The 72,089-nt window shown below is 46.8% G+C and overlaps 1 protein-coding gene across 1 annotated transcript in view; it reads left to right on the forward strand.

Moving 5' to 3' along the window:
• Positions 1-418, forward strand: part of LOC142775291 (uncharacterized) — a 933-nt gene extending 515 nt beyond the window's left edge. The window contains exon 1 of the mRNA XM_075876633.1: positions 1-418. This exon is cut by the window's left edge and continues 515 nt beyond it. Coding sequence (XP_075732748.1) covers positions 1-418 — 418 coding nt within the window.
• Positions 419-72,089: the final 71,671 nt, after the last annotated feature.

Consider the following 72,089-nt stretch of genomic DNA (forward strand, 5'->3'; position numbering starts at 1 on the left):
CAGAGATGCCACCCAGAGACGAAGACAACAGAGAGACTACAATAACCGACACGCAGCGCATGACCTTCGTGCTCTCGACGATGAGGAGGAAGTCTGGGTGCGTGACACGCGGGCAAGGGCGATGGTCCTAAGCCCGGCTCAGAGACCCCGCTCGTACATCGTCCAGACACACAGTGGCATACTAGTGAGAAACCGCAGACACCTTGTCCCCTGCAGCAATCCTCAGTCGGCCCCCTCGGATGAGACGGGAATCCCCAACCCTGCGGCCCCGACATCGGCGCCGTCTCCCGGACCACAGCGGGCAGACACCGGTAACGCATCGGACACTCCAGCTCCTGCACCTGCTGCAGGATCGCCAGGTCACCGTTACACACGATACGGCTGGCGCGTGGTGCCACCTCGGAGACTGAATTTGTGAGACTGCTGCAAGGACTGTTTCTTGGTGGTGCTCTTTTGGAACACTTGTGTTTGAGAGCTCCGGAAGGAGGGATGTAGAGGACGCCACCTGTTGCTTCTAGTAACTGGGAGGTGGCGCCCCCACTCTGTATAAAAGGCATCGGTGGGCATTAAACGGGGCTTTTTGCTGTTTGTGAACTACGCGTTGTCGGGTCATTCTTCGCGGGCTTCACGCCCACTTTTGGCTCGGCTAGCGGCGTCAGCGCTACCCGGGCACGTCACTACAGCTTGTAAGCTCCAAACTGATGCTTCCATTCGCTTTATACTCAGGTCTTTTAGTTCGACAACACAGTACTCGAATTGATTTGATACCGTTTTTTTTAGAGCCGTACTAGCCCTTGGAAACTCTGCACTAGTTTCGGTTTCAAGGCACATGCACGCTCGTAGCGGTTGCCGGGCATCCTAATATCCGGTTGAACAGAGTGAGGTTGATGGGGATGTTCGTATTTAATGGCTTTCACAAGTTTTTACAAGTAAAAAAATGATACCCCTGTAAATAACTTCTCTTTTTGTTTATAAGTGTTTTATTATTGCTTATTTTGTGAATTTTAAATAAGGCGATTCGCGGGAAGTGATTGATTTGAGTTCGTAGCGCTTGCCTCCTCTCCTTCTCGCCCCTCGGTGAGCGATATTAGAAGTTAGATCACGCTCAGTTATCTCGCTCGGGTGGCGTGCATGCCAACTACGGGAAAGATGAAGACAGCAAGTGGTGGCAGGAAGAGAACAGAAGCCGCAGTGAGCGACGCCGTACAAGTGAACCACACATTTGTCGAAGATGGCTTAATCGGGCAACATATGTTTTCCACGGCTCTGAGGTGTTCTAACCCGGTGATTTCTAGTTCCGCGAAAGTTTCTCAGCGTTTCCTAAAGGCAATGGGTGACCCCAAGAACTCTGACCCATTATTTGAGCAGGCATTGATTTTACATGACTACATGTGTAAACGCAGTTCTGTGCAAATCTGACTGGACTGATAGAAGTGTGGTGTCACTTGTTTAATTGGGGAAGATGGCAGCCAAGCTCCTGTCGGGAAATTTTTTTATTGGAAGGCTTGAATTCTAGTCGGCTCAGCTACAGTTTTAGATTATATATATTTACTGTTGGCGTGTAGTTCAAATGGTGTCAAGTAATTATGGGCTGCTTCCTGCTCAGAAAATTTCTGTAGCCGATCTTTAAAAATTGGTGAGTCTACTTCTAATACTGTCACTCAAATATACGTGATGGACTAAATGCTTTTAAATATTATTACAGAGAATTTTGATGGAGCCAACGTCTTGACAAGTTAAGTTATCTACGTCACCGCAACGCCGCTGCCCTAACGACGACAAGTCGACTTGCCGCAGCACTGTTTCTAGCGACGTTCTTTCTCGAAAAACTGCTGATCACTTCAAGGCACCGAATTTCTGTAGGAAACCTATGTACGCCGTCATAACAAACGTGATTGAGTCAAATACGACGTGTCCTACTCACTATTGTTGATAATTTCGCATTGGTTATGATATTCTGAGTTCAACTTTTGTTCATTATGTCCGTATATCAGTTGCAAGTTAAAGCTCATTTTATAGATTGACCCTTTCACACTACGTGTATGTGTTTTTATATGAAACGTTTACTCAAAAAATTCGTTTTATTTATGCTGATTGAGTTTCGTCTTATAGTGAGCCATCAGCTCAATTTTAGTCTCTTGAACACACCTGACAAAATTTAGAAAAAAAAGATTAACAAAATTTTACGAATGGCCGCATCGCCCAAGCGGTCAGGGGACCTGAAAGACGGCACGAGCAACGTCAATCTTAATAGGTCGCGAAAGTCGGAACGAAAGGTGGTGGGAAACCTATTGCGACAGACGTTAACCACCACGAAGACGATTGAAGTGCGACTATAGGTGAGGAGAGGACAAACAGCGAAAACAAAAAATAAATTAATAAAGGTTTATTTAGAATAGATTTAAATGCATTTGTCACAAAAAATTAGGAGACTCCTCCAATAAGCTTTGGTGTGTGGTTGAACGCCATTTTTTTTAGTTTCAGAAACAATCAGCACATGCAGGCAGTCTGGTAACATGGGTTAACGGTTTTAGGGGCGTATCCAGGCGATATGATATCAAAGATTGTGTTTAGTTCGGCGTGTTTTTTGGTTCGACGCATTACCAGGCCAACGAGGCATCACTCAATTTTCGTGATCGTTTCGTGCATACCTTCAAAAGTTTACTTATTTTTTTCTGTGCATATCATAGCTCAATTAGCTCACAGAATGTGTAGACAGCCGCTCCTGTGACTGCGGACTGCTTTCGCTGGCACAAGGCCGGCGTTCCCTCGCCTTTGGTGACTGCAAACGCGACAGGCTAACCAACAAAACGCTACTCTGCGGCTGCTAAAACTTTATTTTCAAAACTGCAGTCTCGCTGCAGTGGTTTTCAACGATTGGTCAACGCGAGTTGTTGAACTATTTTGCCAGCGTGCTCGTGAACAGTTGTCTCACAATTGCGTCGGCGAAGTTTCTTGGGCATATTTCAAGTACGTAGTTTGGCTAATAAAACAACTTTGCTTCCCCAATCTTTGTTATTTTTGTTTCTTTTCTCTCTTGTATGCAATTAGTGAAACACAGTTAAGGCGCAATGAAATCACGTAATAATATAGCCACGTAGCAGGTCAGCAATAAGAATTTTTTTTAATTTCATGCCATGTAGGGCAACTGTGCGACTTCGCTACCGCTTTCGGTTGTGACGTCATATTTTATTTACTATTTTTTTGCTGTTAGTTGTCCCCTCCTCACGTAGACGTCAACAGTGGCAACGAGCCGCTGACTGCTGGATCCATGGGCTTCTATGAAAGTTACGCTACCAGTTTACATATACCTTGGCACGAGCGCATTCCGCTTGCATGTGAAGTGGGAAAGTAGGGATTCAGGGCAACTCTCCTCTCAACTTTTCATCCTTTCCTTTTACTTTGGGACGTCACCAGTGACGTCATGGAATAAATTTTCTGTTTTTGATTTATTTCCAGTAGGATTCCCGACAACCACCAGTGGTAAAAGTGACGCATTCACTGCGTATCAGCATGCGAAAGCATATACAAGTATAAAGAGCTTCCACCCCTGGCCATGCTAAAATATTCGATGTTGTAGGTTTAAGCAAGCCTACGTTAGCTCGTAACTGATGAAGTTCATTTATTTAATTCGTCTTGTTTCTCTGCGTACCTAATATTTTTGCACAGATTTTACGAATGCGCTCAGCTCTTCAAAATTTATGGGTAAGTTGTAAACGAGATAGGTGAGGACCCCATTTCTATCATCCAGTGGAGACAAATAGGCCCACACGTCACATTTTGAGACGAAAGCCTTAGATTCTGCATGAAACGCGCAAATTGATCGTCGGCGTCGGTGTCCCGCTTCGGCGGTGACAGAACGTACGAGCATTGGCGTGCACACACGGTTACACGGCTCCCCGTCAGGGGGGGGGGGGGGGAGGGGGGGACGTTTTATTGCAACGTGCCCCTATACCTATTATGTCAACGTTTAGGGTTGACTTTCAGCCCGCCACCCACGTGTCGCAGCACGCCCTCCGTATATTGTCAATATGCGGGTGATCACTTTGCGCCCCCCTTCTTGTAAAACGTAAAACTAAGGAGGTGCCACCCCCCTTCGTGACCACGCCTGTTGTACGAGTGACGCAAAAAATTATCACGTGATGACGTCACCATGACATAAACAATGACAAAGTTAGTGACGTCATCATGACACCTCATTAAGGCCTCATCGCTTCACGCTGTCTCCGTCATCGGCCAACCAATCACAGATGCAGTGCAAAACAAAGTGAGGTGCAGAAGCTTGAACTAAATTACTTAAGACGCTACAGGTAGTGCAAAACAACGTTCGATGCAGAAAACTTTCGAGGGGGGAAGTAAATTACAGTTATCGACTAAAGGAAACAAGGTGTCTTTCTTATCGAGCCGACTTAGGTGACAGCAAAATTAAGGACCTTGCGAGTTGTTATTGTAATTGTGGCGTAAAAATAAACATGTCCAGTTATTGATCTCGTCACACATTAGTCGTGTTAGTCATACAACGGGGCTGATCATAAACCAATTAAATGAGACGCTAGAGTTACGACAATTACCTCGTTTTTTTTTTTTTAGTAACACGCTCACATTGACGGGCACATACCACTTCGTATGCGCTATTTAAGGCTCTCAACTATCTGAGAAAGCAAGGTAGGGCCGGAAGAAGACTTAGAAAAGAAATCTCACGCATAAAATAAAAGAGTTCTCAAACGCTTTAGCATGAGCTAGCCACTTACTGCGCACACAGATGCTATGTTCTAGTGGTTATTTATACGATTTTTAGCTTATCATCTTCTGTAGCACGGATGCATTCGTCATTCCATACGTAATTAAATTAAGCCCTCTTCGCTCATGATAAAGTGCGCCCAGAAAGCGTTCCTCAGATGGCCGAGTATGTGTGTACCATTGCGGTGATATACCAGCTAGACGTTAACGAACTAGATCTCCCTTTCGCACCACGTAAACACCTTCTAAGCGCGGTCAGTCACTGCAATATTACGTTTCAGATACAAGGTATTCAATATCGCCTGAATTATCGCATTGTTGGCTAACAGCCGCGAAAATATCAGGCGCGTAGCAGACGCCCGCCACTATGCCGCGGCTTCCATCGCGGGCAAAGCCCACGGGTCTGGCAAGACAGCGCCACGGAGCGGAAAAACACCGAAAAAAGTCCTTACTCCTCCCATGTTTTGGCACGGCGCTTTAGAGACTCCCCCATATTCTAGGTCACTCTAACACAGCCACGTGTGGCGTGCGTACTTCGGCGGCTGCTGGCAGCGCGTTGAAGTGGGATTGAGAGCAACCACAGACCTCTTTTGTGTCATCTCGCGGCGAGAAAAACAACCATTCGTTGCTGATATAGGACGGCAAAATTGCAACGCCTCCCCCTTCAAAGCTGACTGATTACTGGCTCTCGAATGATAACTTTGATGGGGGAGGGAGTCGCAATCTTGCCGCTAGCCGCTAGTTCCATATCAGCAACGAATGGTTGTTTTTCTCACCGCGAGATGACGCGAAAAGTGACTGTGGTTGCTTTCGCTCCCACTTGAACGCGCTGCCAGCAGCCGCCGGAGCGCCCAGGCCACGCGTTTCCATGTTCCCTTTCAAAAAAATTGACACTGTAGAGGCTCAGCATGATAATTACCACGTGACCTTCGGTTTAGCTGCGGTCGCGATGTTGTAAGGCGCTCAGCCGGGGCTGATCTCTGAAGCCACCGTGCTGATTATTAAATGCGAAGCATTTCTTAGCGAACTGCGGTGACTGAGCGTATCTAGCTATCCATCTATCTATAGAGGACTTTTAGCTCTCCTGGCCGTCTCGATAATAGTATCGATACAAAAATTGGCATGGCATAGAATGACTGTATGACGAACCTAATTCTTTAGTCAGACCAATAAAATCATGTGTGTCATGAATGCCATGATTTACATTTCATGGTCTTGCTGCTCTTGCAGTGGTTTAGTTCACATGACAATCTGCAAAATTGGTATGACATGGCAGGACTGCATGACAAACATAAGTCCCAGACACTAACGTGGAAATCATGACATGGATGTCATAATTTTCATGTTATGACTAGTCATGACTACACTCCACGCTCATGGTGCGTTCGCGGTCGTTTCGCAAGCGTTGCATGTACCAAAATTTGTTATTACGGGACGTAGATTTATCACGAAGGTAAATGACACGTCCAAACTTGATAATTATGACATGTGTGTCATGTAAAACATGACTACATGCTACATTCACAGTGCTCTCGAAGCAGTTTCCCTAGCTCCACATACACCAAATTTTGTATCAGGTGACATGAATAGACGATGAAGGTAAAGGACACGTCTAAACACAATTATCATGATATGCGTGCCATGTAAAACATGACTACAGGCTGCGCTCATAGCGTGCTGAAGGACGTTTCACTAGCTCCACATATACGAAATTTGGTATTACGTATTGTGAACGGACGATGAAGGTAAATGACACGTCCAAACATAACATTCATAGCGTGTCATGTTAAACATGTCTTCATACCCTACGCTCACTGCGCGCTTGCGGCCGTTTCGCGGTTCCACATATGCCAAATTTGGTATAAGGTGACGTCAATAAACGAGGAAGGTAAATGACACGTCCAAACATGATAATCATGATGCGCGTGCCATGACTACATGCTACGCTTATAGCATGCTCACGGCTGTTTCGCTAGCTCCACATACACGAAATTTGGTATTACGTGACGTGAATGGGCAATGAAGGTAAATGACACGTCCAATTATGTTAATCTTGATATGCGTGTCATGTAAAACATGACTACATGCTACACTCCTGGCGCACTCGCGGCCGTTTCTCTAGCTACATATACCAAATTTGGTGTGAGGTGATGTCAATAGACCGCGAAGGTAAATGACACGTGCAAACAGGATCATCATGGCACGGAAGTCATGTGCGGCATAATTTACGTCCGCCTCGTAACGTTGTGACGTCTTTAAAGTGACATATCAACCTTCCTCATTCGTGCTTCGCATATCATCAATTCCCTCAGTGCGTGGGATCTGCCCATTTTCTTTAGACAGACTTAGTGCAGGCATTAAAAACCTCAAAATAAATTTAAACACCCCGTTTCTCTAAAAAGATGTCATCACGAGATCATCATGTACCTTGCTTCTGTGTGAAGAAAATATTGACAAGGGTCGGGCACGTAGCGCATAGGCAAGAGAGCTGCAGGGCTTTAAGGGTGACTGAAATCCAAGAGCAGGCAATCACGTGAGAGGGTGGCAGAAAATATTGGGCGGGCAGTTGAGATTAAGAATTTTGCAGGTATAACGTGGCACAAGAAAGCACAGGACCTGGTTGATTAGCCGAACATTGGGATAGGCCTTTGCGCTGCACTGGGCGTAGTCAGGCTGATGGTGTTTAAGATTGTTATTACAGTGATGATTAAGGCGATGAAGATTATGATTCCGTTTTGGACTGGAAATACGTCCAAGCGAAGCATTCGCATTTGACAAGCTTTCTTTCGGAACAATGAGCGACGCAACCAGTGAAAGCGCTTCGTCTGTCGATACTGCTAAGCTTCTACAAAATCCAGAATCTTGTTGCGCTCTGAATTGAGTACCGTAGTCGCCAGTGAATTCTTGCTTTGAAATTGGCAGTTTAAAAACATTATGAAATATTGACAGCTATCACGACAGGTAGCCGAGTGAGTTGGTCCTTGCCTTATTCTAAAATTGACGGCTAAACAAAAAGATCGGCTTTATAGTCAATACATTTCACCTACTCCAGCAAACATTCAAATTATGTGTGGAAATTTTCTCCATACCACGTATATATTCACGGCGGTGGCTTTAGTGGCGCCCTTTCACGACCGAAGGAAAACAAGAAAAACTTGTCGAAAGGAGAGAAGAAATTTTTTGCTCACTTTGTAGAGCTTTTTTAATAAAACGTTACCCTTATTTCAACAAAACCACGGTTATTGATTTTTTATTGCGTAATAATCACGTGGTATCAGGGGTGGAAGTGCCATGAAAGTCGAGAAGCAGGAGGAGGCAGAAGAATAAACTTGAAAAAACATGAACAAGCGGGATCTTCAAAGGAAAAACAAACAGCGCATATATATGGCTTTTCTGACGTCACTGACCGGCACCAGCCAACGTGGTGGGAGGCAAACTTTGTGATATCACGTTATCAGTATATCGTATGCTGGTTCTTTTGATTTATTTGTGGGATTTAACGTCCCAAAACCACCATATTATTATGAGAGACGCCGTAGTGGAGGGCTCCGCAAATTTTGACCACCTAGGGTTCTTTAACGTGCACCCAAATCTGAGCACACGGGCTTACGACATTTCCGCCTCCATCAGAAATGCAGCCGCCGCAGCCGGGATTTGAACCCGCCACCTGTGGGTCAGCAGCCGAGTACCTTATCCACTAGATGCTGCTTCTTTCGCTATTTATGCTAAGAGGTCCAACCACGTTGCAGCGACGTCGTCGTCGCCATGAAGTATACATTATTTGCCGCGTGATTACACTGCATCACGTCATCTAAGCCGTCATGCTGAAGTCATGTTGTCTGTCCATGACGTCACGTGAAATTTGTGAGTAGTCGTCTTGGGTTACACGTGCAACCATTTTTCGTTCATGACGAGCACAGTCATCATCGATCATTTTGTTAGAAAAGTTAATGACGTCTTCATTCGTCAATGGCCGCAAAAGGATCAAGCACGAGGGCACAGGTCCCAATCCCAGCCACGGTGTTAAGGAACTCCAAATGTTTAAACCAAATGCGGAGCCCTGCACTACGGCCTGCGGACATAATCGCATTTTTCCCCTTCGCAGAAACTAATTAACGTACAAAAAACGCTCGAAGTTGCAACAGTGATTGCGGCATCGATGTTCTTTAATAACAAATTGGAAGGGCATGTGTGGATGTAACCATGATGGCCATGTTCGAACGTCGCACGTGTCAACTATACTAACTGCTCTTGACCCAAACTATAGGGCGTGTTGAGCTGCTTTTTATCCTGCGAGAGCAGCGAAAGGCTTTGATCTGATCTGTGTGGTACGCGATCATTCAATCACGTACCACGTAGAACTTCAGCGTGCCCTGATAAAGTACTGAATCAACTAGAGGAGACGACACGCCGCTGGCGTACATCGTTCGCAGTTCTCAAACTGAGCGCACGTTTGCGATCTGTAAATGACGGTAGCCGATACCACATTTCGAGCTTAATATCATATCCACTTGTTCACGCAAAGTAAGGCGCGGTTCTGGTAGGGGTCACTAACAAGTCCATCTTATCCACATGTTGCATCGAAGCACCAAGGGTGTAGCCAGAAAGATTTTTTTAGAAGGGCGGGGGGAAAGAGGGGGGAAAGGTCAACCATACTTTATGAATGTTGGTGCGTGCGTTTGTATGTGTGCGTGCATATATACACCAGCAAAACTCAAAAGTTCGGAGAGGATTTTAACCCCCTTCCTTCCCACCTTACTACGCAACTGCAAATAACCTTCTCGTGGGGAATGATGAGGCCGCTGTTTGCCGATTGTCTCGAGACGCTATGTCTATCCTTCGAAAGTGGAACGGTGGAGTAAAAAAAAAGAAAAACAAACGGGCTAAGCACGTGAGCCCAGTGGTGTTGGTAGGGCCAACGTTGCATAAACAATAAATTAAGAACAATGTACGCGACATGGTAAATGCGTTTATAGTGGGCGTGGCAGAGGAGAGCACAGTGTCCTGTATGTGTCGCTGGGTGCACCTACTTTTCGCGCTCTCATTTGCCGCCAGGCGCACCGCACCGACAAAGTCAACTTTCTGCTTCCGCGCCGTTCCACGTCAACTTGTTCTATGTTCGAGAAATGAAGTTCTGCAAAGACCTACAAAAAAGTGTGTGTAGGGGGGGGGGGGTAGGGGTGGCTCTTTTTCACATGATGAAAAAAGGTAGCAATTCGAATGATTTCAGAGGCAAAAAACCTCACTTATACTTACTTTAGAGACACTTTTTTCGTTGGCTTTGGCTTAATATACTAATTTGGTGTGCAGAATTATTGCCGGTGGTTCGGAGTTCCTTTCTCGAAGTTCCTATAAAGCGTTATAATAAAGTCCGTTTTGCTGAAATTCTGGTGTCAGCGGTGGCGTCGTTGGTTGCGAGCGGAAAATGGGCCTTGTCTATGAGTGGAAATTCGAGATAAAATGCAAAAGAATAATAAAGTATTTGGTCGAGTGAGAATCGCACCCACCAGCCTTGTGCGTGGCAAGCGGGTGCTCTACCAGGGGCAACGTGGTACTTAAAGTGCTTCGTAAAAAAACACTAAGAATGTCGTAGTGGGGGAGTCTCAACGCATGTAACAGTGTGCGGCAGAATCGTAGAATTCCGCCAGGTGTCAACACATGTGATTTGCGCACCGAGTGAGTGGTTTAAAGCTGCCTTGCCATCATAAAGTGGGCAGCTGCGCAGGTGTGCGTGGCACCCTTGAGGAAGCGTATAGTGGTTACTTCGCATTTATTCAAAACGAAGTATAATGGAGTAGTGGGCACTTGGCAAGTGTTCTCGCACTATACGCTTTCTAGGATAGTTCAAGCAGCCAATGTCACTCGCACAGAGGTTTCTTTTCTTGCGGCACGGTAGACGATGCACACGGCTCCCATTTACCCTGTGTTGTTCTACTGCTAAAGGCGAACCTCGAGTGCCATCAAAGTCCTCTTTTTATATTTATACCATACATACATGCAAGAGAAGAGACACAATCATTCGGAAGACGGCTATCGTTTCGTTCACGTTCTTCGTCCGTGGTCACGTGTCATTCAACGAAGGAGGCGTGCATGCGGAACTCTGAACATGGTTGCCTGTACAGACGAAGTGATAATAAATTAACTCTCACTCTCAAACACACGTAAGGACCGACTTTGGCCATGATGTTGAGAGCACGCGAGAAAGATTCTCAATATTGCAAACCACGCCGCTGTTATAAGCCATATATCGCACTGTGTACGCGACGCTTATTAAAATGAACAGCCTTTACTATATACAACTTTCGTGACGATCAAGGAAGAATAAAGGGTACAGAAAGAGAGAAGGTGGGGAGATTAACAAGAAAGACATCCGGTTGGCAACCCTACAGGCTCCTTACTTCAGTATTGCAGCTCTATAAAATTCCTCTACATAACAGCCTTGAAAACAGATCAGAGTATTGACTATTCTGATAAGACGGTCAATCTGTATCCTTAAAATCGCTCCCTTCAGAATACCAGACCCTTTTTTAAAGTAGGTTTCAAAACAAGAATTATTTCATCAGCACCGGTCTTCTTCTTTACATTAGTCATCTAACCTCTCTGGCCTAATGTGATTATGTACGCGCGTGAATTGTGAAAAAAAAAAAGAAAGGCTGGAAGTCACTATAGTTTCGTAAGGAGTGCTATAAATTTCAAGTTCTGAAACTTACTTGTATAGTTTGACGAACTCGTTAAAGAGGTCCTGCACTACTTTTTCAGCATCACCAGAAAACACTACCGACCGGCAGTGGAGGCTTTTGAGAACAGGAACGCTGAACACTGTAGCGCAGTGCGCGACCAGGAATTCGAAACTGATTTGAACGTATATGCTATAGAAATCGTTCTCCCTTCTTTCTACAAGTGATGCCATTTACCCGAATGAACACGCCAAATGCCAATATTTCAGGCCATTGGCCGATTCGAGCATCAAGAGCTGCATCAAGAGCTGCATTCGAGCATCAAGAGCTGCAGACCACCGCGGGAGGCCGCCGCGTGACCGTGCACTCAAACTTATAGTACGTTGTAAACATTCTTCGGAAGTAACTGCACAATCAACCTGAAAATGGCGCTTTCCTCCCACAAGGTACTAACGGTGTCCAAAAGTTTGCACACGATATACAGCAACAAGAGCGCTTTCTTCCCTTGATGTGATGAAAGCGCCCTTTTTCGGAGTCACTGCAGAAATGTGCGTCACGTGCGCTAACGACCCGTCAGTGTCTACATGTCCTGCACTTTCTTTCGAGACGGTGCCGTAGCGTGGAGTGGTGTAGTGGTCATAGTACACACGCTGTTGCAATGGGTTTCAATCCCATGTGTTTGCTGTAAACTTGCTGAAATGTATTTTTGAATGTGATGCCTGTATATCATTTCTATACATCTAATCACATGCCTTTACAATCCTCAAAGTGCTGGTTAAGTCAACCAAGAACCGTTCCCTTTTTGTTGCGCAAAAAGTAACTGCTGCTGAGGAGTATGGAGAAGGAGCAACTGTTAAGTAACCGTTAGGAAGGGGGCTTCGCAGTCACCCTAAACAGGAGGAAGGGCTGTGACAAGTTAGTTACTCCCCTAAAGACCTAACCTCAATACCCCTCTTCCTCCTTTACTTATTAGGGCGTATAAGTCACGCGTTCGAAATAACTAAACAAGGAAAAGCGCTCAAGGTCATGACACACGTGACGTAACTTCTTTACCCCATGCCATCTCTGCCTGCGCAGCTTCCAGTACTCTCGCCGGGACGAGAGAGGAGAGAAGGCAATTACAGCGTGCGACAAATCTCTGACACCATTCATACTTGATGGATTCGAGAACATTTTTCGGAGGTCGATTTGGCAGGCAATGAACTCCTTTAATGAAGCCATTCAATGGTTATCTATACAAGTCTTACAGGGCCAAATTAAATCCCACAAGCTTATTTGCTACTTGCGGAGCCTTCAATGAACTTGATAAGTTGTATCCAGTACTGGAGCGCACATTTCGTAGTGATGAGGAAAAAAGAAAATGCGGCGGTTTTTTTTTGTTTTCTTTTTGCTGAGACAGTAGAGGGGCGTCAGAGTGCGAACTGTATCAAGATGTTTCAGCTTTACACAATGTTATGTGCGACAGAGCATGATCGCCCGTCGGCTCATATGCTTCATTTATGAACACGTTCAGAATGTTACGCACTGCCCAGTCGCAAAATGAGTTTAAATACTGAAGCACATTGATTTCCGCTTAACAACTACGCAATGCTTACGTCACGTGGATTTGACTCTGCTTCAATTACCACTACGCAAGCGCAAACGCTCCTATAGTTTTTGGGATACCACGTGACACAAGTCGACGTCGAAGTTCATAGACGAGCGGCACATGCAGTGGCACGCGCACACCGGCACGAATGGCCTACATTTCAGGTTGCCCAATCTTTGGTATAGGCCCACGCAAGCCGCCAGACTCCCAATTGAACTCGTCAAACACTCGTCAAGCCCGTAGGCTTCGCTTTGATTCATATATGTGCCCTTTGCGCTAAACAAGTACGTAGATGGTGTATAAAAAGCGAGCGCTTTAGGGCAGTACTGCTCGTCTTCGTAGAGATGTTAATAATACTATTATAATATGTGTGTTTTCACGTTCCAAATCCATGACATGACTATGGAAGACGTCATATGAAAGGGCTCCGAAAAATATGGACCATCTCCGTGGTGTTTGTTTAACGAGCACTGATATTGCACAGTATCTCTGCCATTTCGCCTTTATCTAAATACGACCACTGTGGGCGGAATCGAACCTGTGACCTTCAGATAAATAGCCGAGCACCCTATAGCCACTGACACACCGAGGTGTACTTCGTAGGGGTGTTAGTTGGCGTCAATAGGGAGTTTTAGAATAACGTCTGCAGGGGCTGCGGGCGTTGCAGGCATGGCGGGCGCCATACGACATTTAGAATAGCGCTTGCTCCCTCTAGGGAAAAGTCTAGGGACTTTCGCCTCGACCCCAAACCCAAATGCGCAGAAGCTACTCACAGCACTTTGCAAGCCTCGCGATCGCCGCACGCTATTTCGAATTTTCTGCGTGCGGGCTGCGAACGCGGACAGCGACTCGCGTTACGACGCGTGTGCCGTGGCAGCGACCACACCGCAAGGGCTCGCGGTGCGGTCACTGCTGCTGCGCATGAGTCGTAACGCGAGTCGGCGTTCGTGGTCCGCGTGCAGAAAATTCGAAATAGCGTGCGGCTATCGCGGTCCACCTGTGGCCCGCAAACGCTGGTTTCGAGGCTACGATGTCGCTGCGAACGTGCGTTGCGATTTGCAGTAGGCCAAACGCTATTCTAAAACTCATATGGCACCCGCTACGCCCGCAACGCCCACAGCTCTTGCAAACGGTATTCTGAAGGGAGCTTTAGAATAGCACACCGTGAGCCCTTGCGGTGCGGTCGCTGCCACTGCGCATGCGTCGTAACGCGAGTCGGCGTTTGCGTTCGCGTCCCGCCCGCAGAAAATCCGAGATAGCATGCGGTGATCGCGGCCCGCGAAGTGCTCTGTGTAGCTTCCGTGCATTTGGGTTGCCGGTCGGGGCGGAAGTCCCCAGACTAGAGGATGAGCAAACGCTGTTGCTCCGCCGTGGTGGTCTAGTGGCTAAGGTACTCGGCTGCTGACCCGCAGGTTGCGGGATCGAATCCCGGCTGCGGTGACTGCATTTCCGATGGAGACAGAAATGTTGTAGGCCCGTGCGCTCAGATTTGGGTGCACGTTAAAGAACCCCAGGTGGTCGAAATTTCTGTAGCCCTTCACTACGGCGTCTCTCATAATCATATCGTGGTTTTGGGACGTTAAACCCCACAAATGCAACGCTATTCTAAAGCTCATGAGGCGCGCACTATGTCCGCAGCGCCTGCAAACGTTATTCTGAAACTCCCTTAAAACTCCATAATGTCTGTTTCAGTCGAGTGAATATTTACGCAAATAACGTTCATATCACTCGCAGACGCTCAGTCCTCGGAGTGACCGATGAGAGGAATATTTCGATCTACCTGTGGGTGAGCGTACACGTTTCTGTTTTTTTAACCGCTATCTATGCCATGGGAATTAAGTTAAAAGCAACAGGTTACGTTGCGTACCTCAGCGTATCAGCCAAACTGTGCAGGATGTATGACCTCCTCTTCAATGTCGCATCGTACACAAAATTAGGCAGAATTGTGTGTACGATGCGATGTGTGTATGATCAAATAGAGCATTTTCGACTGCTCAAAAAACGACAACGCATGCTACACTGATTAAGGATTGCGCCAGGAATAATTCGCCGCGCTGTTTTCGAATTATATAGATGGCTTCGATGTCGTGATGGCCCGATTCAGCGCACTTCGATAACTGAGGTGCTCTGACCACCTCTCAGTGCCCCGCCGCATGTCTTCGCTTTTGGCTAAGTGGCAAAGTAAACGGAAGCAAGCCAAACATTTGGGCGGCACACCAAAGAGCGTTCTTCACCTCACCAGGCTCATTGCATCGGTGTGCAAGCTGCACGTCGTCGCTAGCTTTCAGGATTTTGTCCCGCACTGGCCCTTGTCCAAAAGAGCCGAAATTAAATACGAGATCTACGTACCATTTTTCTGGATTACGTTTCCTGGCTTAAATATAAAACGCTGTCCTCTAGCCATAGCGTGAGTATCAGATGCGCTTCGCATCGCATGCAACTTGTGCAGGTTAAGGGTGTCATTCGCCGTAAAAAAATAACAACTATACGTCTGGTTGTGCGCGCTAGGTAGTGACAGGTATTGGGCAATTTTGTAGTATCGTACTCAAACCTTTGCGTTGGCGTTTGTCACCACTGTGCATGCGTCGTGCACTAAGGTCTTGCAAGCCCCCGTTAAGTGACGGAACGGCGCGTGACCGCAACGAACACTATAGCTTCGCGTACGCTCCTCTAAAACTCTAAAGCTGCTCTAAATCTACACAGAGGGGGTATGAATGCACGCACGATGTGGACACATGTGCGGCCGCCGGCCACTGCGGCTGCAACGTGTATAGAGCAAAACGCTCACGTGCCGTAGTACAAATCTACATACCACGATACGACTGCTTCCGACAAAGATGAACTCCGGTAGGCTTCCTTCTAACGTGGGATGTCTGCAAACAGTCCTTGAATTGGAACAGTGAAAACACTGCCAATTTTGACGCCACAGGAAATTATAAATGACGAGCGTTGAACGTTTCTTCGCCTTCGATAACACACAGGATCTCTTCGTAGCTTTCCAGATGCCAAATAATAAGAAGGTGTAGCGTTATTCTGCAGCCGATCAGAAAACACTCCGACGAGCAAGGAAGTACGCGGCGTACTTCGATGAGGATGACAGAATATCTGACGTGATACGACACAGATGCGCAAGGGTAGGCAGTTTTATGCTCTTCCGGTCCGCCGTCATGGATCCCCTCGCACGCGAATTATTGACCGTGTACGGAGCGAACTAGCATTCGCGTAGCCGTAGACGCTTTTATTTTTATACCGGCTTTGAACAAAGTTGACGTAGTATTGTCCCGTGGTCGTCACGTGTGATACTTTTTGTAATTTTGTGTGACCGGATTGATAATCCCGTAACAACTCCTTGGCGCGAGCCGCGTCCTCATGTTTGGGAAATAAGACGATTGTTTTTCAGACTGTTCTCTTAAGATTACACGTTTGTCGCGAGTAACCGTGTCTATTCTGGACCTGACACGAGCAGATTATGCTGAAAGGTTAGATCAGCCATGCATAAAAGCCAACACATTTCACGCGCCAACGACCGACGTTCGTGCTTGCCGTTAGCTCTGTACAACGAGTGTTGCTCCTGTTTTGGGCCCTTCTCTTGCTGTGTAGAAGCTCGGCCAATAAATTATTTCATCTTTACCGACTGCGCTTGCTTTCTCCGCCGTCCCAATCACTTTTTTAATCTTTTATTTGTGGACTATGTAATTTTTATACGGTAAAGTTCTAGGTTGCCACTATTTGTGGTATACCATACTTTTTATTGCGCCCCGCCACGGCGGCCTATAGTGGCTAAGGTACTCGGCTGCTGACCCGCAGTTCGCGAGATTGAATCCCGGCTCAATTTCTTATTTTCGATGGAAATCCATTTTCCATGAAGGCGTAAAGGCTGTAGGCCCGTGTGCTCAGATTTGGGTGCACGTTAAAGAACCCCAGGTGGTCGAAATTTACGGAGCCCCCCACTACGGCGTCTCTCATAATCATATATGGCGGTTTTGGGACGTTCAATCTTATATATTTGTCGAAGCTTTTCATGACTTGCATGTATTCAAAAATTATAGGCCTGTACTTTATTTAGGATATTCATAATCAGATTTTCGTGGCGACAGCGGCACCGAACGGACACGGCATGCAGGAAACGCGGCCGTTCTGTTACGTCAGACGCGTGAAGCGGCCGTGACGAGAAGCGATAAATATCAATAAATGCGCGTCGCAGCACTGTATATCTTGCCGCGTGAAACGGCGACTAACCTCACTTGGCCAGCACGTTTCGTTACATTTTGCGTTTGATGTTTGGGGCTTCTCTGTTTCTTTTGCTCAACAAGACGAGTGGGAGCCCGCCATATCTTGACATTGTGAAAAACTTCGTATACACCTTGCACAGCTAGCACGCGCAAACGCACTGGCCATCGTAAACCCAAAAGCAGGCATGCCACCGGAATGCCGACTGGAACAACTAACTCAAAAATTAATTTTCTTTCTTGCGCAAAGTCGCAGAAGTATCGGAAGTGTGGCGAAAAACCGGAGGCGTATAACCCAGGGAGAGAGGAATACAGCACGCACGGCGAATGGTAGAATAAACATGTGTAGCCGATATCTTCATAAATTGTAAAAGGAGAAAATGTACGTGGGCCTATAACATTGCGAGAACAACAGGAAAAAACTCAAAGGGTTCCTTGTGTATTCACCTAAGACGATTCGAAGACGAAATGTGCCCCCTTCTTTTGTCTTTCTATTCGATGTATACTGATACTGCTTGTCGCGTATTTTAAATCCTAATCAACTTTTCCCAGGAAATACATAATTATTTTAGCAATCATCACGTTCGCCAATGCACGTCTGCCGTTGACTAATAGCGTGTTTGTCGATGACTTTGAGTAGAATTTGCAGGCGCCTGCAGGGTTCACCATCAAGGGGGGCGAAGGTTCATCGCAGTGTCCCCCTCGTCCTAATAAGTCAATGTATGGGCAGAAATTGCGACCTCCTCCCCCGTGTGCATGCCTGTGGTTGGCTGTCCAAGTTAAGCATACGTTGGGAAAATCAACAAGCATCATGCGCTGGCAAACGTGCATTCAAGTGAAGTGAATAAAGGCACGTTTGCCACTGGAGGTAACGTCCTGCCCCGGCGATAATACCCCATGGCGATAATGTTCGAAAGTAGATGTGTGCTTTGGTTCAAGGCTGCGCATATTTTCGCTCTACAAAACACTTACGTGATTTCTTAAACACTCCTATATTCTTGAGGGACATTTTTTCGTCACAAATAACAATATTTTAAATAATGAGAAAGTTCATTGTGTTTACCCTTCTTGGGGGCTTTCGTGTTGAGTAATCACTTGTTTGCTTTGTAGCATCTGCAAACACTGGATGACATCTGTTCTTGACGTTACAACACAATGACGCCATCATCACGTGATGATATTTTGCATCCCTCGTGTGGTCCCCGCCGCTGGACGCCGACGGCCGATTTTCGCATCTGATCATGCATCTAAGGCTTTCGTAGACCGTCAGAACATACCAAGAGACGGGAAGTGTAGCTATGAAGGCAAAACGTGGGCCAGGTGGAGCACGTGAAATTCTGAATTCGGGGGCGCGAAATAGGGTGAAACTCTCGTAGAGCAAAGTTGGGCTGCAAATTATTATATGATTATAATGTCTGGGGTTTTACGTGCCAAAACTACGATATGATTATGAGAGACGCCGTAGTGCGGGGCTCCGAAAATTTCAATCGTCTGGTATTCTTTAGCGTGCACTGGCATCGCGCAGTACATGGACTTCTACCATTCCGCCTTTTATCGAAATACGACCACTGCTGCCGGAACAGAACCCGCGACCTTCGGGTCAGCAGCCGAGCGACGTATCCGCTGATCCACTGTGGCGGATGGTTGTAAGTCATTGGCAGAAGGATTCGTTTTCCAGCGGATATATTCAGTATGCATGCGCATTAGTACGCAAAATACAAGGTATATTTAGAGTTTGTCAATCCGGAGGATGGCATAATGCGACTGATATTTGAAATTTTTGCGTAGCTAAAGAAACAGCAGCTCAAACATTCAAGAAGAGGAAGTAGTCAACTATCTGTGTATAACTTCGTCCATCCCAGTTCAGCTACATGCATGAAACAATATATGTTGCAATTTTCTTTCTTTTTTTTTTTAGAAGAGCCAGATTCAGGAACTGAGACTGGGCTAAATTTTGTTGGACCGCGAAGTACACATAAGTGTGTTTCAGTTTTAAAGCAATTGTGATTAACATATGGCCATTCCTTATTGTAACGTGAACTCAAACAGGCAGCTTCACAACACTACTGAGGCAAATTCGGTACTTGTTTGACTCAAACTGAGCCGCATTCATTAAACGGCTGCTGCATCAACAATCGTGGCATGGACAACCAATGTTGCTGCCTCCAATCTCTTCCATTTTTGTTCTGTGTTCCTCTCGTGCCTTAGTGCGAGTGACAGTTTGCTTTTCTCGGGCGAATCAGTATTTACTGAAGGACACGATGTATTAGATCAAAACTCGAATATAAATATTCAAAGGCTGACTTTCTGTCTGTATCATGTCTTTCTGTCACTCCTGGCGATTCGTGGTCGTGGATTGAGTCGTGTCAGAGCCCAGTTATATAGGCTAAGATTTCGTTCTGCGTCAGTGCGCGAATGATTACACCGTCAAGGACATGCTGACACTTCGATATGTTCATCGTGTGGCTCCAGTGTAAAATGCGTCATTTTAAAAGCCCTAAATTCGTTGTACAGCCAGCACTACTCAAAAATGACTATGGACTGATTGGACTTAGGTGCACGTCCCTTGACGATTGCATGTTCACAGGAGAATGTGCTTCTAGGCGTGACCAGTCTCATGGAGCCCTTTTAACTTTCTTAACGAAAGCGGACTTGATGTCGCGTTTATAGACATTTTTTTTTACTTTGAAAAATTTTGGGTATGTGTTTTTTTTTCTTTTTTTACCTTCCTCTTTTCTCTCCGTCTTTCGGTCTTCCTTTCTTCTACGCCTTCCATTTCCGAAATTTCCGAAGGAGCAGGCAGGCGTTGTGCCCCTATAGGTGGCAGTTCTCAGCCTGTTGTCTCCCTATTTCCTCTGTCTTCGTTTTTTCTGTGTACACAAAGCAAATAAATAAATCAATGATAATCGCTGCAAGAAGATATTTTTGAATAAAATACAACAGAAATAAAGATATTGGTCAACGGTTTATTCCTCGAACAAGAAAATGATGTGATCCAAAGCGTCGTGGCACGAAATGAGCTAAGAAGAAGAGCTGAAGCATTTTTTAATGCCTTTCATAAATGCCAAGAACAAGAAAACACTGCCAACAGTTTAGATTGTCACGCCTTCCGCTTAGATGGACCATGCGCTCTGCAAGTCTATACTCGGCGGCAACTTTCTGTGGCAGCACAGCCAAAGCTACGTGAGCGGAGCTTCTGCACATGTGTTACTATGCCAAGTAGTCCGTTTTTGTGCGATTTAGGTTTCTATTTCGCAAGCACATCCAACACGTACTTTTTCTCACGACCACCATGCAATAAATCTCACAAATGTTTGTGAGGAAATAAATAAAATGTTCATTTTTTAAAGGAAAGAACACAAAGCTTTTTTGAAGCGTCGAGATTTATTTCAGAAAAAAATTATGGTCGAGCAAGTACTGGGCGATTGAAACAACGCAAAGCCAAAGACCATTTCTTAAATTTCATTGCATACTTGGTAGGCATCAATGTCTTAAGGGCGAAGCTCCCTAAGGCATGGGTCGTGCGTCTCCTGTATGTAGTAGCAACCTCTTGTTTTAGTCCTGAGAATGTGCGCTGGATGGCGGTATTGTATATGATGAATATATGATGAAGAGATGCGAAATGGAGGTACTTGGGAGTGTTCACTAGAGTGACCGACGGACGGAAGGGCGGGTGCGCATACAGACAGACAGACAGACAGACAGACAGACAGACAGACAGACAGACAGACAGACAGACAGACAGACAGACAGACAGACAGACAGACAGACAGACAGACAGACAGACAGAGAGACGGGGCCAGCAGATGACTCACAGTTGCTGATAAAGCCCTTTGAAGCTTCACCCCACTCATCATCATTCACTTTGTGGATATGCTGTGAATTCTTTCTTCTTTTAGAGACGCAATAACTTTCTGTAGACGATCACGTTATATTTTAGGGGACGTGAAGGCTACGATGGGAAGCAGAAATCTCGGCACCAATGAATGATGAGTAGGCGTCTGACGTTCGTAAATTCAAGTGGGTGAAACGCAATCTTTACTAGGCCAAGAACGAGCGAGGCCTTGACACATTTCATTGAACAGTCGAAGAGATTTACTCAATAACCTAAATACTCAAAGGTTCTCAGTTAACTAGTGTAGGCTACAGGAAAATTCTCTTTGATATCAATCACTTATTGCTACTTCAGTAGGAACTAATTCATCCAACTTTTGCTCGAGCACAATTTACAAAGAATCAATATTTATGTTAATATTATTCTCGCTAGTATATATATATATATATATATATATATATATATATATATATATATATATGAGATCTAACAGACAGTAATGCCAAGGAATGTACAGGGGAAGTTATTAGAACCAATGGAATGTAAATAGGAAGAAAGAAAAGCGGGTGAAAAAGTAAACAGTCGTGAGCAGGAATCGAACCTACGACCTTTGAATAACGCGTTCGATGCTCTAACCACTGAGCAATCACAGCAGCGTTCCCTCCATGCACTTTTTTGGGTTTATATGTGAATTTAGAAGTAGGAGTGTCAGTCAGCGCCATCTATAAGCCAAGCGACGAGTGTGAAACACTATTTTATGCACACGCGTGGTGTCACGTAGCACGTGAACTTATTACGAGCGGGCAGCTGATTAATAGTCCCTCGTATGCAACCTAATGACACCAAGTCTGCCAGTACGAGACCCTTGTTAATGAATAAGGGAAAGACGTGTATACCTAAGGGCTCGTTTTTCTGTGTTTTGACACAATAATAATGAGATCTAACAGACAGTAATGCCAAGGAATGTACAGGGGAAGTTATTAGAACCAATAGAATGTAAATAGGAAGAAAGAAAAGTGTGTGAAAAAATAAACAGCCGTGAGCAGGAATTGAACCTACGACCTTCGAATAACGCGTTCGATGCTCTACCCACTGAGCTATCACAGTTTTTTTTCTTTATTACACTGAGCTATCACAGCGGCCTTCCCTCCATCCACTTTTTGTGGTTTATATGTGAATTTAGAAGTAGGAGTGTCAGTCAGCGCCATCTATAAGCCAAGCGACGGCTGGTTATTTTCTCACCCACTTTTCTTTCTTCTTATTTACATTCCATTGGTTCCAATAACTTCCCCTGTACATTCCTTGGCATTACTGTCTGTTAGATCTCACTAATATTGTGTCAAAACACGGAAAAACGAGCCCTTAGGTATAGACTTCTATATATATATATATATATATATATATATATATATATATATATATATATATATATATATATATATATATATATATATATATATATATATATATATATATATATATATATATATATATATATCATCATCATCAGCCTGACTACGTCCACTGCAGGACAAAGGCCTCTCCCATGTTCCACCAGTTAACCCGGTCCTGTGCTTGCTGCTGCCAATTTATACCCGCAAACTTCTTAATCTCTTCTGCCCACCTAACCTTCTGTCTCCCCCTAACCCACTTCCCTTCTCTGGGAATCCAGTTAGTTACCCTTAATGACCAGCGGTTATCCTGTCTACGCGCTACATGCCCGGCCCATGTCCATTTCCTCTTCTTGATTTCAACTATGATATCCTTAAACTATATATATATATATATATATATATATATATATATCCTAATTCTTAAAGCTTTATTTACTACTCCAAACGCCAACAAAATAGGATATAGCATTAAAAGCTGTGCCTGTCTATTATTTAGCAGTTAGCAACTTCTCACATTTCATTTTTATGCACTCCAACCTCCCGCGACGTATACGCTTAAAGTAAAAATAACATGGAAGTAGCCGATTAGTCGCAAAACAGGTGCGCGTAACTCGTCAGTTGACAGGAAACGTCAAAGTGCGAGTGCGACCACTGCAAATCTACAAAATTCTGACATTGTGGACATTGAAATCAACAATGTCAAATTTGAGTGAGACAGCAGGAAGTTAGGACAGAAACGTACGCGTGAGAGGATGTTCATCCAGGGCACTAAGCGGCCTAAGATCGCAAGGTCAGAAATTTGAAACGGTGTTGAGTGTTTATTTTTATGGCCTTTCAGACAGTTGAGAAAAAGCGAGCTACGTGTCACGTGTCATTGAGAGCTAATAGGCAGTCAGTTGATATTCTACAGTCCTAAAAAGGTCCAACAGAACTTCCTACATAGAGATAGCGCAGACGCCTATCAGGGAATGACGAAATTCGGTCTAATGCAGATGCCGGACCAATTGCAATCGTATATTTACTTAAAAAGCGTAATAAAGGAATCGTTTGAAGAAAATAAGAGGTCTGGGGTGCGTCACACTGGCCACCACCTGCTAGTAATGCACTTCCTCACAAGAGCAGGATTGACCGCCCTGGTGCAGCACTTGGCCACTACCTCCCACGATTACAGCTATTAACCCTTGGCCCTCAGTCTCCAGCGGCTGCGAAGGAACTCTCCAAGGCGGCGATGAGACCTGCGATGCAGCCGAGAGTGCTAAGAATACTTAGGTCTGGACAGACTGCCATTGGAATCTGAACTTGGCTACCTTCAATGATAGAACGCTATCTAGTGAGGCTAATCTAGCGGTCCTATTGGAGCAATTAGAGGGTGTTCAACGGGATGTAATAGGGCTCAGCGAAGTTAGGAGGACACGTGAGGTGCTGAAGAATGGACGCGTTTTATGCTACCATAAATTAGTTGTCTGATTGGTTGATATGAGGGGTTTAACGTCCCAAAACCACCATATGATTATGAGAGACGCCGTAGTGGAGAACTCCGGAAATTTCGACCATCTGGGAATCTTTAACGTTTACCCAAATCTGAGCACACTGGCCTACAACATTTCCGTCTCCATCAGATATGCAGCCGCCGCGGCCGGGAATCGATACCACGACCTGCGGGTCAGCAGCCGAGTACCTTAGCCACTAGACCACCGTGGCGGGGCGTGGCGAAGTCCTAATGGCGAAACTAAAACAAAACAGACTTCATTCTGTCTGCACACCCAGGTATTCTACAGGATGTAGAAGTAGTTAGCAAGATCCGAGATATGACCATAGATTGGTAAGAGCTCGTATTCACCTAGATTAAAAATGCAAAGACAAAAACTGATATGCAAGAAGCCAATTAATGAACTAGTGGTGAGAGCGCAAGTAGAGGCATTTAGAGTTTCGTTCAGAATAGATTCGAGACACTAAATAGGGTAAATAACGTTAGCGTTGACCCAATGAACGATAATCTTACCAGTATAATCAAGGAGTGTGCACTGGAAGTTGGAGGTACAGTGACTATACAGGACTCTGGCAAACTATCTCAGGAGACGAATTTTATTCATCATCATCAGCCTGACTACGTCTACTGTAGGACAAAGGCCTCTCCCATGTTCCGCCAGTCAGTTCGGTTCTGTGCTTGCTGCTGCCAATTTATACCCGCAAACTGTTTGATCTCATCTGCCCACTTTAACTTCTGTCGCCCCCTAACCCACTTGCCTTCTCTGGGAATCCAGTTATTTACCCTTAATGACCAGCGGTTATTGTGTCTGCGCGCTACATTCCCCGCCCATGTTCATTTCCTCTTCATTTCAACTATGATATCCTTAAACCTGGTTTGTTTCATAATCCACTCTGCTCTCTTCTTTTCTCTTAAGCTTACGCTAATTATTTCCATTTACTTTCCATTTCTCGCTGCGTTGTCTTAAATTTAAGCTGAGCCCTCTTTGTAAGTCTCCAGGTTTTCGCTCCACAGCTAAGTACCGGCAAGATGCAGCTGTTATATACCTTCTTCCTCTTGAGGCATAGTGGCTAACTACCTGTCATGATTTGAGAGTGCTTGCCAATTGTGCTCCACACCATTGTTATTCTTCTATAGTTACTTCAATCTCGTGGTTCGACTCCGCGGTTATTACCTGTCTTAAGTAGATATAGTCTTCTACAACTTCCAGTACACTATTACCTATCTCGATGCGCTGCTCTCTTCCGAGGCTGTTGTAGATTATTTTCGTTTCCTGCTGATTAATTTAAAGACCTACCTTTCTGCTCTTCTTGCCTAACACCATAATCTTGAGTTTCAGTTCGTCCCTTGAGTTACTCAGCAATGCAATCTCATCGGCGAAGCGTAGGTTACTAAGGTACTCTCCATAACTCCTATCTCCTACCGTTCCTATTTTAGGACTCTGAAAACCTTCTGTAAGCACGTGGTAAATATTATTGGTCAGATTGTATCCCGCTGCCTTATCCCTTCTTGATTGGTATTCCGTTGCTTTCTTTATGAAGCACTATGATAGCAGTTGATCCCCTGTAGATTTCTTCGAGGATGTGTATATGTGCTTCATACACGCTCTGATTCCGGAGTGTCTGCATAACTGTTGATATATCTACTAAATCAAACACCTTCTTGTAATCTATGAAGGCTATGTATAATGGTTGGCTGTCTTCTGAGCATTTCTATATAACCTGATAGATAGTATGAATGTGGTCAATTGTTTAGTAGCCTGTTCGTAATCCTGCTTGTTCCTTTGTTGGACTGAACTCTAACGTTGTCTTAATTCTGTTAGCAATTACCTTTGTAAATAGATGGTATACTACGGAAAGCAAGCTGATCGGTCTGTAATTCTTCAAGTCCTTGTCATCTCCTTTCTTGCGTATTAGGAGGATGTTATCATTCTTCCAAGATTATGGTACTGTTCCCGTCAGGATACACCTCGTAAACAGGGTGGCTAGTTTTTCTAACACAATCAGTCCTCCATCTTTCAGCAGATCTGATATTACCTGACCCTCATCAGCACCTTTGCCTTTTTGCATGCTCTCTAAGGCTTTTCTGACTTCTATCATTACTGGTGATGTGCCATCTGTGTTACTGCTAGTTCTTATACTAAGGTCATAGTTGTCCCGGCTACTATATAGATCTCTGTAAAACTCCTCCGCTATTGTAGCTATCTTTTCTATATTGTTAGTTATTTTGCCTTCTCTGTCTCTTAGTGTATACATCTGATTTTTTTTTATACCAAGTTTCCTCTTCACTGCTTTGGCGCTTTCTCCATTCTTGAGAGCGTGTTCAGTTCTCTCCGCGTTATATCTTCTTACATCAGATACCTTACGCTTATTAATCAACTACGAAAGCTCCACCAACGGTATTTTGCCTGTTGCACTTGAGGCTGTCATGCATTGACGTTTCTCATTGAGACTCTTCATTTCCTGGTACAGCTTGCTAGTGTCCTGTCTAACTACCGTACCTCCAACTTCCACTGCACACTCCGCAATGATGCTCATCAGATTATCATTCATTGCGTCAACGCTTCGGCTGGTTTCCTCGATAATATCCGAGTACCAGTTCTGAAGCGAGACTGAATTCCTGTACTTTCCCTCTCAAAGGTAATTGATTGGCTTGTTGTCTATCAGTTTCTGTGGTTCCTTTTTCAAGTCTAGACGAATTCGAGACCACACGATTATATGGTGACCCTTCTATGGTAAAAAAAATATTATTAAGAGACGACAAACGATGAAAGCCTGAAATGCAACCGACAAAATAGACCTAGTGGAGCTTTCAAAATTAATGAATAGGCGTAAGTTAGCCGACATCAGGAGGTATAACATGGGAAGAATTGAGCAGGCTGTGAAATGCGGACGAAGCCTGAAATCTGCCAGGGCAAACTTGTGCATAGGTGAAAATCAGATGTATGCATACAGGAACAAGGAAGGCGATGTCATAACCAATATGGATAGAATAGTCGATGTGGCGAAGGAGTTCTACAGAGAGCTGTACATAAGTTTAAACAAGCAGGATGATATCGTGAGAAACAATATTAGTACAGAAGAATTCGACATCCTAGCAGTAACGACAGGAGAAGTAAGGAAAGCCCTAAAAAGAATACAAAGAGGCAAAGGCACTGGTGAGGATAAGGTAATGATGGACCTCCTGAAAGATGGTGGAGAAATTATGTTACAAAAACTGGCCACCTTATATACGAAGCTTCTTTTGACGGGAAGGGTACCAGAATCTTGGAAGAACGTCAACATCATCTTAATCCATAAGAAAAAAGACACCAAAGACTTGAAAAGTTACAGACCACTCAGCTAATTGTACTTCTTATAAAAACTTTACAAAAATAATAGCTAATAGAATTAAAGCGGAATTACAGTTCAGTCAACCAAAGGACCAAACATGATTTCGTAGCGGCTACTCCACAATAGACCATATTCATACTATCAATCAGCTAATCGAGAAATGCGCGGAATACGACCAACCCCTATACATACATAGCCTTCATAGATTACGATGGAAATGAGCAAGCAATGGAAATGAAAATGATAAGTGTTACTTTGAGAGACAAGAAGAGAGCAGAGTGGGTGAGGGAACAAACCGGGGTTATGGATATCATAGTTGAAATGAAGAAAAAGAAATGAACATGGGCCGGACACGTAGCAGGTAGGCAGGATAACCAGTGGTCGTTAAGGTTAACTGAGTGTATTCGCAGAGAAGGCAAGCGAACAAATGGTAGACAGAAAGTTAGGTATGCCGATGAGATTCGTAGGTATAGCGTGGCGACGAAAACCACAGGACCGCGTGGATTGGTGGATCATGGGAGAGGCCTTTGTCCTGCAGTGGGCGCAGCCAGGCTGATGATGAATATGATTTTTTTTGTTAAGCTACTCTAGTCTTGGCCGATCCCCCAGGATGGGTGTGAGCCTAAAATTTAGGATCTACATCTTCATGAACGCGTCTGTTACCCAGACCAGCGGCTCCCCTATTTTTTTTCAGTGCCCGGGCGAACACACTCTTCAGGCCGTCGAGTACGCGCTTCTCCTCTGCTCACCGCATGGTAGCACTGCGCGAGAAGACTAGACATTGAACAGTCATTAGTCATTACCAGCATTGATATATGCTGATGATATAGTATTAATAGCCAACAACAAGGAAGATCTGAAGGAAATGATAGACATCTGTGGTAATGAGGGAGATAGGTTGAGTTTGAAGTTCAGCAAGGAAAAATCGGCAAACATGATTTTTATTGATAACAAAGGCAGTGAGCATAAGATAAAGGAAGTCACGCTAGAATTAGTGGATAAATACAAATACTTGGGCGTATGAATAAATAACGGGGCTGAGTATCTTAAGGGGCACAAAAGATAAGTAATGACTAAGGTCACCAGGAATGCAGCTGTAATGAAAAACAGGGCGCTGTGGAACTACAATAGGTAGGACATTGTGAGAGGGATTTGGAAAGGTATCATGGTCTCAGGTTTGACGTTCGGCAATGCGGTCTTGTGCATGAAATCAGAAGTTCAAGCAAGAATGGAAATTAAACAACGTGGAATAGCTAGACTTGTTTTGGGAGCACACGGGAATACCCCAAATCAGGGGGTACAGGGAGACATAAGATGGACATCGCTTGAGTGCAGGGAAGCTAGTAGCAAAATAGAATTTGAAAAGCGATTGAGAAAAATAGGAGAGGAGCGTTGGGCTAGGAAAGTTTTCAGTTACTTGTACATGAAGAATGTCGATACTAAATGAAGGAAACGAACTCGAAAATTTTCAAGCAAGTATTTAGAGAACAGCAGAATACCACGCCAAAAGGAAACAGCTGTTAAGAAGAAGGTGAAGGAAACAGAGAGCGGCATGTGGAAGGTTGGAATGCTTGCGAAGTCATCACTGGAGACCTACCAAACTTTTAAACAGGAAATTGCAAAAGAAAAGATCTACGATAATTCTCCGGGTAGTTCTCTGCTCTTCGAGGCTACAACGGGAGTATTGCAGACCAAGAGGTACCGAGCAAAATATGAAGGCACGGACACGGTATGTAGTTAGTGCGTGTGGAGTGGAGGAGGAAACGGCTGAAAATTGATAATATTCTGTAAAGGGCTCCACCCTATAGTCGAATATAATGGCGCCAAATTTTTCAAAGCATTGGGGTTGAGGGACAGTGAAGACAAAATAGACTTTAAACGGGTAGAAATAACCAGGAGGAGGCTAATTGATTGGTGGCTACAATCGAGCCACGAGTGAAATTCAACCCTGAAACACACAGTGATAGTACTTAACTTTATGGCTAGGTGGCGTGAGCCACCGCCCAATTTAAGGTGTACAGCCGGATACATCCATCCATCCATCCATCCATCCATCCATCCATTCATCCAACGGGATACTGGAGCTGAATGGCTGCACGTATTATCACGCTCGGAAATTCATGTTTTTAATGCAAGTTAATTTGAAGTCGTCCTTCTTGACGGCTTCACGGATGCAGAGAGGATGAAAAGTAACACGAACATAGCGGCACGCTGTTTTCACCTGGCTCTGTCAGGCCGTGCTACCGCTTCGATATATGCGTTGGAGTTTTATAGCATTCGCGTTTTATTTTATTTTTCAAGCTATTGAAACACCATTATTCTCATGCCTCAGTATATAATACTGATGTGTACCACTCTGCATATCAGACGAAAAACAACAGATTTTTTTTTCATTTTTATTAGTTACAAAAAAACTCACCGGTCCTCTTACGGATTCACCTGAAACGACTTGTTTGTTTGTAGCCTAGAATCCGTGGCACATACCCACTCTGGGTATTTGCCATGGGTATGTGCGAAGAAAACAAATACTATCCTATAAACGGTAACTGCACTATCACTTACAAAAAAGAAAACAAAAAGATGTAGAAGAAAGACATTCTCAAAAAACAGATTCAGAGAGTGAGAAAAAACAATAAAATAGTCACTAATACAAAACCCATACTTTGATTTCTGGAGACGACCAGACAGCTGAGTGTCCCAAAGCCGATTAATTTGGGATGTATGTCTAGTATTTACTGATATTTTCAAAATTACTTCCCGACTCTTCTTTTTTGTTTGAGTATTTGTTAAAGTGGGCCTTATGTTGAAATACGCTTAATGTCTGGAATGAAATTGCACACCGCATCAAATTAATCTCTGTGGCGATTTCCCAAAACGGAGACAGCAAAATTTAGAACAGTTTCTGTGGTTAAACTCAAACCTAGCTTCACAAACGAAATAGCTAGAAGTCTTTTCCTAATTACTGCGTAGTTACCACATGAGACCTAATAATATTGAATAGTTTCCGATTATTCGCAGAGCATAAAAAGAGCGGAGGGTGTCAGAACAGGTCTGTGTGTGTAAAAATTTAATGGGGGAACAGGGCACCGGCATCTGGAGATAATTTTTTCGACGGACTCCACAAAGATTTCCATGGAAATTGTAGATGACTGAAAGGCAAACACTATCCTCGTTTTCTTCCGATTCAATACACTAAATGTTTCCTACTTCCTTGCGGGATATTTCTGCGCACAACATGGTTTTATTACTGCCTCAATGATTGGAGACAAAGATATAGCTTTCTGCGCCTCAGCTGGTTATGCACTTCCCTCATGATCGGCCCATTTCAACCAAGCTAAGATGTTATACGGTGCCATGCCGTCAAGTTATGCGATCTTCCCATACCTCACAAACATTTATGGTATGTGACGTCATATAAAGACGTTTTCACGTAATTATGATTTCTTGCATCATTCATCTTCACGCCGCCGACGCTAGAAGACGCCGGATGCCACCGGCGATTTTGATGAGACATTTAAAGCTATCGCCCTAATGCACTGAATGGCTGTAGCTTCGTAAAGTTGCAGCTTCCGCTAGTGTTCGGTGCAGCGTGCTTGCAGTAATCAGGCAGAACAATTGGTCTCCTAATGAACGTTTGTACTACACTCTAATATGTAGCCGTCATTTATAACCTGAACATTTTATAGATTATGAGTAGTGGCGGCTGAAGACTACCCGTCACGTTTGCCAACATGGCAATTGCAATCACTAAACGGGAGCGCGCTACATCCGAACAGTCAGCAAATGAGTCTATCAGTAGCAACGCTGCTGTGTACAACGCTAAGATTACGCCCCGAAGCTGAATGTAGCCCATGGGCACCACAGCCATTTGTCCTCTACTCTTCTCGCCACCAAATGAAGATGCCAGAGGGAAGTAGAAAGAACCAGAGCTGAGCAGCCGGATATTAAGACTACAGCAATCCGTCCACGAATACACAAACAAGCTCAAGCAACTGACCACAGGCCACATTTTTCATGCCTGTCACCTTGGCTCAATTAGACAGTCGGCATTTGACTTCAGACTTTAACAGCACCTGTTCAAAACACAGGCAACGATCGCAAGAATGACGCAGAATATGGAGCTGTTCTTGTTTGTTTCACGATGATTTCATTGTTTAAGCTTTGAAATGGTGAAATCACCTGCCATAGATCCTCATTTTGTGACACTTGCTTTTTCTCGGTGGCAACACATGTCAGGTTTTGCGAAGAGAACGGATGATGACCTATATCTCTGGAAGCAGTCTAGTGACATTTTGTTGTCTTTAGTGCATGAACTGTAGGCTTGCACAAAATGTGCTACACCACTACGGAGTAGCAAGCATCGGGAAACATTGGGCACCTAAGATTGTATTGTTAGCTCCTGGCAAAGGCTTCTCTCAAAAATCAACTTTCAGTTAGTCAAAAAAGCAACTCTCAGTCTAGCGAACGTTTTGGTGACAAAACGATCTTCCACGGATTACTTGCATGAGCAACCTGGTATCGGCTTAGCTAGCAGACGACGCGCGAGCGCCTCGATCAAGTAGTCGCGAACGACTCAAACCTTTTAAATGACCTGAGTTCCCAGAACAATAACTGCTTCACGATTCTCACTTCCAAGTTTCCATTACACCTTAAACAATGCGATTGCGGCCGAAAACCAAGATGTATAGCAGCTTAGAATGCAGCCGCGGCATTCGTTTGCGCGAGAGACGACATGGCGGCATGGATGGATGGATGGATGGATGGATATGGCTGTACCCTTTAGATCGGGCGGTGGCTAGCGCCACCAAGCCGTAATACCTAATGAACCAAAAACTATATTTATTTTTTTTCCTTAAAAAGTGAGTTTGAGGATTCGTACTTTGCAGTGAAGAGTTTTATTTTCACTCGTGTCTTGACTTTAGCCACCAATCAGATAACCTCCTTCTGGTTAAGTCTACACGCTTAAAATTTATTTTGCCCTCCCGGTCCCTAAACCCCAGTGCTTTGAAAAACTCTGCGCCATCATCCTGAACTATAGGGTGAAGCCCTTTACAGAACATTATCAAGTGTTCGGCAGTTTCTTCTTCCTCTCCACACGCACTGCATACTGTGTCTACCCCTTCGTATTTGGCCCGATATGTCTTGGTTCGCAGTACTCCCGTCCTGGCCTCAAACAGTAGAGAACTACCCCGAGTATTATCATAGATCCTTTCCTTGGCAATTTCCTGCTTAAAAGTGCGATAGATCTCTAGTGCGGACTTCTTAATCATGCCCATTCTCCACATGTCAGTCTCCGTTTCCTTCACTTTCTTCTTAACCGATAGTTCTTTTTGGTTTGGCCCCCTGCTGTTTTCTAAGTATTTACCAGTCAACTTCCTGGTTCGCTTCCTCCATTTTGTATCGACATTCGATCTTCATGTACAAGTAGCTGAAAACCTTCCTAGCCCAGCGCTCTTCCCCCATTTCTCTCAATCGTTTCTCAAATTTTATCTTGCTGCTAGCTTCCCGGCCCTCAAATGATGTCCATCCCATATCACCTTGTACTCCCTGATTTGGTGTATTCCCGTGAGCTCCTAAAGCAAGCCTACCTATTCCACGTTGTTTAATTTATAATCTTGCTTGAACTTCTGATCTCATGCACAAGACCGCATTGCCGAACGTCAGTCCAGGAACCATGACCCCTTTCCATGTTCCTCTCACAACATCATACCTATTGTAATTCCACAGTGCCCTATTTTTCATGACTGCTGCATTCCTGTTACCTTTAGTCGTCACGTATATTTCGTGTTCCCTCAGATACTCGGTCCCATTGCTTATCCATACGCCCAGATATTTGTATTTATCTGTTATCTCTAGCGTGACCTCCTGTATTCTAAGCTCACTACCTTCGTTGTCATTGAAAATCATGACTGCTGATTTTTCCTTACTGAATCTAAAATCTAACCTATCTCCCTCATTACCGCAGATGTCCATCAATCTCTGCAAATCTTCCTTGTTGTTAGCCATTAGCACTATATCATCTGCGTACATTAATGCTGGTAGTGCCTGATCAATAAGTTTTCCTTGTTTGACTAAAGAGAGGTTGAAGCCCAGTCCACTTCCCTCTAATTTTGCCTCTAATCCTTGTAGGTACATCATGAATAATAAGGGTGACAGGGGGCACCCCTGCCTAAGCCCCCGTTTTACCTCTGCAGGTTTGGATACCTGTTTTTCCCACTTTATAACTACCTTGTTACCTTTATAGATACCCTTTAAAAGATTAGTGACTACATGTTCCACGCCTAGTGTGTCCAGTATTCCCCACAATTCCTCTTGAACCACGCTATCGTACGCTCCCTTGATATCCAAAAATGCTGGCCACAGGGGCCTGTGTTCCTTTTCTGCTATTTCGATGCACTGCGTCAGTGAGAACAGATTGTCTTCCAACCTCCTGTGTTTCCGAAACCCATTCTGCAGTTCCCCCAGCACCCCCTCATCCTCTATCCACGCCTGCAGTCTTTCCTTTATAATTTGCATCGCCAGCCTGTAGACCACTGATGTCACTGTTATAGGACGGTAGTTGTTTATGTCAGCTTTGTCCCCCTTTCCTTTATAGATCATGCTCATCCTGCTAAGTTTCCATCCATTGGGAACTTCCCCATCGATTATTATTTTGCTCACTGCCTCTCTCAGAGCCTGCTTAGATTTCGGACCTAATGTCTTTACCAGCCTAATTGGAATGCCATCTGGGCCTGTTGATATACCACCAGGAACCCTTTTCTCAGCCCTTTCCCACTCTTGTTGTGAAAATGGAGCCATTGCACTACTTGATTCGTCCTTGTCTATTGTGGTGCATAAAGTACCTCTTTGTTGAAATTTTTCTGTCACCCTTGTTCTTATATATTCAATAGCTTCGTCCCCTTCTAGCCTAGCACCTTGGGCTGTAGTTATAAAACTCTGCTCTAGGCTCATCTCATTTCTTAGGGAGTTTAGATGGTTCCAAAATTTCGCAGCTGCCTTTCTATCTTTTTTATGTACTTCTGCCAGCCACTGAGCTCCCTTCCTTCTAATCTTTTCATTGATCAGAAGGGATGCATCCCTTCTACAGCTTAGAAAGGTTGCCCATTTTCTTTCAACATCATCTGTCGGTTCACCCCGCTGCTTAGCATGTCTGTGTTCCCTAGAGGCTTCCTGACGTTTTGCTATGGCTCTCTTAACTTCCTCGTCCCACCAACTTTTGGGTTTGTGTCTTCTTTTCCGGGGTGATTTGTCACGCGTCTTAGCAAGCTCTAGCTCAAAGAGCCTAATTAGATTCGTGTATGTCCACACTGTCTTATTATCCTCCGTGATTACTTTCTCAATTTGTTTAGTGGCTATTTCAATTTGCCTTTCTGTATAAAAATTTTCCTGTAGTTGCTCATCTTGTCTCCTTCCCACTTTCACTGCTCTTCCAAAACTTAGCTTGATACGTTTGTGATCGCTACCCAGACTTCTGGAGCCACCTTCATCTATGTGCATTCCCCTGAGCTTATCATACATCCTATGTGACATCAGTGCATAATCTATCGTCGACTGAAGCCTTCCTACCTCCCATGTTATTTGCCCTTCACACTTCTCGGTACTGTTGCAAATGATCAAATCAAGCCTTTCACACATATCCATGATCATTTTGCCTGTCGGGTCGGTATACCCATCTATATCTTCTATGTGCGCATTCATGTCTCCTAGTATAATTTTCTCGCACTCTCTTCCTAACTCCTGAATGTCCTTTGATATACACTCTACCATTGCCTGGTTTTCCTCTCTGGCCTTTGCTCCCGTCCACAAGTACACGAAACCAAGGAGTGTCATTTGACCTGCCACTTTCCCTTTTAGCCATAAATGTTCCTTGCACTCCTGCTTGACCCTTTGCCAGTCTGTACTTTTATGAATGAATGCCCCAATACCACCCCCCTTTCTGCTGCCTTCAGTTCTATTACAATATTCCCACGCGTAGTCCGGATTGTTCGGAGGTTGTTCCATGTCCCTGAGATGTGTTTCTACAAAACCGTATACCATCGGCCTCTCTTCCCTTAGCTGTTCTTCTATCTCTTCCCACTTCAGCCTGTTCCTACCACCCTGCATGTTAATATACCCTATGTCTGAATTGGCTCGGTGCTCGTGGCTCCGTCTATTTATGCCCCGGACTCTACCTATCTTAGATATTGGTGCCACTTTGGAATCGTATCTGTCCATACCACCTGTCGAAGAGTCTCCCTGGTTGTTTTCCTCGTTACTAGCTATCCTGCACCCCGAAGGGCTCGCTTGCCCCCCAAACAAGCTACTGCGCGTCCTGCAAGTCACCAACCCACCTCATGACCTAGCCGCCCATCGAAGTGAATTCTGTCTCGTTGAAAACCCCCCCACCTATGCACCTCTCTGTTTATTTCCACCACCTCAAAGCCTTTCTCTCGACTCATCCGCCATATCTCTTGGTTTGCGTTGACCACCGCTCTTTGCAGGTTGCTTTGCAGGCATCTCCACTCCAGTTGCGGCGCGTGGCGGTGAAACGCCGCACTAGCACCGACAACCGCTTCCCATTGAAATCCACTCCTTCGTCCGGGCACTGAAAAAAATAGAGGAGGCGCTGCCCAGGCAAATCGCAAGGAACGACTCCCGCCGTAGACGCCGACGGGAGTGGTGCTACGGTACACGATCTTCAGCGTTATCATATCAACAATACTAGGCAGACGAAACACCGACCACGTATGCAACGCAATTTAGGAACACCGTCATTCGTTTTACGTACAGTTTCCAATCGCACTTTTTTTCCAAGCAGCTGGGGTTACTGAAGATAGGCAGGTCACCGGTGTCATATTCAAAGCGGCTATTGTGATTAGAGTCCCACTTTCGCTAATGGTAGCACTCGCACACAAATTCTAAGTGATTGCATGCGCGGGAAATGAAATGTTTCACGACACACTGCTTTCTTCATTTCTGCCTGTTCAACGAATACAGATCACCTAACGAACACGCACTCATGCTCACTCACAAGCTTCGATGTGAACTTGCTGCAACCGAGGGACGATATCGTTGTTTACCTGGGCAGGAAAAAGGTCAAATGGCACCAGAAATTCAAATAGTTAGAAACACCAAAATAACGGAAAACCTACACTCGTTATGCTTCCTAATTAATAATAATGCGGACAGTCTTTAACATATTTATTGCATCTTTTTTTATATACTGTTAGTGGACTACATTTCAAAGCGTAGCAAAAAAGAGGCGCTTGGGCTTCCGGCTGCCACAGAAACTTGCGCCGAGTATAGAAATCACCATTTAAGCCATGCGACAAAGGACGATAATCGCAAAAGCAAATGTATTGTGTTATTTCTCACGAAAAAAAAATTCTTACATCGCTCATTTACTGCAGTTTTAGACCTATACAAGCACAAAAAATTTTGCAATCTACGCTCTAAGCCAAAAAGGAGCAACGGGGGTATAGGGGTTGCTTTTTTCAGGGAGCAATTGCATTGCCACTCCCATTAGTCCCATAAAAAAAGTAACTGCAGAGGGACTAACCGTTGCTCTCCTTTCGGTTCCTCCTTTGGGGGATGAAGTTACTCCCTCCAGTTGCTCCCAGCGAACCAACGGTTACTCCCACCAGTTGCTCTCTGCGGACCAACCATTACTCCCCCCAGTTCCTCCCATAAGGCCAACGGTTACTCTTTAGCGTTCCTCCCGCGTGTTCGCAGTTACTCTCTGAGGACCAACTGCACATACTTTCAGTTACTCCTTGTGAAAATGACTATATTATCTCGAGTATGGTCGTCACGCGCTTAACACATGGCGAGAACTCCTTGGAAGAGCACTGCTTGGGTGCTTCTAACACAAAAAGTGGACAATATTGAAAGAAAATTAAATGCTTTCCTGTTTTTTTGTTTTTTTAGCCAACGTGTGAGCAAACGTAGACGTAGACTTCGCCACACCACAGCCATTCCTAAACAAGCGCCATAATATATCAAAGGTTTTCTGCGTTTTCCGTGGAAAAACAATGTTCAATTTCTAGCATAGGGCAGTCTATGTCATTATTGGTGAGAGAAGGGCAACTTCTCCAATTCTGAAAGACTCAAGTTTCGCAGCTGGTGTTTCCATCAGGCTAGCACAGCGGAATGTCACCACAGGCATATGTGAAGCATCTCATTGCTGCAAGAAAAAAATATGTGTGAGGTTTAACATGACAAAATCAATACATAACAATGAGTCAAACACACTGCAGCAGTGCTTACATTCTAGAATGTTTAGTGCAAAACGAAACCTGAAAAAAAATGGTAGGTTCGGCCAAACGTTACTTGGCAAGCCATATAAATGCTGATGTGGTATACGCTCTTCACATGATATCTCAGATAGCAATATTTAGGAAGAATGTGCAGCACCTCAAGAAGGCATATTTGTAGCAGTTAAAGATACCTTTAGGTTCAGTTAACTTGTTTCCTATACACAGCTGAGTGACATTTCTATGAGCCCATTCACCAATGGGCATCCCTTAAGTTCAGTTAAATTGTTTCATATACACAGCTGAGTGACATTTCTATGAGCCCATTCACCAATGGGCATTCTAAGCGAGATAATGTGTGTGGCAAATAACACGTACCATCCGCTCATGTTAAAATACATATTTAGCTCGTGCACATAGTTGCTCTTGATTCTACTGTACTATCATACGCTGCTGCGTCTTGAATTGTGCAATACCTGTAGGCACAAGCCAAGCATGCAAAGCCTGCTTGAAAGCAACCATTTGCAGAGGCTACATGATAATCTTCAGTATATTTCCTTGTACCTGACGCAAACGGCTGGACAAAACTATGGACAAATAAATGTAGAACGTGCCACCTTCAAAAAATGCTTTAAATTTGGGAAACTAGGGTGCACTTGTTCACTCGGTTGACGAGTCACAGCCACGAGATATGTGAACGAAGCAATATATCCTAGGGCATGCACAGATATTCTGATTCTTTGTTTGACAGTGTCACAGATAGCTTGCCGATACATATATATCTGAGCGCAACAATATGTGAAGCTCTTATTAGTTCGTCTAGTTGGTTCACAGCCGAACAGGTTACTGCTCTGTTAGACAAATTGGAAAAAGCGCACCGTGGTTTCCAAAAAAAAGCATTAATAGAAGTTAGCGCCCGGTGTGAATGTCTCCGTATTCATTTTGTACTGCCTTCTACATGTGCCACAAAGGCATTTGTTGAGGATGTGCTACCATTCAAGCAAAAATCGCATACTTGGTCAACGTGATGGAAAAACAAACACTAGGAACACTGCCACCTCTAGTAAGAGCATAACACTTCAGGATCTTGGAACAGCAAAGAGGTGCACAAGGAAGTTAAGCCCACTCTTGCAGAACTTTGAACGAGAATTTTTCAGAGTGGGAGAAGTCAACATGCTGTGGCACTTTTAATCCCACGAAACATCTGCAGAAAACAGAGTAAAGGCGAGTAAAAAAACGCTGTTATGAAGGTCTGCGCACGGACTGTTTTGTGAATCTAGGTCCAAGTGTTATGCTTTGCGCAAGCCAAAACCCGTGTAAATAGGGAAAGCGTACTTTTAGTAGCACCAGCGTAAACAAATCTTGGCAGTTGGCTTTCTAGTACAAACAGCAATCGCGGCAATGAACAGTGTATACATACACGTGGGCCAGCGGAGCCATGTCAAATTGTCAGTGCCAGTGTAACTATGTGGCATGATAAACTATTCGCTGGCCAACACATGCCCAGTTTGCACCCAAAAAGCGATGCTTTCATATACGTAGTGCAAAAAGTCTGCACTTACCAAAATTCATTTGCTTTCTGTACTTTAGCATCATTGGGGGCATCATTATCTGCCGTATAATCACATTTGTGTCATACACTTGAAAAAAAGTAGTAAAGTACATGCATCAAATATTGTTTTATTTGGTAGCAGTGAAGTCTGGTTAAGAACAGCCAAGTGGTAATTAGCCTAATTATGTGCATGCGGCAAATCCCAAACGGCGTTATTGAGGTTGTCGAAATTTTCGCCGATTGGTATTAACGTCAATAAGAAATCCCCCCTTAACTATACATATAGGATTGGAAACTCAATTATCGAAAAATGCAATCAAGTAAAATACCTAGGCATTACACTCACGCCGAACCTTAACTGGGAACCACACATCTTGGCCATGTGTCAGAAAGCGGAAAGGAAGTTATCTTTCTTGAGAAGAAAACTGCGCAATGCACCACCACATATTAAAATAAATGCCTACAAAACACTGATTAGACCATGTTTAGAGTACGCCGATCTCATCTGGAGTCCACATCAAAAGTACCTGATTAGTAAAATAGAACGAATACAAAAATTGGCAGTAAGGTTCGTATATTCAGAATTCGCGAGGCAGTCCAGTACCGCAGATTTACTCGCAAGGGCAAACTTAAAACAACTTTTTCAACGCAGAATAATGTCACGATTAAAATTCCTTTACCAATTATATCATGGTCATTTCCACATATCACGCTCTCATTATCTGCAAGATCCGCCTAAACACTCATTCCGACTAAATCATTCTAAAACAATACGCCAACCTGTAAGTCGTGTAAACGCTCACAAACATTCACTTTTTCCGTCAGCTATCTCCCTCTGGAACAGCCTACCCAACGACATTGTTTGTTGTAGTACGATTGACTCTTTCATCAACCGCATACAGTGTATTGAATTTGCACCATGATTTTTTTTTTCTGGCAATGTATGTATTTCGATGTATCTGTGTACCCACTCCTGCTTGGGCCGTGAAGGGCCTGCAGTATATTCAAATAAAAAAAAATGTGACTTCAACGGCTTGCCAAGGTGTCACAAGGATCAAATCCCGGCTGTGGCGGCTGCATTTCCGATGGAGGCGGAAATGTTGTAGGCCCGTGTACTCAGATTTGGGTGCACGTTAAAGAACCCCAGGTGGTCAAAATTTCCGGAGCCCTCCACTACGGCGTCTCTCATAATCAAATAGTGGTTTTGGGACGTTAAACCCCACAAATCAATCAAGGTGTCACAGCGTATAAAGATATCATGATGCAGAATAATGACAACGCTAACGTGAACCTACAGCATTTATGATTGTCTTTCACAATATTCAGTTTTGTGAAAGTTTTGCATCACTGAAGAAATCTGATTGATTGATTGCTTTGTGGGGTTTAATGTCCCAAAACCACCACATGATTATGAGAGACGCCGTAGTGGAGGGCTCCGGAAATTTTGACCACCTGGGGTTCTTTAACGTGCACCCAAATCTGAGCACACGGGCCTACAACATTTCCACCTCCATCGGAAATGCAGCCGCCGCAGCCGGGATTTGAACCCGCGACCTGCGGGTCAGCAACCGAGTACCTTAGCCACTAGACTACCGCGGCGGGGCCACTGAAGAAATCTGAAACATTTGGGTCATTCCTCCTCCGATTGTTCTGTTCATATGTAAAGTGCTCGCCTGATGGTGCGCTTATAAAATAATACGTTCAGCGTAGAGGTGAAGCAAGTGACGTAGTGATGTAGGCAGAATTTTTTTTTTTAGATGTGCGGGGAGGGGGGGGGGACTCCGCCTAACTGAATTGGAGGCCGGGCAAGCAAATATAGTCGTAATATTAGGCTCCCTACGCCCGGCCTAAAAAAATTCTGTGCGCCACCGCCTGGCTCTCCCAGTGCAGTCATGCGACAATGATTTGTTCACTTACTGAATTACATACACTTTACCGCTCTAAAAAATACGGCCCAAGACCCCAACACCCCGCCGTTAACGTTACATAAAGCCAATGATAGAAAAGTACCAGTATGAAGGCAGCCACAACCCCGCCCCAATGTTTTTTTTCAATTGAGATATCGTTGCGGAAAGGAACATTTACCTGCAAAAGTACACTGGCATTGCAGTGGTGTTAGAGGAGGCAAGAGGGTATGCAGGCGGTATGTTCGCGCAATAGAGGTAATTTAGTACGGTACGGCTAGCAATGGATACGGTAAATAAGCAAGAGCAAATCATTCCTCTTTTGATAGCGCAACCACTCAACAATGTCTTTGGAGAAAAAACAATGAGCCAGCTGTTCGAGAACTCAACATTTTTCACAAGCTGCGAAAAAGCATAAATTTGGGGCTGAAAACACCCCAACCAATGCTAGACTGTATTTACCCACACTGTAAGAGCATTAAATGTTGCTGGAAATGCCATTCACCTGCACGCTGATGCATGCACAGTCTTCTTTTGTCCGACGAGCGAACAGACTTGCAGATAGCTCAAGACGTGTTTACGTTGTGTTTGTTCTATAGAAGCAAAATCCACAACAACATTGCACTCTCTAAAGATAAATATACACTAACCTTCACCACGATTAAGTATAAACGCAAATATGCGACACACACGCACGATCAAAACATAGCACACAAGCTCGCATGTCCATGTGCTCGCCGACCACAAACCAAATGTTTACGAGTAGTGTGAACGCGAACCTAGTTGCGCCGAAAAAAAAACGTCGACCAGTGGCAGCACAGGCGTTAGCGCAATGCTTTCAGTGTGTTCTCCTAATACACTTATAAAAAAACTTAGGTATACTAAAGCTTTTAATCATTTATAAAAAATGAGTTTAATTTTTATTTAGTGCTAGTACACATAAACATTGAATAATAATCACTTTGTAAATTACATCGCTTGCTATGCTAGCGCCACATTTGTCGTGCGGGCGCAAATGGCACAGATTTGTCATTCTGCCCTCAAACTACACGTTGAAGCGAGCTACTAAGTTTGACAGCTGATAAAAAGCGCGTCTCGGTCTGTTTTTTTTTTTTTTCCCTCCATTATATTTGGCGGGAGGGGGGGGGGGTGCTCCTTTTGCACGTGTTTCGGTGCTGGATCATCTTTGATGCCCTTCCCTACTAGGCGAACGGCGTGTCTAGGCTTTTTTTTACATCCTTGTTTTGCACGTGTTTCGGCGTTTGATCCGCTTCGACGTGCCAACTCTCTATGCTGCTGCGGCGTGTGTTAGGCACTTGCGGTAGCTGTATTTTCAGGCCTTCTGTGTTCAGCCAGCGCTGATATTTTATTATTTGCGGATGCTAAAATAAACCACTGTTTTGTTTCGTGAAGTTTTGCACACAGAACAAATAATAATCTTGCCTATGAATATCAATGTGGGCGGCATGCATATTTGTGTGCAGTGTCCTTCAGGGGAGTAACTGTTGCGTGACGAGAGCATTTACAGTGGTTCCTCCTTCCGTTGCTCCCTTAGAAACTTCAGACTAACAGTTGCTCCCCCGTTTTTGAACATGTCGGCCATCTTGTTCCGCTTGGTCCTTTCGGGGAGTAACAGTTGGTCCGAAGGACTAAAAACAGCCGCTGCTCCCATTTCGGTCATTTTTGGCTTAGAGTGCATAATATTGAAATCCAAGTTTTATCCCTGAATAAGTAGTATAGTGAGCTACATAGATTATAGCCGAAATGAAGATTTGAAGTAGTTTGGTGACACGATCACACTGCAAAAAATGGCTCGAGGAGGCCCAACCGTATTGTAAGTCGCAAAAAGACTGCACTCATATCATTTCCAGTTTGAGGGCACTCAGTTCTTCTAAAAACAGTGTCTTCACAATTGTGTCTAGTGTGTTTTCGGCTAGTGTTGCTGGTGCGATGTTTGCACCACGCATGCACAAAGGGGCAGAATATTTCGATTGTTGTAGTCTGTTAGTTTTCAGTTCCACAGATGACGTCATGTGTATACTCAGAGAACAAACATAATTTATATCGATCATTTTTAGCACAGCTGTCGCGGAATTCTTTACTTATCTATAGCGATATGAACGCGAGACTACCTGGAATAGCACGCATCATTTTCATACGAGCTACAAATGTGGCAAGACCAGCGCCGGATATTCATTTCTACGTAAAGGGATCTACAAGGCAGGTTAAGACGAACTTCAGTGTCCAGCTGGCATAAAGTAAGGAATACATTTATTTAACATTTATTAACGTGTAATTTAAGTTCGCGCAACTAGTGAATATGACCATCGAGTTGGGCATACTGCAGCACTGCTTCGCTTTAACACTTCTACGTAGTTGCCTGCTCCAACAGTCCCGCTTTCTTGGCTCTACCTCTAAACTAAGGTGTCAACAGCCATCTCCACTAAATCTAACAACAAAAATGAAATGTTCTAGGCATACTTCAATCCTAAAATGTCTCTTACTTCACATAGTAGGTGTAGTGCTATAGCGTTCGTGAGATTCGTGCGGCTAAATCAGCATCACACAGGTGTAACAGGCATGAATAAGTTATGTTTATGTATTATCACCACACCATATAAAAACCTGCATGGCTGCACTTCTGATTTTACTTCGCTTTCTTTTCAACTTTGCAGCTTCGCAATGACCAGGCGTAAAATCGATCCCGAAAGTAATGAACCAACCAGTGAAAGCGACAACGCTGGGGAAGGTTCTGATGACGAGGAAGGCGCTATCGGTGGCATTCAAGGCACACAGCTAGACGATGGCTCCCGCGACCTAGAACAGGCTGGCGCAGCAGAGCTACCACCATCGGACGTGCCAGACCTGGAGGCACCCCCAGCACCACACGCGGCCACCCAGGACGCACCCGCAGCAGAAGAATCGACGGCTCCAGACGCACCCGCTGCAGAAGACGCGACGACCCAAGACGCACCCGCAGCGGCAGACACGACGACCCCAGACGCACCCGCAGCGACAGACGCGGCCGTCCCCGAGGCGCCCGCAGCGACAGACGCGGCCGTCCCCGAGGCGCCCGCAGCGACAGACGCGGCCGTCCCCGAGGCGCCCGCAGCGACAGACGCGGCCGTCCCCGAGGCGCCCGCAGCGACAAACGCGGCCGTCCCCGAGGCGCCCGCAGCGACAGACGCGGCCGTCCCCGAGGCGCCCGCAGCGACAGACGCGGCCGTCCCCGAGGCGCCCGCAGCGACAGACGCGGCCGTCCCCGAGGCGCCCGCAGTGGCAGTCGCGGCCGTTCGCGAGGCGCCCGCAGCGGCAGACGCGGCTGTTCCGGATCCGCCCCCAGCTACTGACTCGGCAGCCCCAGGTACATGTGACGTGCCCCCAGCACCAGCCGCCGGAACGCCCGCACCAGTGGACGCGGCTCTCCCCGAGGCGCCCCCAACAGCGTACTCCGCGACTCCCGAGTCACCCCCAGCACCAGACGCGGTGGCCTTTGACGCACCCGCAGCGGTGGACGGGGCGGCCGTCCCCGAGTCGCCCGCAGCGGCAGACGCGGCTGTTCCGGATCCGCCCCCAGCTACTGACTCGGCAGCCCCAGGCACACGTGACGTGCCCCCAGCACCAGCCGCCGGAACGCCCGCACCAGTGGACGCGGCTCTCCCCGAGGCGCCCCCAACAGCGTACTCCGCGACTCCCGAATCACCCCCAGCACCAGACGCGGTGGCCTTTGACGCACCCGCAGCGGTGGACGGGGCGGCCGTCCCCGAGTCGCCCGCAGCGGCGGACGCGGCGGCTGTTCCCGAGTCGCCCGCAGCGGCGGACGCGGCGGCTGTTCCCGAGTCGCCCGCAGCGGCGGACGCGGCGGCTGTTCCCGAGGCGCCCGCAGCGGCGGACGCGGCGGCTGTTCCCGAGGCGCCCGCAGCGGCGGACGCGGCGGCTGTTCCCGAGGCGCCCGCAGCGGCGGACGCGGCGGCTGTTCCCGAGTCGCCCGCAGCGGCAGACGCGGCGGCTGTTCCCGAGTCGCCCGCAGCGGCGGACGCGGCGGCTGTTCCCGAGTCGCCCGCAGCGGCGGACGCGGCGGCTGTTCCCGAGTCGCCCGCAGCGGCGGACGCGGCGGCTGTTCCCGAGTCGCCCGCAGCGGCGGACGCGGCGGCTGTTCCCGAGTCGCCCGCAGCGGCGGACGCGGCGGCTGTTCCCGAGTCGCCCGCAGCGGCGGACGCGGCGGCTGTTCCCGAGTCGCCCGCAGCGGCAGACGCGGCGGCTGTTCCCGAGGCGCCCGCAGCGGCAGACGCGGCGGCTGTTCCCGAGTCGCCCGCAGCGACTGACTCGGCAGTTTCAGGCGCACGTGACGTGCCCCCAGCACCAGCCGCCGGAACGCCCGCACCAGTGGACGTGGCTCTCCCCGAGGCGCCCCCAACAGCGTACTTCGCGACTCCCGAGTCACCCCCAGCACCAGACGCAGCGGCTGTTCCCGAGTCGCCCGCAGCGGCAGACGCGGCTGTTCCCGAGTCGCCCGCAGCGGCAGACGCGGCTGTTCCCGAGTCGCCCGCAGCGGCAGACGCGGCTGTTCCCGAGTCGCCCGCAGCGGCAGACGTGGCAGCCCCAGGCGCACGTGACGTGCCCCCAGCACCAGCCGCCGGAACGCCCGCACCAGTGGACGCGGCTCTCCCCGAGGCGCCCCCAACAGCGTACTCCGCGACTCTCGAGTCACCCCCAGCACCAGGCGCGGTGGCCTTTGACGCACCCGCAGCGGCAGACGAGGCCGTTCGCGAGGCGCCCGCAGCGCCAGACGAGGCTGTTCCGAATCCGCCCCCAGCGACCGACTCGGCAGCCCCAGGCGCACGTGACGTGCCCCCAGCACCAGCCGCCGGAACGCCCGCACCAGTGGACGCGGCTCTCGCCGAGGCGCCCCCAACAGCGTACTCCGCGACTCCCGAGTCGCCCGCAGCGGCAGACGCGGCTGTTCCCGAGGCGCCCCCAACAGCGTACTCCGCGACTCCCGAGTCACCCCCAGCCCCACACGTGGCGGCCTTTGACGCGCCCGCAGCGGCGGACGCACCGGCTGTTCCCGAGTCGCCCGCACCGGCTGTTCCCGAGTCGCCCGCAGCGGCAGACGCGGCTCTCCCCGAGGGGCCTCCAACAGCGTACTCCGCGACTCCCGAGTCACCCCCAGCACCACAAGTGGCGGCCTTTGACGCGCTCGCAGCGGCGGACGCGGCGGCTGTTCCCGAGTCGCTCGCAGCGCTGGACGCGGCAGCCCCAGGCGCACGTGACGCGCCCCCAGCACCAGCATCTGGAACGCCCGCACCAGCGGACGCGGCTCTCCCCGAGGCGCCTCCAACATCGTACTCCGCGACTCCCGAGTCACTGCCAGCACCAGACGTGGCGGCCTTTGACGCGCCCGCAGCGGCGGACGCGGCGGCTGTTCCCGAGGCGCTCGCAGAGACGGCCCGAGTAACAGACTCGGCCGCGCCTCACGCGCCTTCAGCCACGGAATCGGCGGTGGACTCGGCGGCGGTCCTGGAGGCGTCTTTAGAAGAGGACGCGCCGGCTGCTGGGGCACTCACAGCAGGAGACGTGCCACAAAGACCAGCTCTACGCGCCCAGCGCGAAGATGTAATAGGAGAGTACATACACAGGTGCTGGCCGATGGTCGCAAGTATTCTTGTGTTAACCGGGCTTGTCACGGTGGTGTGGTCACCCAATTCCATAATCCCTACGGGAAGTCTTAGTCTTCTTGGCAATGTAATTATGCCTCAAAGACCGACAAGGACTGTCCTACCGGTCTCGTTTCCTCAACCATGGGGAATGCGCAAATATGATCATCCATTTCCTCGCATCCTGCTCTGGAACCAGACTGGACTCGGAAGGTGGTGGAAATCCGGGCACGCACACTGTCCTCGTGGAAGTAATCGTTGGTTCATCTGCGAGGTTACCGAAGACCAGCACGAGCTGGATATAAGCGATGCGGTTGTATTTATTGCTGACCGCTTGAAATACCTGGAGGAGCCTCCACTACGCACCTCTTTTCAACGCTGGGTCTTCTGGGCTAAGACACCTCATCCACCGCTGGAAAGGCGCGAGTGCTTGCACGGCTCACTTGCTATGGGCTGCGACAGCTCCCCCTTTAGGCGGTTCGGCTCTAACATGTTCACCTGGACTATGGCCTACAGGGACGACGCAGACATCGTCGTTCCGTACAAGATTTGGCGCTGTGACTCAGCTGCGGACACTGCTCTGACAGCCGGCACCAAGCGCCGTCTTGGTAACCTACCAATAGAGAAGCGGAAAGATGCTGCTTGGATCGTTGGCAGCTGCGAGCAGTACCGCTTCGAAAAGCAAATACTGCCCATCAATGGAGGTGACGACACGTATGGCTGCCGATCAGAAAGTATCCAGGGCAGGGTTAGCATACGCCTGTTTCCCGATTGCGGAGTGAATGAGTGCTCATCGCGAGGTGAGTGCGTACGTCACATTGCTGAGAACTACAATTTCATCATCGTCTCTCTGCAACCGGAGTGCTTCCAAAGCGCCTACGAGCTCGTCTATGACGCATTTGAACACAACATAGTTCCCGTTGTGTTGGCACCTCCAAATTCCACGCTGGCTGTTCCTGAGCACTCAGTGGTGAGCTCGGCCGACTTTCGGCAACCAGGCGAACTTGCTGCAAAGCTTCTTGAACTACAGAATGATCGCTATATGTACGAGAGCTATTTCACTTGGAAGCAAAACTGCTCTTTTATGTATCCTGAAAACGAACTGTGCCCATTGTGCATGGCACTGTCCCAGACGCCCACTGATCGTCTCGGTGTGCACCCCAATGTATACGAGTGGTGGGAGCGACACCTTATCTGTCAGCGCGAGTCACTGCATGGACTTGATACTTCATTCTTAGCAGTGGTTGACTGAATACTTACTTTGACCCATGCGATATATTAGAATTTTTGATGCGATGTCTCGTAACGTGCACAGTTTTGCTACTATTTGCTTTAACCAATATGTCGAAACCTTTATTGTCTGCAATTTGTTTCTGCGTTTTGTTTTCTACATTTCGTCTGCTACATACTCCACAAAATACTTGTAATATACTGTTTTATATGAATAAATTATTCTTATGCTGAACTGTCCTTTCTTGTTTGTGCTATCTTTTGGGTTTGGTAGAGCAAGTGTGTCGCATATGGCATCAGTAATTTATTGCAAGGAACTTGTAATGCAACTTTCTTTCACAGTGAAATGTTCTGAATCAATTAATTCGTCACTTTTCACTATACAAGTAAGTTGCATTGTTACTTTGTTTACCTGTGCCCTAGATGTAACCTTCATTGCGAGAAACCGGTACCAATTTTATATGATACATATATACGACAGCATTCGCTGATACCGGCTGCAGTTTCTTGGTACTCCGCGCATTCTGTGGTGCTGGTTCGATTGCGGCTGCGCAAGGACTACTGAAGCCAACGCCATATGGTTTTAGCGCAATGTAACACAAGGACGAGAAGGGAAGACACAGCACGTGCGATAACTTTCGACGAAGTGGTTTATTGTAACCGGAGCACAAAGATCTACAGAAATGATACGCACATGCCACAGCCAGATGTCATGCACAAAGTGGTTGATTTTTTTTCTTATTTATTTATACAAAAAATGCACAGAGGTGAATTGTCTTATCATACTTTCTTTCCAAAGATAGGCGAGAGTAATGCACATTACAAAACAATTCTAAATCCGACAGGGATGGCGTCTTACACAATCGGTGCCCAGCTTTGCGATTTCGGTGGCCTATACTATTAGTCTGCTTAGTTCATCATCATTGGTCAATAACAACTTGGTGTTTTCAAAAACGTATATATTCGTGCTTCGGTTGCAAAAATCATTTTGTTAGAGGTTAGTGCGCCTGTTTTCGTCCCTTCTCAGCCTTGGATTATATTGCACTAAATATTACCAAATGTATTGTCCACAAGGGTCAATTTTTCTCCTTGTGCAACGCAATCAGTTTGCAGTCATGGGCAGCTTGTTAGGGCATCTTAAATCGTGCCTATCGTTTACATCACTCTCGCAATTTGTTTTAATATTCACTTCAGGACCAAGTGCGTTTCTTCACGTTTGTATAAACAAGAACGCATCAAATTCAGTGTGCACATGTACTGCCATATTTACGAAGCGTGTTGCGCTATCTGTTGCAAGCACGGTGAAGCTGCACCTTGAACTGACATGCTATAGGGAACCAGCGCTGGAGTTTCCACGACCACCCTGACGGGGAGAGCGCGCACTTCTCAGCTGCTCCCACAGACGAGAGTGGCGGCTGATTGAGGCGGTGGGGGCGGGCATCGCCGTAACAATACCAAAGCGCGCTGGCGGTACTGCTGCGTATTCAAGTGCAACAATATATTAGAGAAGGGAAGTATAGAGTACAAAGAGGACGTTGCAAGAGGAGACAGCGTTGCATCTAAGCGGACCAACAAGCAAAATTCTGCTCTCGCTTTTCTGTCTGGTGCTGTCGCGCTCGTTTCTAAACCCAATGGCACGTGTCTGCCATAAGTATTCGGTAGTGAAGACGGCCACCAGTGAAAACCAGGGTCAAACAGTCGAGATAAAACGGCGTTTTGCCCGAAATGAAACGAGCGTATTATGAAAAATGCGGCATATGTAAACTTTTTTTTTATCTGGCCGCTGAGCATTGAGTCGTGCACTTCAGAACTAACAAAGTTTTCATGCATCCATTCATCTGACCACCACAACCAAACTGCATCTGATGCCCCGCGTGAAGTGAATGGTATGATAGGCAAATAGTATTTTTTGTGAAGAGTTGCGCGCAAAAGAAAGCTGCCTTGTCCACAAAACTTGTGTGGGGCCACGTTCACCAATGCTTCCAAACTGTTACAAAAATACCCTCGCGATGAACACTCGGTGCCGAGATGCGCCTGTTTAACTTAATTTGAGCAAAAGACAGGGTGGTTGTTACGAACGAACAGCGGACTACTCAAAGCTTAGATTTCTGGAATCAGGCGATGCGGTAAGCGTTTTTCGAATTGCTGCCGTCGCTAAGTAACATCGAAATTTATGCCTTGCTTAAGAAGCATCAAATGTATCCGATTTTCTCTCGTCGTTTAGTTCGCCTAACACGCAGTTTCAGTTTTTCCGCTTACCTGTATCGGCTCAAAATGAAGATGTCTGTTCAACATCGTTAATTGCTAGGCTTTCATGGGACAAACAAGATATCATTTGTAGGTACGCTGTAGTGTGCGTATCAAGATTGAGACCGATTGGGGTTGTTACGCCTGGGAGTCCACACCGAACGTCAATGCCTCTGCAAAGGCAATCTGTGCCAAGGCCAGCGATCAAGCCCGCCTGACGCGATCAACTCAACGACGTCATCAAGTGGTGGCGCCGGTCTGTCTTACGCAACGCACAGCGAGCTCCCTCAACCCACGAGCTCGTTGAAGCAATCGGCGCCTTCCAGTCTGGCTAGTCTTAAGCAATGCGTGGCAATGTCACTCGTCCTTAGGCGCAACCACGCGCAGCGGCTCCGGATTTGATGAGCATGACGCGGCCCAGCAGCGGGCCCCATTGGAGGATTCTGACATCACGGCCAGCGGCACTTCTGGTTGAACGTTGGTGACTCAAAAGATCCACTGGGTGTCTATGAAAAAAGCCCAGTGGCGCGTCGCCAGCAGCTGACCTATGTGTTACAAAAACCTCTCGTTGCTTCGAGCCCCTTTGCTGTCGGCGCGGTTGGTGTCCTTGTAAGCGGCGAGTTTCGTGGCGCCCATCGTAACCTCGTCGGCGGTGCGCTTCGTAATAGGGTCCTCCGATTATATATCTTGTTTCACGGGTGTTCTTTTGATATTTCACCCCCATTGAAACGCGTCCACCATGGTTGCTAATTTATCCCGCGCCCTAAAGAATAGCAGTGCGACACCACACGTGCTATGCTGCCACAGTGGTTTGCCTGATCAACGTTCCCCTGCAAAGATACTGCGGACGGGGTGTACAAAGGATGCCAAAAAATTGACTTACTCTGCTTTTGTTTTGTTTTACTGAAGATGTTGGCAGCGTGGTATCATCGTAGCACGGACCTGTCAATGGGGTCATGTTAGCCAGCACAAGCATTAGCGCAAAACCCAGCAGGCAACCAGAAATTGAGGAGGAGGGAGTTGTCATCACGGCACAGCACTGTCCCTTTGATACCATATGTGTAGACGCCGTCCGCTTTGCAAGGCTTCTCTCTGTTTTAAGAGCGAATGCATTTTATAAGCGACCCTGAATCCGCCGTCCACGGTGCGCCTCCTCCTGTCCCCTAGCAACGGCGCGAAGAGTGGAGAGGAGCGTTTGTAGAAACGGCGCAGCGACGTCACGCACCACGTAATTGTGCGCGCCCGCGCAGCCACGACTTGCTCGAGATCGACAAGTCGTCATAGGTATGGATCTATCGGAGGCATCAACTTCGACTGCGATACCTCCACCAAAGATTATAACGCAATCGAATGCGAGCATCGCACGCGCAAGACAAGGCAGCGCAGCGAAGGGCCCGAGATGCCGAGCGCAAGCGGGCGAAGCGGGCCGCGGACATAAACATCATTATAGTGCGAATTAACTCTCATATATACGCGTAAACTCAACAAGATTTCCGGAGAGGGTCTAATGGTTCCTGGGAATCGCAATGTGATCACACGGGAAAGTTTACGTTAACTCACTGGCGAATGCCAACGGATTTTAACTTTACTCCCCCTCAGAGCATCACCCCGTGCATTCGCACTTAACCGTGTTCAACCACGGGGAAATGCTTGAAAGTTTTTTTAGTGATTTTTATGTGAGAGTAGCCTTCGGACCAAGTAATTTTTGTAAACCACAGTGTAGTATTATTGGTGCAATGGCTTTTCGAGATGTTCGTTCCAAAATGAAGCACGGCAGCGGCGCACGCGCGTGCTCTCCGAGTAGTATACACTGCTGCCTGTCGGCCGGTCGTCTGGGTGCGAGCAACTGAGTTCTGTCGCGACTCTCCGCCAGGTGCTCTAGATATACTCTATATGCTACCTTTAGGTAGCAGAGTTGCGCATAGTTTTTCCTTCCGCCACTCGCGCCGCTATTCGGCAAGCGCTATCACGTGGTGCAAAGTGACGTCAAATGTTCCATTTCACGCGGCTAAGCCAACTTTACGTGCACTATGGCGCGGCGCCCATGCGTTCTCTGCCAGTATAGACTTAAGCCTCATCGCGACTGCCATTAGGAGTTTTATCTTCTACATGTACGATTTGCGTTACCATGTTACCGGATAAAATCTGCACATGCGCGGGTCTTTACAGAACGTAAACCTTTACGTTACGTAAATTACCCGCCAGGTAAGCTTCACGTTTACGGCGCTGTTTCACAAATGCACCTTCGTTCGTAAAAACTCGCGATATCCTCATCGTGGAGACTCCAGACATCGTGCCAAAATAAGCCGAAGTGTGAGCGCCAACAGGGATTACATTGTTTCAGCCGGGTTACCAAAGCTAAAAGGGCTAGAACATGAAAGCCGCAAACATGTGAGCCCCCGACAGGCTGGATAGGTGGCACGATCTAGTTGTCTCAAAAAGAACCAGGCGATCACAAAATGGTTTTTGCCAAAATATTGTGCAGTGTTCGTCTGGTGTAAAAACTGCACTGCGCCATTATCACGAATGAGTTACGTTTTTTAGTCATTTTCAGCTCACTCATTTAATTGTTGAGTTTAAGCCAAAACCACCATATTTTTAAGAAAGCACACGGCAATGGTTTTGTGCCACATACTACGGTATACTGCATGATTACTGCTTTACAGCAAAAAAAAAAAGCCGGCGTCACGTCTGAATACATGCAGTAGGTGTACGTACATAGTCGTACACTTTTACTGGGCTCGTAGCTTTTTGCTACTGATTGCAGTTATCCAGTGTCAGTGGAGCTCTGTGTTTTTCGTTGCGTATGGAAATCTGTGTTATTTGCAAACACCAAACTAGCACAATTCCCGCGTCATGTTGTGATCCTCACAGAGAGCACTGAGTAATATCGTCTTGCTCTGATTGCTTTCGCATCCAAAGGCCGCAGTGGGGCTCAGAAGACTGCTTATATGCGGGGGTGGCGTGAACAGGCGCTTTCTCGCATAAAGTTCCAGAGCTGCCGCTTGCCATGTTAACATGGCACAAATACACGCCTGACAGTTCAGTACAAAATGGCGACTGGGCCCGAGAGTATGCCATCGGGAGCCAATACGCCTGGGTGCGAGGTAATATAGAGGGCATTACACAAAAAAACGACCTGTTTATTGTTTGCGAACGTGCTCCACCGCAAAAGTATGCGGGACGCGGAATGTTCGAGAACACTGTTCTCACTTTGACTAGGCACATAGCCTCAAAATAAAAATATTCCAGCCTTCAAATTCTATTGCAAAATTTGTTGTAACGTCAGCGTCCCTTGAACTTTTGCTGTTAAGTGAACAAGCTGCGTGGCGATTTTTTTTCTATATACATTTAAAGAAAGCCCACGCCTCCAACAAAGCAGCGTCGAGTGGCGCCACCGTTGTAACTGGGAATATCTAGGGCGAGTTCTTTCGCCACAACATTGCCACGCAAGTGTAGAGCTATCGAACTGCATCTGTGGTGCGCCACAATACAACTATCACTGACTAGCAGTACTTCAGGCTGAAAGAGGAGCGCATGCACGCACGCGTCCTTGCCGCCGCCAAATCCGGCGACAAACCACCTTCGCCAGCACCGTCTATCTTACAGTAACGCATAACTCGGCCACGTGAGCATCGCGCCCAAATTTCAGATTGGGTTTCCTATACAACCACATCACTATGTTCATGAGCTACCATGTTGCTGCGCTTTCAGCCATGCTTTCAACGATAACCATGCGTGCAGACTTTGATGAAATGAGAGGCCGTGGCTCTAAATGAAGCACTAGCGCCATCTTTTTCCTTTTAGATGCGAAGCAGCTTATGGCGGAGTTCAATCAGGTGTGCGGTGTGACCCTTCTTACTGCGCATGCAGGACATCTGGCCGAAGCCCTCCCAGAACGCGCTCACGCGCGAGCACGTTCCGGCCTGTGTAAGGGGCTGGCCAGGCCTCGGAAAGTCTCAAGTTCCACCCATCGCAGATGGGGGAGGCGAAAAAATGACAGCTAAAATACAATCGTAGTGACTCTGTTCAAATCTGCCCCGGGGGTCACCAAAAAATCCGCTAGGTGCACCATAGTAAGCTCGAAATATAAAGCCAAGAGAGCCATCATTTTTGCAAAAGCTTTCTCTTTTCTATATAATTCAAGCGCAACAATTGAATTCCACATTGTGCGTAGTACTTCTGAGCACTGAATTTGTTTAGCGATTGCAGTGCCATGTGAGTTTTACTGTAGATTATCTTATCGGTGATGGTGACAAAGCGGAAAACTGTGCTGCCGTTGTTCGACGAGGGCAGCCGACGCGTATAGGCGCAGTTAGTTTTCATCCGATGGTTGGTGTGGTCCTCGGCGTTCAGTTTTCTTTCTAGCAGATCTTTATTCGCTTCGGTAATTACTGCACACTGTAAAAAAATTACTACGAGATTGGAGTGAAACGCTTGTTCTGTTGCGTCTCTCTATCGGAGCAATTTTTTCTCCGGAACAAAGTTTTTGCTCCGGCTGGCCGGAGGAATCGCGTGTTGCAGCCGGAGTACTTTTAACAAATATTTCACTCCAGCCTACCAGAGCAATTGCGTGGAGCCGCCGGAGTACTTTTTACTGGTATGTACCTCCGGCTGGCCGGAGTAAATACGTGGAACCTCCGGAGCATTTTCCTCTGACTTTTCACTCCGGCTATCCGGAGCTTCTGTGTGGCACCTCCGGAGCATTTTTCGTGGGTTTTCCACTCCGGCTATGTGGAGCTTTTCTGTGGCACCTCCGAAATATTTTAAGAATGTATACTTACTTCGTCCGGACATAAGTTTAGTGTAGTGGATCAGTATGTTTTAATTCTTTGTTTATTCCTTGTACGCTGATCCTTTAATGCATTGGTCAGATGATGGAAGTCTCAATTTTTATGCAAGCACTGCATAGTTACTGTGGTCTTTTTTCGCGGAGCTCTAGCAGATGAAATTGAAGAAAACATTTGAGTTTGAATTGTTTGATTTAAATAAGGTGCAGCTTCAGCTTGATGACCCAGCCTTTGGGAAAAAAAGACAACAAAGCTTACAAAAAAACACAAAACCAAAACACAAGAAGCCATATCACATGAAATCAACAGCACACATATTTTAAGGACAGTGCTTTAAAATGAAGCCAATAATGCGGCAAAGCGATGCACGACAAAAAATCAAAGCGCGGCCATCTGGAACAACTATTCACAATCTCTGAAGGACCATCCATCAGATTTATTGACGATGCAAAGATTCAGCTGATTGCTTCCAGCGTAATTCGGCAAAATAAATAATTATACATGAGAACTGAAAGTCATGCGAGAGACACTAAAACAGAGAACACTGAAGCCACGGACACTCAATGAAGTCTACACAGTCTGTGAGTCTATGAGAAGAACCAACTTCTAAAACTGACCACACACACGCACACACGTACGCGCGCGCGCGCGAAGAAAAGACAGGATCCGCGCTAAATATCAAGAAGCACATTCTATGTACTCCGGTGTCAGATAGTCGCTACATAGTTGATTAATATGTTGGGTTTAACGTCCCAAAACTACCATATGATTATGAGAGACGCCGTAGTGGAAGGCTCTGGAAATTTTGACCACCTGGGGTTCTTGAACGTTCACCCAAATCTGAGCACACGGGCCTACAGCATTCCTGCCTCCGTTGGAAATACAGCCGCCACTGCCGGGATTTGATCCCGCGACCTGCGGGTCAGCAGCCGAATACCGTAGCCACTAGACCACAGTGGCAGGGCTAGCCGCTACATAGTAAAAACACACCTTAGTGACGCGAGCAAAGTTCAGAAGTGGCCAATTTTTTCTATATTTCTAAATCAATAGCTCTACCTTTGCTGAAACATTCAAAAGCATTTTTTACTAAAATAAACAAATTTCGCTACTTTGGTAGACGGTATTGAGAACGCCCATTCCGATGATTTCCTAATTTTATCAAACAATAATGCTGATTAATTCGGTCGCATTTTAGTACGTGCTCATCGTCATACGTCTAGCAATGTAGGCCCTCACAGTTTGCATGGTTGCGGCCTGTACTTAAGAAAAGCGTAGCATCACCTCTTTTGCAAAATAATTTGTGAGGTAGGTTGGTTTTTTTTTTGCTTTCTTTAATTTGCACTGGCTGCTGTGTTTTGATACTTGTCGTAGTGAACATTTTTCATCGTAGTTTTTGCATGCGCATGTATTTCTTGAAGACGAACAACCTCAAGCACAAAAAAAGGAAAGTTCACTACGATGTAACAAAATTAAAGGTACCAAAATTAGGCAACCTGAGCCAACTGCATATTCACATATATAGACAGTAATAAGAAAATAAGGCCGCCGAGTTTTTTCAATTTACAGGACCGTTGAAACGTCTGGAGGCCAGGAAAGGTGATGCACATGGAGGTGTCACGGCGTGCGTACCAGGCTTCTAGAAATTTTTTCCCCGGTTCTGTTCACAGGCCCGCGTTTTCGCATTGTCTAGGTCGAAAGTGCGTCTCAGCACTGTTCGTATTTTTGTCTTCCACCAAAAAAAAAAAAAAACGCCAGGCCTGCGTGGAAGTCGCACCACAGCTAGAAGAGCGGCCTTTTAGAGGCTCTTCTAAACACTCATTTGGTGCAACTGCTGCAAGCACACTTGCTTGATAGCCACTACGGCATTAATATTAAAGTTTTGGGGGTAGTAGGCACGCATTTGCGAGGCTATTTTTCGTCACTCTTCTGAGAAGCGTGGTATCCGCTAAACACTTGCAAATACTTTTGTGCCAATTATTCAGGCAGTGGCTGACGACGATGAGGAATTATGCCTGAAGTGAGTAAGCGCCACAGTTAATAGGGAAACAAGAACAAGCTTTTGTAATGGATTGAAGCATTGGACGACCAACTCGTTACGCTATTCGCGTTGTTACACGACTTGTTGTTCTTTCCCCCATTTAGAACGCTTTATAAGTCGTCTTTCCCGACATCAAGCCTGCCTAAGGCAAGCTTGCCTTAGTTCGAACAAAGAATCATAGGACTTCCACTTACTTTTTGCTGACGTCTTGTAAAATTTGCCTAATATTGATCACATGTTTGCTTTATCAATCCAACATTATCCAATCTAAGCACTACCTGACCAGAAAAACACAAGCCATTCAAGAATAGCTCCGTCACCAATTTCGCGCCGCACATACCACCACCGGGTTGCTCAACACTCGCGAGATCACAAAGTGTCGTTCGCTGCCCGGAACCACCACACGATTCAGGTTCTCACAACACCCTTCGATGCCACTTGTAGTCACCTGTATTATCCAGAAAACGCACAGAACGATTTCATTTTACCGAACATGGCCGAAGGCTTCACACAATCCTCACTGCACTGGCTTGGTCTGCGCCATGTTGCTTTGTGGGGAACGACGGCCACCCGGTGGCGAGGCCACCTACGTCACTCCTCAAACAGCCAATGAAAACCGCCGAGTGATGCGCCGAAGCAATTACGGAGCAACCACCGGAGTCTTTGCGGAGCAACCACCGGAGCATAATCAGGGAATCGGCCCCGTTCTCCTCCGGTTTCCTGCCTCCGTCACCCACCGAAGGAAAACAGTGGAAAACAAATGTATGTGCTCCAGTAAATTCCAGTTTGAGCAAAGTCACCAGAGCAGAGCGGGAGCATCATCCCTGAATTTGCTATAGGTATAGTCTCTGTACTTCAGTATGGTGCCGCAGGAACTGTCATACCGGTGAAGGCATCGATTTCTGCAAGTTCCTCGGCGATGACAGGTAGACTATCTGTGCCAATGCACGCGTATTAGTTATTTTTTGTTTGTGATTTCACTCTCAGACCTTGTTATCACTGTGAGTGTTGTGTATTTGTGCACTGCATTCATTTGCACTGACCCTGTACGTGTTCAAATGCGACTTTCACTCCACCGTGATTTCCTTGCGAAAAACCTAACCTCATTGCGTCCTGAACTTGACCGCACTATGCCGTAATGCAATAAAAAGTGGGCATGTTAAGCCGTGCTCAGTAAAAGCAGGAGCTGTAATTCGAAGCTGTTACTGAAGCACCTCATGCTGATTTTTAAGACTGCTTTGTAATGATAGTTCCTACTATAACAAGACACGCTTTTTGTTCGTTTTGCCTCTGGAAGCGAAGGAGTGCCATTTGCATGATAATGCTTCTAACACGATAGATTTCTTTTTTGCATTGAAACATGATTGCTGGTTTGCTGTCAATAAATATTGTTCCCCATACTCACTCGTGAATTGTTTTTGCTGGTGCCAGCTGCAAATGAATACCTTTCCGTTCGCTGTAACCTTGGTGCGCACAGGTACTGCGTTTGAAGGGTGCGTTGGTGTGCTGCTGGGCGTATCGACGCGCTTAAATCAAGCGGGCGAAAGATAACGAGAAACCCGTAGCCCTGCTCGGGTCCCGGTCTGTTTCGTCGTCTTCTGTTTAAAAAAGAAAAACATGGAATAAAGAATCAAACGCGGCAACTGCGTAGGTGCATACGCATCCGGTACGAAATGAAAAAGGCAGCCGTTTTTTTTTTTTCTTAACTAAAAAAACAAATTTTGTTTTCCTCTTCCTGTTTACTCCGCGCCATCTCTTGGTTGCCTTCGGCAGTTCCATGCGCCACCACTGCTTATCTTGTGTACTGTTGTCAAGGATAAATTTTCCCTTCTCTAAGGGGGGAGAGGATAAACAAGAGGGAAGGCAGGGAGGTTATTCAGGCACATGCCCGGTTTGCTACCCTACGCTGGGGGAATAGAAATGGGAGCATAAAGATGAGAGAGAGAGAGGAAAGAGAAGAGAGAGAAAAAAAGAGGATTGTCAGTCAATCGGCTGGCGCGTATGGAGCGGTGGCACTAAACAAAAGTTAAAGGTGGTCACGTAGGCCTGTATTCCTCAAAAATTCTCCTTCTCTAAATTGCTTATTTATTCTATGGGCTGGCTAAGAGGCCATGGCCTCTGTCCGTTACACTCTCTCGGCAATCGTGTGATGGCATCGAGAAACGAGATTCGGCAGACGCACGATGAACCGACCCGTTCTATCGTAGTCAGAACCCGCTGGCACGCTCTATCGCGCTCGTGCCTGCGTAAGTGGCTGCATGAGAAGCTGCGGCCCTTCCACTCTTTTAGTAATCACATTATAGCTTCGGGGAACGAGATTCTCCACACGCGCGATGAACACACTTGCTCCCGCGTAGCGTGCCGATTAACCCGCGCGGCGTGCTCTAACAAGAGTTCAGAATGAGTGACAGCAATAGAAAGTATACAGTGCATTAAGGTGTGCTCCACTCGCAAGGAGACGTTAACTTCGGGCCCGGACATCGGGCAAAGTGCCCGTTATGAACGGAACTTCGTCAACCCATGCACCGCCACGCATGCTACTCATGGTTCCCTTTAGTGGGAGATGGTGTACTTTTTTTCTATCTTTCTGCATTCTTTTAATAATAATGACTAAGTGAATTAGCCTGCTTGAGACCACTGCTTCCGAATGTGCGTAGCAGTGAAGGCACGTGATGTTTTCATATTTTGCGGGTTTTCTTAAATACCTGGGGTTTTTAAAACGTACCTAAACCACAACATGATTACGAGGCGCGCCACAGTCGATCTTCCAAAAATTTCGACAACCTGGGGTTATTTGACGTGCCCTAACGTCGCTCAGTACGCGGCTCTGGCATTCCGTCTCCATCAAAATGCAATTGCCGCGGCCGGGAACGAGCTCACAACATTCGGGTGAGCAGCCGAGCATCGTAACCACCGCACCACTGCGGTGGACTCGTGGGCTTTCTTCGGCCAAAAAATATTACCCGCCATCAGCATGTTGCTGAAGTCAGCGCTGTTACATGTCGGTTAAAAATGCTTGGATATTGCTCATAAACCTCTTGATTATTAAGTAAATACTTCTGTAGTAACAGAATCAGCTCTGCTTAACTAACTAAATCAAATTCCTAATGTAATTGTGACCCATTCTACTCTGTGAGGGGTAGATGACGAGCAAAGCTCTTCAGTAAACGGCACAGGGGTAACTGGGCGGAGACCTGTTTGGTATCGGTGGTCAGGTCGTGGCCATCAACGTTAAAATCACTGTGCAGAGTATCGATGGCGCCACCGTAATCAAGGCGCACAGTAAACGCCATTTGCTCACCAAGCTCTTCTGCGGAAGCGCATTTTCCGCTTCGCGACGTTGGTAGGCCTCACTGCAGTACACAATATGGGAAAGACACCATACAAAGATAAAAATTACGGCAATAACCTTAAAGTGAGCTTCCCCTTTAAACAGAAATTCAATGCTGGTAAAAACACTTTCTCAGGGGCAATATAGGCAGTTGCAACACAAACATGAAGTCCCCACCTTTTTTTGGCCATGGAAAGACAGATAAACTTCTGGTGCCGATTCGCGAAATAACGCTACACACGAAGAGCTTCTGTAAAGAGGCACTTACAGCAGCACTGACATCGAAACAAAATGATTGCCGTCCAGATCCTAACGCCTTCGCCATGAACTAGACGATGTTTACAATGAGGCTTGTGGGGTCTCAAAGTGGAGAGATCCACGCTTTTGAAGTGAACGGACGCAGTTGACAAGGTCAGAACGAACCAAACAGCACACATTTACTAAACTACTCTAGAACGATGACAGCGCCAGCCGAATTACTACATCATCGAATGTGATCAACACGCTAAAACTACCTTACACAAAATTACACAACACTCAACAACATAACAAACACAAGAACACACACAAGGCGGCTTCGCCAACGCTTGACTCCCCACGAGGGCCCACGGCCGACGACCCGCGGTGCACCGCTAGGGAACCGTTCGCGCCAACCACTACCCGCCAAAGAGGCCCACTTCATATTAACTCTGTGTAAGCCGCCACGCAGGCTTACCGCCAGGCGTCATAGCCGGCGCTACCGCTCTAACCATGATGATGACGGTGATGATACACGCTAGTGAGCACAGCGCCACCCACCACTCAACAGTTGCAACTCCCTAATGCGGCCTCTGTGCGAGACACAAGCGCCACGAGGCGCAAATTACTTTACAGGTGGTGCTTGCACCCCCACAGCATCCATGTTCAATGATTTCCCGTCAGAGAGTAGCACTCGAAATAACCCCGCTGCATATCGCTATAGACTCACTGAGCTCGAGTATAGACAGGGAAATGAAAATGAATTTTATTGAGATTTAGCAGGTCGTCCACTCATCTGCAGATTATACAACACAAAGGCGGAGCCAACACACACCCCGTGGCTCGCCTTCTTAATGACTGTATACTCTTCTCACCCAACGTGGCTTACGCAAGGCTTCTGTTTCAGCAATAAGTATACCCCTTGAGTATCCTGTCTCTGCATGTTGTTCTTTCCTTTCTGAAGAATATGTGTTGCACTTGAAAAACATGAGGGCTTCTAACACAGTTTACTGATGAAAAGAAGATAAACGAAGACGCTCCACTCCTATTACCTTTCCGTGAAGACTGACTAGCTACCATTTCTGAAACAATTGCCTTTATTTTGGCCCAATGGGATGCGTGCTTTTGCCTCTTCATTTCTGTAGACACTTTGAGAGGCATTGCCACAAACACCAACAACAAAATGCACAAAATGACACCATCCATGACTATTGCATAAGGACTGCATGAGGCACGAACAGCTGCTGTCCTCAGCGGGGAGTTCCGCCATTCTGACGACGACAGCCCGTGAGCAAGACTCAATCAGCGCAACTCTCAGGCGCGGGCGGTGGCTCATCGGAGATCAGCTCTTTCAGCCACGACTGCTCTTTAAATCGGTCGTGGTGCGAGCCATCCCACTATACCTTGCCACAGCCCACGCATATGTAGAACATCTACACGTGGGAAAGAGGCTCAAAGACGAGATCTTTGCACTTCACCAGCACGCCGTTGTCAAAACGACAAAAGGTGAAATCGATTGAGCGGTCAGGTCCGTAGGAGCGCACCAGGGCCTTACCGCCGTCCACTGCCAGGCCCTCACCTCTAAGGGACGCCTGGAGCTGCCACATGTGTTTGGACGGCACAAGCGTGAAGCGGGACGAGTTGCACTTTTGCACAGAAGAGCATATCACAATGCCTATAGGTCGCTACAGAGTACGGCCATGGTTTTCGTGCTCGGAGGGCAGTTTCTTTCCGCACACACGATGAAGCGAGTTTCCAGCCTTCGCTGGTATGCCAAGGCTATAAGTCGGCAAACTCACGCATGAGTCCACTCAAGCTAAGATCAAGTCGTGAGTCTGACTCTGAGTCTGGGTGAGCAATACTCTGCAGAGTATACTCTGCAAAGTGAGTCCTCTGCAGCAATACTCTGCAGAGGACTCACTTGAGCTCGATCACCATGGTGATTGAGCTCAAGTGAGTCCGGTTGAACAAAAATGATTCAATGTGCGTCAGAGTGAGTACGGATGAGAAAAAATTGGCGAGTCCTAGTACGAGTAAGCCCTAAGTGCAAAATATGCCTTTATTTAGTGAGTATGGGTGAGTTCCATTTATTGCCGAAATATGGTCCTATCAAGACAACTTCAGCATAACTGTGGTACATAGCGCAAATTTGGAAAACCCAGATGAGAACAAATAATAAAAAAGAGCAGAAAGGTCGGGCGCTAAACTTCAACTATCAACCTTATTTCAGCTCGCGTTTATACTCTCACGTCTAATGACACATCTTTAAGCACACAAACGTTCATACGTCAGCACAATATCTATTATTCAGAGGCGTGATTTATGGGGGAGGTGGAGGGGGTGCCTTGATTTTCTATATTTTGTGTAAGTCATGCCTTTCAATAAAGATGTCCATGATGGATTACAACGAATATTAATTCGTATTTGAAGATACGATGTCATAAGGTACTACGTAGAGCACCGATTATGTGAGATATTGGCGTTAAACAGCACTGACACTATGGTCAAAAAGCCCAATGCCCCAGTGAGTCTACTCTACTCACTCTGCCTTAGATTCAGCCGCGAGTCTTCATAGATGAGTCAAGCTGAGTATTATTCGGGTGAGCGCCAGTCCAAGTGCGTCAGCTGGGAAAACATTATAGCGAGACTAAGTCCTAGAGAGTCCGCTTCTGGAAAATTTCTCTCAGCCTGAGTCTTAGTGAGTTCGGTTCATAAGGTTTAGCGAGTACGAATCCGAAATAAAACGGTCGAAAAAGTTTCGATACGTGTGTGCGTCTAAGTCAATTCAAAGTGCAAAAATAGTTCAAGGGCCAATAGTTCATACATATATATATATATATATATATATATATATCATCATCAGCCTGACTACGTCCACTGCAGGACAAAGGCCTCTCCCATGTTCCGCCAGTTAACCCGGTCCTGTGCTTGCTGCTGCCAATTTATACCCGCAAACTTCTTAATCTCGTCTGCCCACCTAACCTTCTGTCTCCCCCTAACCCGCTTCCCTTCTCTGGGAATCCAGTTGGTTACCCTTAATGACCAGCGGTTATCCTGTCTACGCGCTACATGCCCGTCCCATGTCCATTTCCTCTTCTTTATTTCAACTATGATATCCTTAACCCCCGTTTGTCCCCTAATCCGCTCTGCTCTCTTCTTGTCTCTTAAGGTTACACCTACAATTTTTCTTTCCATTGCTTGCTGCGTCGTCCTCAATTTAAGCTGAACCCTCTTTGTAAGTCTCCAGGTTTCTGCTCCGTAGCTAAGTCCGGCAAGATACAGCTGTTATATACCTTCCTCTTGAGGGATAGTGGCAATCTACCCGTCATAATTTGAGAGTGCTTGCCGAATGTACTCCACCCCATTCTTATTCTTCTAGTTACTTCAATCTCGTGGTTATGCTCTGCGGTTATTACCTGCCCTAAGTAGACATAGTCTTTTACAACTTCAAGTGCACTATTACCTATCTCGAAGCGCTGCTCCTTTCCGAGGTTGTTGTACATTACTTTCGTTTTCTGCAGATTAATTTTAAGACCCACCTTTCTGCTCTCCTTGTCTAACTCCGTAATCATGAGTTGCAATTCGTCCCCTGAGTTACTCAGCAATGCAATGTCATCGGCGAAGCGCAGGTTACTAAGGTATTCTCCATTAACTCTTATCCCTAACTGTTCCCATTCTAGGCTTCTGAAAACGTCCTGTAAGCACGCGGTAAATAGCATTGGGGAGATTGTGTCCCCCTGCCTTACACCCTTCTTGATTGGTATTCTGTTGATTTCTTTATGAAGCACTATGGTAGCAGTTGATCCCCTGTAGATTTCTACCAGAATGTTTATATATACTTCATCTACGCCCTGATTCCGCAGTGTCTGCATGACGGTTGATTTTTCTACTGAATCAAACGCCTTCTCGTAATCTATGAAGGCTATGTATAGTGGTTGGTTATACTATGAGCATTTCTCTATTACCTGATTGATAGTATGAATGTGGTCAATCGTTGAGTAGCCTGTTCGAAATCCTGCTTGTTCCTTAAATTTGGTTGATTGAATTCTAATGCTTTCTTTACTCTGTTAGCAATTACCTTTGTAAATAGCTTGTATACTACAGAGAGCAATCTGACCGGCCTGTAATTCTTCAAGTCCTTGTCATCTCCTTTCTTATGTATTAAGATGATGTTAGCATTCTTCCAAGACTCTGGTACTCTTCCCGTCAGGAGACACCTCGTAAACAGGGTGGCTAGTTTTTCTAACACAATCTGTCCTCCATCTTTCAGCAGATCTGATGTTACCTGATCCTCACCAGCAGCTTTGCCTCTTTGCATGCTCTCCAAAGCTTTTCTGACTTCTTCTATCGTTACTGGTGGGGTGTCATCTGGGTTACTGCTAGTTCTTATAGTATTAAGGTCGTGGTTGTCTCGGCTACTGTACAGATCTCTGTAAAACTCCTCCGCTATTTTAGCTATCCTATCCATATTGGTAGTTATTTTGCCTTCTTTGTCCCTTAGTGCATATATCCGACTTTTGCCTATCCCAAGTTTTTTCTTCACTGCTTTGACGCTTCCTCCGTTTTTCAGAGCGTGTTCAATTCTCTCCAGGTTATACCTTCTTACATCGCATACTTTACGCCTATTAATCAACTTTGAAAGCTCTGCCAGTTCTATTTTGTCTGTTGTACTTGACACTTTCATGCTTTGACGCTTCTTAATTAGGTTCTTCGTTTCCTGGGAAAGCTTGCCAGTGTCCTGTCTAACTACCCTGCCTCCAACTTCCACTGCACACTCCGTAATGATACTCGTTAGATTATCATTCATTGTATCTACGCTAAGGTTGGTTTCCTCACTAAGAGCCAAGTACCTGTTCTGCAGCGACACTCTGAATTCCTGTACTTTCCCTCTCAGTGATAGCTCATTGATTGGCTTCTTGCGTATCAGTTTCTGTCGTTCCTTCTTCAAGTCTAGGCGAATTCGAGATCGTACCAATCTATGGTCACTGCATCGTACCTTGCCAACCACTTCCACATCCTGCACAATTCCTGGGTATGCAGTCATTATAAAGTCTATTTCGTTCTTATTTTTGCCATTAGGGCTCTTCCATGTCCACTTGCGGTTTTCTCATTTTCGGTAGAAAGTATTCAAAATCCGCAAATTATTGCGTTCTGCGAATTCTACTAGTAGCTCTCCTCTGGCGTTTCTAGTGCCGATGCCATAATCTCCTACTGCCTGGTCTCCAGCCTGCTTCTTCCCTACTTTTGCATTAAAGTCGCCCATCACTATAATATACTGTGTTTTTACCTGACTCATTGCCGATTCCATGTCTTCGTAGAAGCTTTCAACTGAAGCGTCATCATGGCTGGATGTAGGCGCGTAAGCCTGTACTACCTTCATCTTGTATATTTTATTCAGTTTATTTACAATACCTACCACCCTTTCATTAATGCTATAGTATTCCTCTATGTTGCCAGCTATGTTTCTGTGAATTAGGAACCCCACTCCGAGTTCTCTTCTGTCTGCCAAGCCCCGATAGCAAAGGACGTGCCCATTCTGTAGCACAGTATAGGCCTCATCTGTCCTCCTAACCTCACTGAGCCCTATTATATCCCATTTAACACCCTCTAGCTCCTCGAATAGTACAGCTAGACTTCCCTCACTAGATAAGGTTCTAGCGTTAAACGTTGCCAAGTTCAGGTTCCAAAGGCGGCCTGTAGTCCAGAGATTCTTAGCACCCTCTGCTGCGTTGCAGATCTGACCGCCGCCATGGTCAGTTGCTTCGCAGCTGCTAGGAACTGAGGGCCGTGAGTTAGTTGACGTATGCATGTGGGAGGTAGTGGCCAGATACTGCACCAGGGTGGCCAATACTTCTCTGGTGAGGGAGTGCGTTCCCGGCGGTGGTTACCGGTGAGGCCGCACCTCAGGCCTCTTAATGCAGTTCCATCAACACGCGGATTTTTTTTCTTTTTTTCCGGTTGGTAACTGCGCGGCACCGGGATTTCAACCACGGACCTCTTGCATGCGAGGCGGATGCTCTAACCACTATGCCATCGCCGCACCCGGATTGTTATGTTCTGAATGTAGGTTTCAGCGGTGTATCAGTCAAGTTTGTGGTTGTTTTTATAAAAAATTGTTTTAATGAAATGAGATTTCTGCTGATTACCCCTTTAGTTAAGGGTCTAGAGAGTACGTAGTTGGGCCTCCGATTTGCCTATGGGGTGCTGTTTATTGATATATTAAGCGGACAAAATTTAAATTTGTTTGTGAGGTGATGTTACCAAATTAATCTTTTTAGTGATTAGGATTAATTTTGGTCACGAAATAGTTCCGGTACTATTACTCCTGTCCTGATGAAACCTGAGCGGCGACAGGTCTACAATTAGGGCTTTGCACTGTATGAGTTAGATGTTTCCCGGTAGGTTATTAGCAAAGTTAAAAGCGATCGTAAAAGAGAAAAAAAAAGAAAAAAACACGTCGTTCAAGACTTTGATCTGACGGGCGTACCTTTCTCCCGAGCAGTGAGCCACCCTCCTCCTCTGAGCGAGGGAAGACGCGGGCGCCACACGTTTATTAGCGGTTTTCGTTATATTCTTTCTAACTCTGTATCTTCCGGTTACCTTAAGCTATCAAAATTATTTTTACACGGAAAAAACCGGACTGTTGTGTTCTAAAGGATAATTGATTGATTGATTTGTGGGGTTTAACGTCCCAAAACCACCATATGATTATGAGAAACGCCATAGTGGAGGGCTCCGGAAATTTCGACCACCTGGGGTTCTTTAACGTGCACCCAAGTCTGAGTACACGGGCCTACAACATTTCAGCCTCCATCGGAAATGCAGCCGCCGCAGCCGGGAATCGAACCCGCGACCTGCGGGTCAGCAGCCGAGTACCTTAGCCACTAGACCATTGTGGCGGGGCATGTGTTCTAAAAGAAGATATTAGCTATTTTTCGGTGGCGTTTGTAGCTTTTTTTGAAAATTTGTTTTATTGAAATGAGCTTTTTGCTGATTACCACCTTAATTAAGGACATATATATATATATATATATATATATATATATATATATATATATATATATATATATATATATATATATATATATATATATATATATATATATATATATATATATATATATATATATATATTGTAGAGAAGCCACCGAACACTGAAATGGGTCGAATTCTTAAGTGCTTTCTAGTGGGTCTGCCCAAAAAGTACGCCGCTCGCGCGGAGAGTCCGTGCTTGGCCGTTACTGTCGCCATTGTGTAGACTCGCTGTGTGCCGGCTAATAAACGCCATAACAAAAAAATTGGTGGAGAGTGCTACGATACCCTTCGATGCCCTTGGAACTACGTTCACGTACCCTGCAATCTACCATGTCCCACGACGCCTCTCAGCAAACGCCTCCTCCCATGCAACCCCCTTGTCCCAGTGTCCCCAGGATCCGAGATCCACCCATTTTCACGGGCGCCGATGACACTGACGTGGAGGACTGGCTCGCCATTTACGAGCGCGTGAGCGTCCCCAACAAATGGGACGAGGACGGCAAGTTGACAAACTTGGTGTTCTACCATGTGGGCATTGCAAGTTTGTGGTACCCCAACCACGCGTCCGAGTTCGCAACCTGGTCCGATTTCAAGACTGCTATCACCAACTTTTTTGGCCGCCCTGCCATTCGCAAGCTGCAAGCCGAGCAGCGCTTACGTGAACGTTCTCAGCAGGCCGGTGAATTATTCACCAGTTACATTGAAGATGTCCTGGACTTGTGCAAGAAATCCAACGACAGCATGTCCGAATCAGACAAGATCCGGAACGTCATGAAGGGCATTGACTATGATGCCTTCGCGATGCTGCTAGCCAAAAACCCAGGCACAGTCGCTGAGGTCATCACGCTGCGCCAGAGCTACGAGGAGCTCCACCGGCAGCGTTCGATGACCCGTCGCTCTACACCACAAAAAGCAGGGCTTGCTGGCTTGGAGGCGAGATGTGATCAGGTGGCGCTGCTGGCAGACCTAAAGTCCTTCATTCGTGAGAAAATCGCGCGCCAGTTCTCTCTCCTTCCCTTTGCCCACCCACCGGCTGTTCAACAATCGGCAACTACTATTCTTTCACCCATCCGCCGAGCGATTGAGCAGAAAATAGCGGAGGTCATGCCTGCGTACCAACCACAACAACTTCCGGCCCCTGCGCCCCCAAGTTACGCCCAAGTGGTCTCAAGGCCGCCTCCAGTCGTTCAAGCGCCTGCACCACTGACTTACGCCGAAGCTGCCACACCACCTCCGTCCTTTGCAGCGGGTATGCTGGCTGCGTATGTTGGCGCAACCCCTCAGCCTCATTTTCAGCCCACCATGAAGCCTTTCCAGCCACCGCTCCGGGCGAGACCCACCCCGGCAAACCGATGGCGCACACCTGACAACCGGCCCATCTGCTTTGCTGGCAGTCACACCGGTCACGTAGCCCATTATTGCTCTCGACTACAGCCGGCTCCCATTTCTTCTCCTGTTGCTGGCCACCTTAGCCATTCGTATAACGACGAAATGCCGTCTGTGCCACTGTCATCTCGCCCAGGTCCGTCTGCTCGACGGTCGCCGTCTCCACGACGTCGGTCTCTGTCCCCAATGCGGCCACGTTCTTCTGCTCATGAGCGGGGAAACTAGTCGTCGCAGTCCCAGAGGCAAGGACTGCGACGCTAACGCATTGTGAAAGCCCTCAGAGCCGCCCATCTAATGTCATTGACGTGCTTGTGGACGGTGTTCATGCATCTGCTCTTATTTACACTGGAGCTGCAGTATCAGTTATGAGCGAAAAACTTCGCCGCTTGCTTCGAAAAGTGACGACACCGATTTCTGGGCTGTCCCTTCGTACCGGTAGCTCACATTGTATTCATCCTACAGCAGGCTGCACAGCTCGCGTTGTCGTTCAGGACGTTCTGTATGTCGCCCAATTCATCATCATTCCTGCATGCTCTCATGACGTCATCCTGGGATGGAATTTTCTCTCCCGCAACGACACCGTCATTCATTGTGCCGCCACCGAAATTGAACTCTCGCCCTTCTCGCATTTGACGCCAGAAGACGGTCCCTCGACACTGAGCAAGATTCTCGTGAAAGACGATACTATAGTGCCTCCAAGCTCGACGATGGGTGTATCGGTCTACTGCACTGGTCTCTCCGACACAATTGCACTCATTTCGCCATCCGGCCATGCTTCCAGAAGGAAAGGGTTGCTAGTACCTTTCGCGACCGTGCAAATCACCCAGGGCAACGCCGCTAATTTCGTGACCAACCCATCCCATACACTGTTACTTTGGTTCGAGGGGAATGTATCGCAGAGTGGAACCAGTCGACGACGCACAAGTCCTGGACGTACCCGAAGACTCGCGTTGTCCCGATTCGCGTACCATTAGTGCTGTTTCTACTTCTGACCCATCATCTTCTGATGTATTTGGCCCATACATTGATGACAACCTTATGTCAGTACAGCGTTTCCAGGTTCTAGACCTGTTGCAAGAATACCGTTCTTCTTTCGATGTCGGGCGAAGTTCTTTCAGTGGCGCGTCCACTGTTACGCATCGTATCGACACTGGTTCCCATCCAGCATTACGGCAACGTCCATACCGCGCGTCGCCTGCTGAACGCCGGGAAATTAACGAGCAGGTTGACGATATGCTCCGACGCGACGTCATTCGGCCCTCGGACAGTCCATGGGCGTCTCCTGCTGTTCTTGCTACGAAGACAGATGGTTCTGTGTGGTTCTGTGTGGACTACAGACGGCTCAAAAAGATCACTCGCAAGGATGTCTACCCACTGCCGCACATCGACGACGCAACTGACAGCCTTCACGGAGCCCACTTTTTTTCTTCTCTCGATCTGCGCTCGGGGTGCTGGCAAGTACCCCTGGCTGATGACGCTCGACCGAAGACTGCCTTCATCACACCCGACGGCTTGTACGAATTCAACGTCATGCCGTTTGGTCTGTGTAATGCACCTGCGACATTTGAGCGCATGATGGACACCGTTCTGCGCAACTTGAAACGGCACACGTGCTTGTGTTACCTCGATGACGTTGTTGTCTTCGCTCCAGATTTCTCCAGGCATCCCCAACGTCTAAAAGAAGTTTTCTCACGTGTGAGCAATGCTGGCTTGCAACTAAATTTGAAGAAGTGCCGCTTTGCAGCACTCCAACTCACCATCCTAGGGTACGTCGTGTCCAAGAATGGCATTCTTCCTGACCCAGCCAAGCTTCGGGCCGTGGCCGAATTCCCAAAACCTGCGTCCGTCAAAGAACTGCGTAGTTTTGTGGGCCTGTGCTCATACTTCCGACGCTTCATGCGAAACTTTGCCAGGATTATATCACCGCTGACGAAGCTCCTTGGAAGTAACGGGCCCCTCAACTCATGGTCGTCAGAGTGCGACAACGCGTTCTTGAAGCTCCGCCATTTGTTGACGCCTCCTCCCATTCTCCGCCACTACGACCCTATGGCCCCAACAGAGGTGCACACGGACGCCAGTGGTGTAGGCCTCGGCGCTGTTCTGGCGCAGCGCAAACCCGGGTTCCCTGATTATGTCGTGGCATATGCAAGGCATACGCTCACGAGAGCCGAGACAAACTACACCGTCACGAAAAAAGAGTGCCTGGCGATCGTCTGGGCTCTTACAAAGTTTCGACCTTATTTGTATGGTCGCCCATTCGATGTCGTCACCGACCATCATGCACTATGCTGGCTGTCATCATTGAAGGATCCCTCAGGCCGCCTCGCCCGTTGGGCTCTTCGCTTACAAGACTACGACATCCGCGTGCTCTACCGCAACGGACGCCAGCATGCTGACGCCGACGCCCTCTCGCGCTTCCCTCGGCCTGAAGCTGACGTGCTCTGCTCAGTATTCTTGGTTACTGCTTCTGCCATTGATGTTGACATCATCGCTACCGAACAGCGAAAGGATAATTGAATCGTCCCACTGATCTACCTGCTCTCTGATCCGTCCGCAACGCCATCCACGCATGCCTTGCGTCGTCAAGCTCACCATTTCGCCATTCGTGATGGCCTCCTACACCGACGCAATTGCGACGCCGATAGCCGGCAGTGGCTACTCGTGATACCCCGCAGTCTGCGGTCGGAGATACGTCAATCCTTTCATTCTGATCCGCAATTCGCGCACTCTGGGGTATTCAAAACCTACCATCGCATTGGACAACGCTACTTCTGGCGCGGGATGTACCGCTACGTCCAGCAGTTCGTTCGCTCCTGCCTCGCTTGCCAACGCCGAAAACCATCCGCACACATGTCACCAGCCGGTCTGCAACCGTTACCTTGCCCTGAACGTCCGTTTGGGCGCATAGGTATCGATTTGTATAGACCACTCCCTCTGACGTCCACTGGCAACCGCTGGGCCATCGTCGCCGTAGACCATTTAACGCGATACGCCGAAACCGCCGCTCTCCCTTCGGCTACTGCGCGTTATGTTGCGTTCTTCCTACTGCATCGATTCATACTGCGCCACGGTCCACCCCAGGAGCTCCTCAGCGATCGAGGCCGTGTCTTCTTGTCAGAAGTCGTCGACGCCATTCTCACTGAGTGCCATTCTGTTCACTGCAAAA

This window comes from Rhipicephalus microplus, chromosome X, assembly GCF_043290135.1.
Source record: "Rhipicephalus microplus isolate Deutch F79 chromosome X, USDA_Rmic, whole genome shotgun sequence".
Classification (NCBI taxonomy): domain Eukaryota; kingdom Metazoa; phylum Arthropoda; class Arachnida; order Ixodida; family Ixodidae; genus Rhipicephalus; species Rhipicephalus microplus.